At 45.7% G+C, this 70,744-nt stretch overlaps 4 protein-coding genes across 4 annotated transcripts; all 4 read right to left on the reverse strand.

The window, feature by feature from the left end:
• Positions 1–12,864: 12,864 nt before the first annotated feature.
• On the reverse strand, positions 12,865–19,702 carry CFAP107 (cilia and flagella associated protein 107). Its single transcript, XM_053281284.1, has 4 exons — positions 19,466–19,702; positions 17,128–17,241; positions 16,858–17,035; positions 12,865–13,126 (listed from the first exon to the last, which is right to left on the reverse strand). The coding sequence occupies exons 1-4, from the start codon at positions 19,574–19,576 to the stop codon at positions 12,921–12,923; spliced, it is 609 nt and encodes a 202-aa protein (XP_053137259.1). The 5' UTR covers positions 19,577–19,702; the 3' UTR covers positions 12,865–12,920.
• Positions 19,703–22,736: 3,034 nt separating this feature from the next.
• On the reverse strand, positions 22,737–27,038 carry LOC128338591 (arylacetamide deacetylase-like 3). The gene is made up of 3 exons (XM_053281285.1): positions 26,956–27,038; positions 24,517–24,576; positions 22,737–23,511 (listed from the first exon to the last, which is right to left on the reverse strand). Exons 1-3 carry the CDS (start codon positions 27,036–27,038, stop codon positions 22,737–22,739), a joined length of 918 nt encoding a protein of 305 aa, XP_053137260.1.
• Positions 27,039–39,255: 12,217 nt separating this feature from the next.
• Positions 39,256–54,324, reverse strand: LOC128338588 (arylacetamide deacetylase-like 4). Its single transcript, XM_053281282.1, has 4 exons — positions 54,148–54,324; positions 45,884–46,103; positions 44,524–44,587; positions 39,256–40,283 (listed from the first exon to the last, which is right to left on the reverse strand). The coding sequence occupies exons 1-4, from the start codon at positions 54,322–54,324 to the stop codon at positions 39,512–39,514; spliced, it is 1,233 nt and encodes a 410-aa protein (XP_053137257.1). The 3' UTR covers positions 39,256–39,511.
• A 10,381-nt stretch (positions 54,325–64,705) lies between these two features.
• On the reverse strand, positions 64,706–70,065 carry LOC128338616 (arylacetamide deacetylase-like 3). Its single transcript, XM_053281338.1, has 4 exons — positions 70,054–70,065; positions 68,759–68,975; positions 67,519–67,582; positions 64,706–65,486 (listed from the first exon to the last, which is right to left on the reverse strand). Exons 1-4 carry the CDS (start codon positions 70,063–70,065, stop codon positions 64,706–64,708), a joined length of 1,074 nt encoding a protein of 357 aa, XP_053137313.1.
• Positions 70,066–70,744: the final 679 nt, after the last annotated feature.

The following is a 70,744-nucleotide window of genomic DNA, read 5'->3' on the forward strand; positions in this document are numbered from 1 at the left end:
TATAATTCAGTCCAGTGCAAACCACACCACAAATAACTCTTTTTATGTAATCTGGTTAGATTTAATTCTTTACACCAATTGGGGGAATTATGGTTGGGGTTTTTTGCCCCAGTCATCATTAGAGTGTGGATGGATTGATGAATCGGGGTTTGTTGTATGATGTTTTGCTGTTTGTGTTGAGATCAATTTTGTTCTGCACTGAAAATTTTGATCTAAGTGTTTTGCGTTGTTTTTTTAAAGATTAGATTCCCAAGAGGTTAATCTGCAACAGCTGCAGAGATGGCCACATATTACAAGATCTGTAATGCCAACTTTCTCCCTGCAACCTCTTCTCAAGGCTGTAGTGTTCAGTGAACGATGCTGTGGAGGCTGGCTGCTTAAAGTTGCATTCTCCTGTCCAGAGGTGCACCTAGATAATTTTGGAGCCTGGACCTAAAGGCCTTTGGAGGCCCCCCTCCCCTGCAAATTAAGTATCATTATGCTCAACTGGGTGACCACACCATCCGGGAGGATTTGGGGGGCCCCTAGGGCTGTGGAGGCCTTGCAATTTGGCCCCGAAGTTCAGGGTTAAGAGGACCTCTGCTCTTGCCCTATTGTATAGGAGATACTGCCCCTACCCCCCCCCCCCAAGTGGCACTCACTAGCTGTTACTGCCTCAAGGGCATGGTGGCATACAGACACATAGCTGGAAATATTGTGGTGAAGGAACCTGAGGAAGCCGGAAATGGTTGCAGAAAAGCTGAAATGTGCTCTGAGGGGAGGAGAGAAGAGCTGCCACCATCCAGCTCTTGTGTTCCCGCTGAAGTGGCCCCTCCCTCCCCTAACTGCCCCCACAGAGCGACCATCTTGCTTTGAGGGGAGGAGAGAGGAAAGAAGTGAGACCAAGGCCCATGTAAAGATGGAAACGCGTGGCTTGTTATATACTATTTTGAAGGATGGATGGATTTTCGGGAGAGTTTGTGCCCATTCCTACTGAATTCTGGCGTCTAACTAAGTGAATGTCTTAGTGAATGTCTAAGTGAATCTGGCTGCCGCATTCTGTACCAATTATAGTTTCTGGACTACATATAAAGGCAGCCCCACATAGAGTGCATTACAGTAGTCAAGCCTGGAGACTACCAGCATATGTACCACTGTTTTAAGGTCATTCACCTCTAGAAATGGACGTAGCTGACGTATCAACCAAAGCTGATAAAGAGCACTCCTGGCCACCGCCTCAACCTGAGAAACCAGGGAGAGCTTTGGGTCCAGGAGCACTCCCAAACTACATACCAGATCTTTCAGGGGGAGTGTTGATGGTGGCTTTTGCCTGGTCGTAACCCATACTAAACCAGGTCAAGGGGGGAAGACCCAGGGTAGCTATTTTTATCTCGATTGTCTGAATCCAACTAGATTAGTAATCACTGTGTAGGGTTAGAGGGACAAGACCAACCGGGCAAAATGATAGTCTGATCATGATGTATGGAAAGGGACAGATTTGGGCAGTTGAGTTATTCTTCTGGGAGGTGTTTTCCCTATTACATGCTACAATAGCGGTGAAATTTTTCAGCTCGGCAGGATCGTACTGAAAACATAGATAAAGGGTCTAGCCATTTGTTGCACAAAGCCACCAGCAGGGGGCGCAGTCTTTTCTAGCTTGCACAAACCTCCTACCACGGGAAAATACAATTATTATTTTTGCAACGCACATGCAGCATTGTAGCACTGTAATGCAAAGATAAAACCCCAAAGGAGGCATTGGAAATGTGAACAGCACCTTGCTGACAGCACAGGGACTGTGATGCCGAAACGCAGGCAGTACAGAAGCACAATTGGCAGATATGGAGTGACACTGTTGTAGTGTGTAACTGGAAAGCGTCAGACTGTGGAGCAAATTCCTCTCTTCAGGTGCACTGAAAGAGTGACTTTCAGAAAGGAGGCCGACAAGGCACATGATGGGGGGGGGGGAGGAGCATTCCTGAACTTGTAGCTTTTCTGCTGTGATATGTGAGCCAATTTTGTGCAGTGTTTTACTGACATGCGCATGCAATCTTGCATACTGATATTGGTTACACAGAAGGAAATTTGAAACAACTGTCCGTCTAGTCATGTCCAGGGTTTTTGTTTGTTTGTTTATTTGTTGCACTATTTTATCCATGCACATCTCTGCACTGGTGATATTGAGAGAGAGAGAGAAAAGTCACAAACAAGCTGAAGCTGCGATGAACGAAACCAGCATATTTGGAAGAAAATACAGAATACTGTAAATTCCTAATGCATCGGAACCTTCGGGGGGGAAACCAGGTAATACTGAATTCTAGGATAGGGATGTGCAAACAGATTCAGGTTTGAACAGGTTTGACATTGAACCTGTTTGGTTCGATGGTCTGCTATCAAACCGAACCCGCCTGGCCATGCAGAATTAAATCATTCACTATTTTTTTAAAAAGACCTTTTTACTCAACCCCCCTCCAGGGGGCTTCTCTGAGGCCATGGGGGGGATCTCCATAGGTTTGCCCTCCCCGGCCAACCTCCATTATGTACCAAACTGCCCAGTTCAGGCAGAGGCCCATTGGGCATGTGCGACAGCCTCCAAAATGGCCACCGCGGCGGGGGTGAGGCCTGGAACAGGCCGAAGACCACCTGAATGGGGTGATTTGGCACATAATGGAGGCTGGCAGGGGAGCGTGAAACTCTGGAGACCCCCCCCCCCGGTGCCTCAGAGAAGCCCTCCGGAAGGGGTGAGCAAAATTAAAAAATAAAAAATTGTGAACCTCCAAAACCAAACCAAACTGGGGTGGGGGGGCTTATGGGGGTACAGAACTGAACTGGTACAGTCTGGTTTGGGTCTAGTTCAGACTCAAACCGAAATGGGCCAGCCGGTCTTGTGCTGGTCTTGTGGTAGCAGGCATGAAGTGTCCCCTTTGCTAAGCAAAGTCCACCCTGGTCAGACTTGGTATATGGCAGCTTCCTAAATGCCTCTGTTCTAAAATACAGGGCAATATTTGGACAAGGAGAATCTGGGGTGTTTCTTGGTCTTGTGGAATGCTAGGAATGCTCATGGCAAGTCTTGTTTCCTTCCTGGCTTCCATTTGAAGGGCACCTCCTTCGAAGTGATGCTCACGTGGAACTGTCAGCCAATTTCTGAGAGTGGAGCAAATTACTCTCCTGAAGTGCACTGAAAGAGTGACTTTCAGAAAGGAGGTGGACAAGGCACGCGGTGTGGTGGGGGGGGCGGGGGGGGCGGGGGGAGGCATCCCTGCACTTGGAGCTTTTCTGCTGACTCACCCGAGAAAACCTTGCAAAAGGGCTTGCCGTAGAGGTCTGAAAAACTGAGGTTGGGGGATAATAGCAGATTCTGCTAGGAACAGAGCAAGCCCATGGGACTGCACAGAAGTAAATGATTCCGTTCAATGGGCCTCCTCTACAGTAAAAGTGCCACTGAATGGGTGAAGGCTGAAAACAGAAACCCCCAAACTAGTGAATTAAGGAAAATTAATAGGAAATTGAAAGGGGGTGCCACAAGAACCCCAGAGTTAAAAGTGTCCTGAACAAAAGCAAACCATACCGGCCAGCAGAGACCCCTCTCTGCACCTTGTTTGCAATGCACTTTTTGGTGGGGAGACGGGGGGAAAGGAGCCCCTCTCATAGGAACATAGGAAGCTGCCATATACTGAGTCAGACCATTGGTCTATCTAGCTCAGTATTGTCTTCACGGACTGGAAGCGGCTTCTCCAACATTGCAGGCAGGAATCTCTCTCAGCCCTCTCTTGGAGATGCTTGGGAGGGAACTTGGAACTCCATCCCCTAAGGGGAATATCTTCCAGTGCTCACACATCAAGTCTCCCATTCATATGCAACCAGGGCAGACCCTGCTTAGCTATGGGGACAAGTCATGCCTGCTACCACAAGACCAGCTCTCCTCTCCTCCTCACCTTCCCAGCAGCAGGCAGGGCCCACATCTCCTTGCCTTCCTACCCTGCCAGGCAGGGGGAGAAGCAGTCAAATAAGCATTATTTCGTACATGAAAAAAACCAAAAACCCATCCACATCACCACATGCATAAAATGCGAGGGCAAGGCTCCCTACAATGGAAAAAATACAGCTACTTTTCTGCTGCACTTTTACCATGTTATAGGGGCATAACGCATCAAAGAAACCCAAAACAAGGCATGGGAAATATGGACAGTACCCTCGTGACAGCATAACGACCGTGATGTCAAAAACATGAACAATGCGGAGAGGCGCTTATTGGGCACGTTACGAAACTATTGCAAGGTGTAATTTGGGAAACGCCAAGAAGGATCTGCTTTCTTCCCAGTTGCATCCAATGTTTAACCTACAAATCTTTGCAAGTGAACTGATTACAAAGCCCTAAGTCTTCAGGGACCACGTGGCCCCATTTGGGAGGGAGACCACACCCCTGCGTCTGACATCAGATGTGGGGTGTGTCTGGGGTCACGAGGCCCCATTTGGGAGCGAAATAATGCCCCCCCCATCTCCCACAGCTGCAAGTTTTGGGTGGTATAGAAAAATGCTAGCTAGCTAGATAAATAAATCAATGGCAACATTTTGTTGTGGGTCCATTCTTGTACAATAAAAGGGTTATACCAGACTATCTGGGTCTTTTCTAGGATGACATTTTCCCCATTGAACAGGGTGGCTATTTCTGGATTTGCTTGCAGCTTAGTCTTTTTAACACCTTTAAGGTGATACCAACCTGGTGGGAAATGCTATTTCGACTCATCCCGTTAGCAGTTGTGGTGGTCGTGGTGGGCAGGAGATAACCAGAGCTGTATCAATGTGCAGCTCGAGTCCAAACCAGTTCGAGACCAAGCCGATTCACACATACCTAACTCCATCTCCAACAGAATGGATACAAGCCACCTAATGGTGCAGTGGGGAAATGACTTGATTAGCAAGCTGGTTCGAATCCCCACTGGTATGTTTCCAGACACCTATATTAGGCAGCAGCAATATAGGAAGATACTGAATGGCATCATCTCATACTGCACAGGAGGAGACAATGGAAAACCCCTCCTGTAAAGACAACCAGAGGGCTCTGTGCTTGCCAGGAGTCAACACCGACTCGACGGCACAACTTTACCTTTACCACAGGGAAGAATATGCTACCGCATGGATAAAATTGTGCCTGCCTTGTTTTCGAAATTAAGAAAGATGCTTTTGACTCTTACTTTCTCACGGAGCCTATGTGCATCTTGGTTGGTACTAAATGGGACATCATGTTGCCTGCAGCAACTTGCTGATGTGTGACGTACACCATGCCACCGAGAGAGGTGACATTTTTGCTATAAATAAAAAATGTCGAGCCAGCCTGTGTGAACCTATCCACCTCCCACCCAAATAAGCTTGGTTAATTAGCGTAAAAGGTATGTGTTGCTGACTGAAGAATAAAGTTGCCCCTTTTGGATGCAGAAGTTAAATGGGTTTGCAGGCTGAAGTTCAAAGGTGCAGCTTCTTGATGTGAAGCTGCAGTATAAGGAAAATCTGCACAGGAAATGTGGCATATGAAGGAATATCTTCAATCAGCCAGTCATTACTGATGAGTGTTCTGTCTCTCATAAAGCTGTCAGCATAAGTTAGCCCTCAAAGTGGTGGCAAACAAAAACCCATCCTTGTGCCACTCACCTGTCTACTTACTCCACATCTCAAGGTCTACTTGCCAGGTTAATCTATTATATTTGATTATAGACTACGGCAACAGCAGAGTCCCAGTTATGAGGAGCCTTCTGGGAAATGTAGTTCTCTTGGGTTCCATCTCGAATCCATTCACTTTGTGTGACCTTTCCTTTAAAGCAGGGATTCTCAACGTTGGGTCCCCAGATGCTGCTGGACTTGGTTCCCATAATCCCCAGCCCCAGTGGCCTTTTGGTTGGGGATTATGGGAGTTGAAGTCCAATAACATCTGGGGACCCAACGTTGAGAATTTCTCTCTCTCAGCCCTATCTTGGAGATGCTGCCAGGGAGGGAACTTGGAACCTTGATGCTCTTCCCAGAGTGGCTCCATCCCCTAAGAGGAGAAATAGCTTACAGTGCTCACACATCAAGTCTCCCTTTCATATGCACAATTAGTAAAAAAAAAAAGAACCAGAGAGTGAGTGTGTTGGGGTTTTGTGATTATTTCGCAGACTGCCAAGGAAGCAACCACTCCAGTTACAGTGTGTTGAGTTTAATCGTTGCAGCTATTTAAGGAACATGCATGGAGATCACTGTAGAGTCTAAACTAAATTGATTTAGTGGTGAAGTACATTTCATTTGGATGCGAAATATTTAATCCTTTCTAAAGGCTACATAATGAATTGGGAGAGAGATTTTTCCATCTTCAAAGAGGACTGACTCACAACAGGAAGTACCTGAGGGGTCAAAGGTCATACAGTAGAGGCAAGCAGGGGCAGGTAAGGAGACCTTCACTAACTACCTCTATTCCCTCATTGGGATAGTCGGTGCAAAAGATCGATGCACTGGAACTCCATCTAGGGGTGTGAACAAAACTAGAGAACCCAGTTCGGTTCGAGTCTAATTGGACTCAAACCGAACTGGGCCCAGTCCGGTGTTGTGCAAGTTGAGCTGTACACAAAATCACAGTCCAACTCGAGTCCAAACCGGTTCGAGGGTGAGCCGATTTAGTCCATGTGGTGGACATGCACTAAAGCTCAGAAATTTTGGAAGATAATTAACCATAAGATGCAATAAGTGGTAGAAATAGATTTTTATTTTTCTCCAGAGATTTGTATGTTGAATATTACCAAGCCTCATATATCTGCAGAATATATGGAGCTATCTTTATATAAGATAACTGCTGCTAGAATGCTTTATGGTTCTTATTGGAAAAGCTTGGAGAAGCCACTGCCAGTCTGTGAAGACAATACTGAGCTAGATAGACCAATGGTCTGACTCAGTATATGGCCGCTTCCTATGTTCCATTTCTTCCCTCTGGCCGATGGAAAAATATAACAATCTATTGTGCCTCCTTTTTAAGGACATGAAAGTAAGTACCTGAGAACAACCCTGTACATAATTCCTGTCCGTGAGCACCATGTGATGTATACCAAGTTAACGCCAAGTGTACATAAAGGTCTGCTGAAGCCAATGGCAAATAAAGGTTTGTTTGCATGGTGGAGGGAGGGAGGGAGGGAGGGAGGGCAGTCGTACCTTTTATTCACCTTGCTCTTTACAAACTCATACATTGGAAGTAATATCATACACGACAGAATGGAAGTTAGTCAGAGATCATTAAAGAACAGCTTTTCTCTCTCATATGATATATTAACTTAGAAAGCATTTGATGAATCCTGGATTCATTATTGTAAAATAGGACACGGTGATGAGAGGATTTTCCTTTGTATATTCCCTTTATACTTCTCTGGATTTGATTCTCTTGCTTCTTACTCTTCCTGAATGCTGGTTTAATGGGATCATTTGTAAAATTATTTCTGGGATTGGAGTATGTATAGTTTTCCGTGGTTTTCTGTTACTTCCACTTCTTCCCTGCCACTAATTGGACGGATGCACCTTTTAGAGTTATCGTGCTCTTATATTTAACAGGGGGAGAGCAACTGTCCCCCTCCGACCCCTGTCTATCTTCTGTTTCCTTTAAGATTTTGAGTCCCTTTGGGGCAGGGAAGGAACCATCTGATTCCTTTTTCTAGGTAAACCACTTTGATAACTTGTTAATCAAAAAGTGGTATATACATATCCGTGGTAATCGTTCATAATAATTTGCAGTGTCCCCTCCCTGCTTAATACCAATGCAAAGTATGGCTTGATCAAACACCAGGGCGTTTTCCGGACTATGAGATTTGCAATGGGTAAAGTGTTACAAAGTCTGGCAGAATAGTGCAATGGTTCAAAACCGAGAGTAAAGCATTATTCAATGCTTCATTGTAGGCTGGTGGCCATTCGTATTTTCTGTCCATTGCAACAGGTTTTCAAGCCAGAACTGTCCATATTCTCCTTGAAATGCATTTATCTGCCCCTCATCCTGCTCCATTTGGGCCAATGGAGTTGCAGTGGAGGGGGGAGTGTGATGTGAATTTTTATTTTTATTTTTTGGTAACTTCTCTGCTGCCTTGCACAAATCTGCCAGCAAAGGGAAGTGCCGTTCCAAAACAAAAATCTAAGTTTGTCTTGCATCATTCCAGTTTTGCACAAGCAATAACTGGGGAATTTATTTATTTATTATTATGTTTTAAAGAGGGGGAATGGGGTGCATGAGGAGATTCTTTGGAATAACAAAACAATTATTGCTTATTGGGGGGGGGAGCAAAAGGGAATCCTGTGGCGAGCCAGAAAAGGGAAAGATAGCAACTGGTACGCCTCCAAATAAATAAATAAATAAATAAATAAATAAATAGGGAGGGAGGGAGGAGGCGGAGGGGAGACAAGTGCTCCCAGTGAGGGCTGTGGGATTGCACAGAAGGAAATGAATCATGATTCAGTTCAATGGGCTTCCTTTTAAGTAAGTGACTGTTCTCTCCCCCTGCCCTTTGCCTTGTAGTAAGCAAGTGGGATTGCACAAAAGTGAATGATTTAGTTCAACGGGCAAAAGAACCTCGGTGGGAAAATAATAATAATAAAACCTTTCTGATCTCTTCCCTCCCCCTCCATATCCCCTCCCCTTCTGTGTTGACAAGCTCAAATTATATTGGTAAGCAGTGGAGGAGGGAGGTGTGGGGTTTGGGATCTGTGGGGAGGAAAGGGGGGGAAAGCTGGGATTTCTCCCTGCCTGTTTCTCTCCCCACGGCGAGAGGGTGGAGGAAGCAAGCATGGGCCGGGGGGGGGGGAGAACTGCCCATACTGCACCATGCTGCAATGCGTAAACTCCGTGGCAAGCCTCTCTACCATGGAAAAATACAGCTACTTTCCTGCAACGCTATTACCAGGTTATAAGGCCATAACGCAACATTAAAATTCGAAACAAGGCATCGGAAAGATGGACGGCACCCTGCTGACAGCACAGAGAGCGCAATATGAGGGGCACTTATGGGGCACGTGGCAGCGTGTAATCTGGAAAACCTCCAGAAGAAAGAAATTGGGTTCTGAGCTGCAGCCAAAATGTGGTGATGAAAGGCCCGTAGAAGCCTTCACAATGTTAGAGCTGGGAGGGTCCTTGGAGACAAAAAAAGTGTGCGGCCATTTCAGCTCAGTACTCAGTTTGGTCATAGGGTGAGTGATTCATGACCATCACAATCGTTCTGCTATGTCATCAAGATTCTTTTCCTGCAGTGTCACGCACACATTCACACCTGCAGGTGTGCTGAAACACATCCCAAAGAAGCTTGGTGAAATTATGTACAGTCAAATAAAGTGTTTCCTCCCTCTGGTTTAGTGTTTTACTGCACATCAATAATATGGGGGAGGGGGAAGACTAAATGAATTAAAGGCATTAGAAGCTTTAGCAAAGTGTGCAGATCTGGCTTTGAACAAAATCTGAACATAAGCAAGTGGTGCTAAGTAGAACTAATGGAGCCAACTTCCTGCTGCTTTTAACATGGTGACTCTTAGCTATGACCCCCCCGCCATGTGCTGTGCATTTGGGTTGTATTCAGCTATCAGCACATGGGTTACCAAGGGGCTTTTACTATACTCTTGAACCAACTGCCATCTTGAACCAACATAGTGGATTGGCTGCCATCTTGAACCAACATGTTGGATTGGCAACAACCATCACCACCCTCCATCAAAGTTTCCCGGGGCTCCTTCCCACGTGCTGTGAATTTGGTTTGTATGTGTCAGCACAAAGGGGTGCTATTTATTCTTTGAGTGGCCACCATCTTGAACCAACCTGGCAGATGGACAAGAAATACCAAGGACCTCCTCCCATTTTCTGTGAATTTGTCTTGTGTTGGACCAAAATAGGCCTCCTCAACTTTGTTTGATCAGCTATTTTTGGACGACAACTCCCAAAATTCTCAGTCACAGTGGCCAATAGTGGCCAATAGCCAGGAGTTATGGGAGTTGTAGGTCAATATCTGCAATGTCAACATATGCAGGAGGGCCAAAGTTGAGCAGCCCTGGACTAGAGTGGCACACACACACACACACACACACACACACGGACATGGTGATCTCATATGACTTCTTCCCTTTGGAATGTAGGCTAAAATGAGAACACTGGAGAATTCCTAATACAGGTGGTATCACTTAGTCCATTTGGAACTCCAAAATTTGGGCAAAAAATTAGATGTGGAAAATGTTGAATGCATCCCTGGATCGAGGATGGTGTGAACAGGAGGAATCTGGGGTTCCTCCTGCCCCAGATAGGAAGGGAACCTAAAGTGGTGCTGCTCAGTTGATCATTTTGTTGGAAGTAGCCAGGCTGTGCCAGAGAGACACCCCCTCGCTAGGTCACCCAGTGATGTCCTGGGCTATGCTGCCTATAGCCTGCCTCACAGCTATTGGTCTCTATGGCCAAGGAGGATGGGTTTGCCTAGAACAAAGCAGAGGACCATAAATAATGTGGGTTCAGACATAACATGTACCTCAGTGGAAGCAGCATTTGGTTTGGCAAGCCAACTTCAAATCTTGGTTGCAGAGTTTGAAGACCTCAGGTTCCTGCCTTGTTCAGACAATCAGATTGTTCAGATTGTTCAGACAATCCCAGACAAGCTGTCTACCAATTTTGCAAATAGGTTCTGCGTTACGTATGAACTCGCCCAAAGACTAGCAAAAAAATGATAAAGGAGAGACAAGAAGCTCTACCCTGCAAAGACTGACTTGATTCATTCGCTGGGCATGAGAGGGTGTTGAACTCAGATCTGCAGGGAACTGAATAATCACGCCCAGAGCTCTACTGATCAGGCTGGCAGTGCTAGTCTACCTGGTAGGGATGTGTGAACATCAGACTACTGGTAGGGATAGCCCGTGGGTTGGCCCCCATTGGACTGCTGGTTGGGATAGCCCGCTCCTATCCCTTGCTAGGGAGGTGCTGATCAGGCTGGCAGTGCTGATTCTGTCTGGCTAAATTTGCAGCAGTACAAGCAGCTGCAGTTTGTAATATGTTCTAAACCAGTATGACCAGGTGTTTGCCATGCCCAAATCATATTATCCTCTATAATAAAGAGCTAAGTGAGTGTCCGTGCCTTTCGAACGTTGTGGTCTGCGTCCGTGTCTCCCTGGGCTGTTCTGGGCATGCGCTTCGCGCATGCCCAGAACAGACCGAGGGAGACACGACCGCCGACACCAGGCGGCCATGCTGGCTGGTTATATTGCTGCCGCGTCTGGGAAGGGAAGGGAAAGCAGGCGGCCATGCTTACGGTTATATTGCTGCCGACACCGGGAAGGGAAAGACGGCAGGGGTGGACAGCAATCTGGCCAGCAGGTACGGCAGTCTGGATGGCACTCTGGGACGCGGGAGGGAAGAGGATACCGGGGCCGGGGACAAAATGATCAAATTGCATTCCAGCCGCTGCCGCCAACCGCCCTCCCTCCCAGCTGCCCGAGTCCTCCTCTCACGGCCCCACGGGCGGCCATGTTGCCCCAAACGCTGTCCCGATCAAATTGCTGCCGCAGCCGCCACCCACCCGCCCGCCCTCCCAGCTGCCCGAGTCCTCCTTACCCTATGATGAAAGTCCATAATTTGAGTGGAAGAGAGGAGCTCGCAAACAGAGCTCCTCTCTGTGCAAAGGTTCTGCCCGAACTGGCTCTATGGACGCAAAGGACACAATAGGCGTCCTTTGAACCCAAAGTGCCAGATCGGGAAGAGGCTTTGCAGAGAGAGGAGCTCTGCTTGCGAGCTCCCCTCTCCTTCTCAAATTATGGACTTTCATTGCCCGAATGACGCAGCGGCGGCGGCATTTACATGGGCCGATTTGGCCCTTAATCATGTGGGGGGGTTCGCAGAGGAGGAATCGGCCAGCTGGGAGGGCGGGCGGGCGTTTTGGCCCTTAATCAGGTGGGGGTTAAAAAAAACCTAGCGCCCGTTATTACAAAGGGCTGAAAAATACTAGTATGTCAATAATATGACATATTTTTGCAGTTACCATCTATTTGTATTATTGAAATATATTATTATTGGAATATTAGAATTGTAACTAGCTGGGCCAGGCAAAGAGCATCTGCGCCTCCAGCCCCTCCCCTTGCACCCCCCCTCACTTTCACCCAGCCGTCCGCCACTGCCATTTTCTTCCCCTGACCACCTGCCCGTCTCTGCTGCTGCTGTCTCCCCCACCACCATTTTGTTTCCTGCCTCGCCCACAAGCCTGTCCGCTGTCGCCACCACTTTCTTCTCCTGCTGCCAGCAGCTCGCTCGTGAAATTTTGCGAGAGCTGCCACACATGGGATTAGTGATGGTTACGCCTTAGAGATGTTATAATAACAAGCCTATTATTATTGCAAGTAACCCAACTGTATTGCTAATTATTTTGGGACGGTCCCTATTAATGTGACTCAAACCCATTCTAAAATACTTCCTGTCTCGGTTGTGTGCAATTGGATGGATTGGCTTCTCAGTCTGACGGACTTGCGTAACATCCTCTTTCTGTCTAGCAATCCTATCTCCAGAACAGGCATTTCATACTGCAGGCATGAACAAATATGTGCAACTTGAAAAGATGATAGAGCTGTTTAGAGGCAGCTTCATGCTGAGAGAATTCCCTAGATGTTCTAGCTCACACTCTCTTCTCTTCCAGAGTTCCTCTTCCACTCTCTTCCGATGCTTGTAGAATATGAGGGAGGAAACGTTGCCATCTCAAGTCCTTACCTGCCAGTTCTAAGCATCATCTCTGCTACAATGAGGACTAGAAGCCTACTGCCAAGTTTTAAAAAGAAAGCTCCACGCAGTCAGTTTCCTAGATTTCATGCATGTAAATTATCACCGATTTCTTACAGGAGGATAAATAGAATAACTTTGGGGCACGGGGTGGATACAGGTGATGCATTTAATCTGCTGTTGTATGGAAACAGGAAAGTTCAGCACCCTTTCAGAGATATGGATCCAGGCTCCTTGGCACCCATTGCTTCTGAGTGGATTTGAAGACACGAGTGGTGATGGGCCTTCGGCGTTCTGGATAAGCAGTAACTGGAGGCTTGACATAGGAAATGGTGTACACGCTGTTCATCACCTCAGGATCTCTGTGACTCCACTTTTTCACAAGGTGTTCAAAAAGTCCATAGTTAGTGGGAGGTTCTGAAATAGGAGAATGTGAAAGTATGGGATGAAAACATAGGAAAAGCAGATGGTAGCGTTCAATAGCACTTACATTTCAATGAGTCATATAGGACAGGTATATCAATGGCTGAGTGGGGAGCCTCCATTTTTGGAAGCAGTCTATACCTTCTGAACACTAGGTGTTGGGGAGGAACAGCCAAGGTTGGCAAGCAACTTCATCTTCCGAAGAGCTTGGTCATCTTAGGTCACAAGAACAGCCCTGCTGGATCAGGCCCAAGGAAACCCATCTAGTCTAGCATCCTGTTTCTCACAGTGGCCCACCAGATGCCGCAGGAAATGACAGGCAGGCGTTGAGGGCATGCCCTATCTCCTGCTGTTACTCCCCTGCAACTGGTACTCAGAGGCATCCTGCCTTGGAGGCTGGAGGTGGCCTATAGCCCTCCAACTAGTAGCCATTGATAGACCTCTCCTCCATGAAGTGATCCAAACCCCTCTTCAAGCCATCCAGGTTGTTGGCTGTCACCACATCTTGGGGCAGAGAATTCCACAAGCTGATTATGCAAGTTGTATGAAAAAGTACCTCCATTTGCTGGTCCTAAATTTCCCGGCAATCCATTTCATGGGATGACCCATGGTTCTAGTGTTATGTGAGAGGGAGAAGAATTTCTCTCTATCCATTTTCTCCACACCATGCATGATTATATAGACCTCTATCACGTCTCCCCGCAGTTGTCTTTTTTGCCAAACTAAATAGCCCCAGGTATTGTAGCTTTGCCGCATAAGAAAGGTGCTCTGGGCCCTTGATAATCTTGGTTGCCCTCTTCTGCACCTTTCCCAGTTCTACGATGTCTTTTTTTGGATGTGATGACCAGAATTGTACGCAGTACTCCAGGTGTGGCCACAACATAGTTTTGTATAAGGGCATTATAATATTAGCAGTTTTCTTTTCAATCCCCTCCCTAATGATCCCTAGCATGGAATTGGCCTTTTTCACAGCTGCTGCACATTGAGTCGACACTTCCAACAAGCTGTCCACCATGACCCCAAGATCCCTCTCCTGGTCAGTCACCGACACCTCAGATCCCATCATCTTGGAAACAAAACATTGGGTTTTGTGGCTTCCCTTTGCCCAGTGAGAAACTCTACCACCTATTGCTGAAAAGTCTCTTCCTACCATTTCTAAGCATTTTCCCTGCTACAATGAGGATTGTACTGCCATTAAAAAGAGAGAGATAAGCTCATTGTAGTCACAGTTTCCTAAATTCCTCACATAGGAACATAGGAAGTCAGACCATTGGTCCATCTAGCCCAGTATTGTCTTCACAGACTGGCAGCGGCTTCTCCAAGGCTGCAGGCAGGAATCTCTCTCAGCCCTATCTTGGAGAAGCCAGGGAGGAAACTTGAAACTTTTTACTCTTCCCAGAGCGGCTCCATCCCCTAAGGGGAATAGCTTACAATGCTCACACTTCTAGTCTCCCATTCATATGCAACCAGGGCAGACCCTGCTTAGCTAAGGGGACAAGTCATGCTTGCTACCATAAGACCAGCTCTCCTCTCATGCAAATGATTACATGCAAATGACATGCAAACGATTATCTTCTATAAAGGGGACTTTATAGAGGACTAGGGACATTTATCCCCCCCTTTGTTCATTGTCCCTATGCCCCTGACAAAGCAATTAAAACTATTAAAACAACTAGAAGTTAGAAATTAATAAAAAAATCAATGAAATTAATAAACTGATTTTTAAGTGTCACCATCAGAAACTGAGCCAAGGAGACCCAAGGAGGAACCCTATCAGTTGATAAGCAGCTTGTGCAATAACTGATACATCTACCAAGTAATGTTGCCAGAAAGGGGTTTATCTTAGGTCAGCATAGAAATTACAAAACGAGAGAACATGCCCCTTGGAGGTTCCTAGACTGCTGCATGGCCTATTCTCAAAAACCTTGGTATGGCAGCCAGCCCTTGGGAAAGCAGAACATTAAGTCTTGCTATAGTAAAAGCTCTGCCTGTGGTCTGTTGGCAGCTGGCTGAAAACAAGCAGCATTTTCTTCCCATTTAGAAATCCAGATTACCTGATTCCCCCCACCTCCAACCCCGAACATTAAAGTGATGGAATTCTGGGAGGAATTAACTGATGGATTTTAAGTGAGGAATTCTGCTGTCTGAATTCCAAAATCATATTCATATTCCCCACCGCCCACATTATTAATATGGACGTGTATGAAACACAGCAAAAAAATCAGCAATCTCGATAGAGTCAGATTGCATTACGATACTCTCTCTCTTTTTGCTGTGATTTACTCTTTGCTAACTGAGCAAAGAGGCATCTTTTAGGTGATACTAGGAACATAGGAACACAGGAAGCTGCCTTATACTGAGTCAGAACATTGCTCTATCTAGCTCAGCATTGTCTTCACAGACTGGCAGCGACTTCTCCATGGTTGCAGGCAGGAGTCTCTCTCAGCCCTACCTTGGAGAAGTCAGGGAGGGAACTTGAAACCTTCTGCTCTTCCCAGAGCAGCTCCATCCCCTGAGGGGAATATCTTGCAGTGCTCACACTTCTCGTCTTCCATTCATATGCAACCAGAGTGGACCCTGCTTAGCTAAGGGGACAAGTCATGCTTGCTACCACAAGACCAGCTCTCCTCTCAATGGTATGGGTCTGTCCTGTTGTATCATTTTGGTTGGAAATCCATAACATTGTTAATATGACTGAACAGCAATTTTGGTTGTTAAAGGTGTTTATGTCCTTTGGGGGCATATATTCCAAGTATAGACTTTATCTTTGTATCCCGAATTATGGATTTTTTTTAGCATGGAGAACAACATTGGAAGGATAAATTCTCCTGAAATACAGTTGTGGATTATGGATGTGTTCCTTAGCATCATTTGAACAAGATTTTTTTTTTCCCCAAATGAAATGAAAAAGGATTTTTTGGTCCAGTTTTAATTTCGTCCAATTTTAATGAGCTGTGTGGTTTTTGAAGAGTTATATTCCTAGAAAAAGTTTGTTCCCCTCCTTTCCTCTCCTCGTTTCTTTTCTGTTTGGTTGTATTGGGGTATATATATTGTTTTAGATATGAAGATTTATGGGGAAGGGATGTATGCTCTTCATTCATTCATTCAATTTCTATACCGCCCTTTCCCCTTCCTCTTTTTAAAATTGATTATATTATGATTTTTTTTTTGCTTTATTACTTATAATTCAAAATTTAAAAAGAGTTTTTAAAAAGAGAGAATGGCAATCATAAACAAAGCAAATGTGGATGATGAGAAATTCCAGCCTCTGAACATTGGCTTGTCACTTTTTCTGCCCTGGTAGGAGGCCACCTAATGGTACAGTGGGGAAGTAACTTGCCTACGGAGAAAGAGGTTGCTGGTTTGACTCCCCACTGGTGTGTTTCCCAGACTATGCAAAACACCTATATCAGGCAGCAGCAATATAGGACGATGTCGAAAGGCATCATCTCATGCTGCGTGGGAGATGGCAATGGTAAACTCCTCCTCTATTCTACCAAAGACAACCACAGGGCTCTGTGGTCGCCACGAGTCGACTCCGACTCGACGCCCAACTTTACTTTAGGAGGCAACAGCAATATAGGATGATGCTGATCATCTCAGGCTGTGTGGGAGGAGACAATGGTCAACCCCTCCTGTATTCTACCAAAGGCAACCACAGGGCTCTGTGGTCACCATGAGTCGACTCCGACCCAACACCCAACTTTCCTTTAGGAGGCACCTACCAGCCACTGGGTAGTCTGATCTCTCTGGCAGCCAGGCCATTTTGTGTCTGCTCCATTTGCGAAGAGGTGGCAGCAGCGGGTTATAGCCATGTCTGATGTACTGGTCATCATATTGTGTTACAAGGTTCCGGTGGCTTGGCTCTCCATGATGGGTCAACAGGTACTGCTTGGGCAGGCCCTAAAATGCAAGGGGCTGAACTTTAATTTAGGTGGGTGGGAGCATGCTTCTGAACATTTGCAGCCACCAGCTTCTCTTGAACTTTAACTTACGTCCAGTTTCTTCATATATTTTCTCATCATGGTACGGTCTGGTACCTCCCCTGGGAAGCGAACATAGTCTCGCCTATAGATGCTCTTGCCAACTTCCCCATGGTCTCTTATATACTAAGACAATGCAGACAAATATTAGTCACACATTCTGAAGACATCTGAACTATCAAGGAGGCTACGAATGAATGCCTGGCTCTATTGTGCTCATCGTCAATTTGTTTCTCTATCTATCTATCAAACTTCTATACTGCCCAAACATTCGTCTCTGTGCAGTTAACATTAAACAATTAAAACACATATAAAAAGTTAAAACAATTCAACAATTTAAAATCAGCAATAAAATTAAAACAGACAATTGTTAAAAAGCTGGGAAATCTTGGGTGAAAAGATGGGTTTTCAGATGTTTTTTAAAAAATTGCCAGAGATGCAGAGGATCATATCTCAACAGACAGCGCATTCCACAATCTCAGGGCAGTAACCGAGAAGGCCTGTCTCTGTGTAGCCCCCAGACGAGTTGGCGGTAACTGGAGACGGCCCTTCTCAGATGACCTCAATGGGCGGTGTGGCTCATAGTGAAGAATTCACTCTCTTAAATACCAAGGTCCTAAGCCATTTAGGGCTTTATAAGTTATAACTAGCACTCTGTACTGTGCCCGGAAACCTATTGGCTCTAAACCCTTAGTCTACAAAGCTCAACAGCCAACTTGTGTTTTTTGTGTGCTCTGAAGATGGAGGAGCTTTGAGGCTTGCAAGTTCCTGTGGACAGAGAAGTGGAGTGCCCACATACACACATTCCTCATCAAGCCTACAATGCCTTCTCCTGAGGACCCACTCCGAAGTAATGGTGGCCAAAGCATGTGCTTAAATCCATATCTGCCCCAATCACATGGTGGGGGGAGGGAGAAGTCCAGTTTTAACAGCAGGACACACAGGTAAGGGATGCTAGATCCTTCTTGAGGCTTACTTTCTCCTCAGCGAATCATAAGTGAGGGGGAAACACTTGAAGCAACACAGGGGAGAAGCTTCTTCATTCTCCACCTGAGCACCCCTTCTGCTTTTAAAATCAGGACACCCCCCCCCATTTCTTTATAAGGTGGGACACCTTATTTTATAGCTGCTTCCCTTATACGCACAAAGTAATCTTATATAGATTTAACTAAGAGTTAAATCCATTTTCTCTTTCTCCTTCCCCTCTTCATTTCTGACTCCACCCTTCATGCTCTCCATAAGATCTGTACTGGGACAAACTTCGAAACAGCAGAACATAGGAAGCTGCCTCCTACTGAGTCAGACCCTTGGTCTATCTAGCTCAGTATTGTCTGCACAGACTGGCAGCGGCTTCTCCGAGGTTCCAGGCAGGAATCTCTCTCAGCCCTATCTTGGAGATGCTGCCAGGGAGGGAGCTTGGAACCTTCTGCTCTTCCCAGAGCAGCGCCATCCCCTGAGGGAAAGATCTTACAGTGCTCACACTTCTAGTCTCCCATTCAAATGCAACCAGGGTGGACCCTGCTTAGCTAAGGGGACAAGTCATGCTTGCTACCACCAGACCAGCTCTCCTCTGTCTAATCTAATCTATCTGTCTTTCTGTGTCTCTGTCTGTGTTAAACAGAAGAGCAAGGAATGAAAGGATGGAATACTCCCTTCCAGAGCCCTATTTTCCCAGTCTTCAAAGCAGCTCCACAGGGCTGTTAATTACTGAAAAGAAACCTGTGGGAAATCCTTATGATGGGTCTCTGTGCATCACTAGCTGGCCTCTACAGGTTGAGTGGTCATGTATCTTCCTCCTTTCCCCCCGCCTCTTCGTTTCTGTCCCTTCCAGTGTTCCTTCTAAGGTGTGTGCACGTGCGTGCGCTCATAAGTTTCTTGATGTCCACTCAGTTAATTTTAGTTCCAACTCAGGATGAATCAGGAAGGCCCCACGCTGAATGCACATGCGCACACACATGTGCATGCTCAAATGTTTCTTGATGTCCGCTCAGTTAATTTTAGATCCCACTCAGGTTGAATTGGGAAGGCCCCACTCTGAATGCACATGCGCGTGCACATGTGCATGCTCACAAGTTTCTTGATGTCTGCTCAGTTAATTTTAGTTCCAACTCAGGTTGAATCAGGAAGGCCCCACTCTGAATGCACATGCGCGCACACATGTGCATGCTCACAAGTTTCTTGATGTCCATTCAGTTAATTTTAGACCCCCACTCAGGCTGAATCAGGAAGGCCCCACTCTGAATGCACGTGCACACACACTGCCTTGATACTGCCACCCAGAACAAAACTCATTCCGCACACAGATTGAATAAATTAGAGAGGACACTTGTCCCTCCTTCCCCAAAGATACCTTTTTCCTTTCCTCCAGCCAGTTTCCGATGAGGACTTTAGTAGAGTACTTTGGTTCTATCCTCCAGCTGGGGAGGTACCATTCCTGCACGTCCCTAGAAGTCGTAAACATGGTTTATTTTCACATGCTGTGCCAAAGAGCCAGATCAGAAGGTCCTAGGCTTCCATCTCTGTGTGCGTGCAGAGCAGGGCACCCTCACCTATGAAGATCTTTGGTCTCAGGTTCTCCATTGTTGACCATCCCCATGGTAACTCTCTAGGCAACCAGAAATTCTGCCACAGTGAAATAAAAGCTATTATTCCAATGAAGCCAAGGCAAGACATGTCAGTGGCTTTGAACAGGATAAAGGGCTACTCACATCTTGTAATAATTTTAATAAATATTTTTAATAGAATATTTTGTCTGGCACCCCACTTTCCTGCCTATGAAAAAGCTGAAGAATGGGAAGGAAGAATATAGTTCAAATTGGGAAGGGAATTTAATGGCTAAAAATAAGAACCTAAGAACAGCCCTGCTGGATCAGGCCCAAGGAGGCCTATCTAGTCCAGCATCCTGTTTCACACGGTGGCCCACCAGATGCCTCTGAGAAGCCCACAGGCAAGAGGTGAGAGCATGCCCTCTCTTCTGCTTTTGCTCCCCTGCAACTGGTATTCAGAGGCATCTTGCTTCTGAGGCCGGACAGATATGGACTCAATTGCAATGAAGGTATGAGAATAGATGTGGCTTTGCTGAGGAGTTCTTTTAAAATCTAGGTTTGTTTGTTTTGTAAAATTAATTTTTATTCACTGCTCATCGAAAAATTCTACAGCAGTAGTTCAGGAATCAAAACAAACAATAATTTTATTTATTTATTTATTTATTTATTTATTTGTTTGTTTGTTTGTTTATTTGTTTATTTTTGTACTTGTATCCCGCTCTTCCTCCAAGGAGCTCAGAGCGGTGTACATGGTTGTTTTTATCCTCACAACAACCCTGTGAGGTAGGTTAGGCTGAGATCCATGAAGTAATACAACGCAATAAAAACTAAAACCAGTCAATAAAACAATGCGGCACAAGACATAATGGCCACTCAAGATCTCAACCAGCAGTTTTTAAGGTTTCCTGAAAATTTTACGCATTTTCAAAAATATAGCGGGGTGGGGGGCGCTATATCGATCTCGTGTTTAAAAGAGTTCCAAAACTCAGGGCCACTACCAAAAATATCCTACTCCCAAAGGAGGATAATCTAGCCTCCACACGAGATGAAATCCAGAACAGGTCCTGACAGAAGAACCCAAATGCCTGGGAGTTCTATCTATAATCTCTCTCTCTCTTTCTATCTTATATCAAAAGTTTTTATTCTAAGAATAATTCAAGGAAGTTGTCCCAGATTTCTGACCATTTGTCAGATTTGTTTACCTTTTTGAGGGCCAATTTTTCATGTGCTGCTAACTCGAGCAGGTACGGCATGCACCCTTTCCTCAATCTTAGGGGGAATAGGAGATTTCCATTGCCACAGGATTAATCTCTTGGCTACTAGCCAGCCTCTCCATAGCCATTGTTTAGAACTTGGTTTTAGCCTTCAATCGGCTAAAGCCATTTTGGAATCAAAATGGATAGATCCTCACCCAACCAGCCTTGGGCCAGTCAACCGCATATCATATGAACATAGGAAGCTGCCATATCATAGTCAGATCATAGGTCCATCTAGCTCAGTATTGTCTTCACAGACTGGCAGCAGCTTCTCTGAGGTTGCGGGCAGGAATCCCTCTCAGCCCTATCTTGGAGATGCTGCCAGGGAGGGAACTGGGAACCTTCTGCATGCAGGTGCTCTTCCCAGAGCAGCTCCATCCCCTCAGGTGAACTTCTTCCCATGCTCACACATGTAGTCTCCCCTCCAAATGCAACCAGGGTAGACCCTGCTTAGCTAAGGGGACAAGTCATGCTTGCTACCATGAGACCAGCTCTCCTCCCAATATCCTTCCACCTGACCTATTTCCCAGGGTTGTTATAAGGATGAAATTGTGGGGAGAACTTTGGACGTAACCCTGAGCTCCTTGAAGAGAGAGCAGAAGAAAAAAGTAACCAATAATAATAATCACAATAATAAATCTCGAGTGACAAAAATATGTGGTGAGCAGTCAAATATCCCCTCAATTACACCAGTATGTAATTAGTTCTCCTTTATAGACTTCTTTATGGCATATAAAAGTGGGGGTTACTCCAACAGGATGCTGTTAAAAGCAAACGTTCCAACGTTTTTGTGCACACATGTGCAGAGAGACCCCAAATGGCCAAAAATGGCCTGACAACATTTGGAAGGAGCTTGAACCTCATTGAACTCGGGCCCTGTGATGAGGGAGGAGCAGGAGGTGAGGGTGAGGGTGGGGGGAGGGTCACTGGAGTGAGGGGGCTGTGGCAGGGGGTGGTCAAGAAGGCTAATCTACTAGCATGCAGATGTTCTGCATAGGGATGTGCGAAACATTTCGGCTACAGAACGATCTGTACCCGAAACTGTGTGTTTCAGGTGATTCATTGATGAAATGAATCACCCTCTTGCCCTCCTGAAATGTTTTGGAGCCAAAACAAATCACCCCCATTTCAGCTCAAATTATTTGTTGTTTCAGCCCTCCATTTTGTGGCTGATTAAGTCCTTCTTCTTCCTCCTCCATTTTGAGTTCTATGTGAATTTCCTGCCTTTTTGCCAGCCGTTGACTTCAATGCAAAAAGGTCCGATGTGACATCTACTTGATTTTCAGGTCCCAGGGTGAAAAGAGTGGGGCGGGGAGGTAGTGCCTAGTGGGTGGAGGCTACCACCCAAATTGCAGAGGAATTGGGCAAAGGGCTGATTTTTGGTGTACTGTTGAAGTTTATGCGTCTTTAAGGTTTTCCTCCATAAGGTATAATGGAGGTTCCAGCAGCCCCATAACTGCACTTGGGGGGTGCTGGGGTGGCCCAGAGTGAAAGGTGGTGTAGTGCACATAGGGTGCCAACCACCCCCATGGGTTTCTAACCCATGGGGTACAGGGTTCTGTTGTTTCTGAGGTGTTCTGAGTGTAGATTCTTTAGTAGCAAATGAGATTTTCAATACAACCCATGAATCCACTCTCACTTGCTACCAAAGAATCAACAAAGAATTTGGATCCGAATTGAAACACTGAAAATCCGAATTGCACACCCTAGTTCTGCACCAATCCGGCTAGTATATATGTCTTAACCTTGTACCACCCTTTCCTCTCTTGTATGGGTGGCCTGAACTGGCGTGATATCACAAAACCACTGTTCTCTTTTATTATAGGCTTTTTATGAAGCTCACGATGTTATCCATGCCTTTCTTCCCTGATGGAAAAGTTAACCAGCCCTTGTCAAAGAAGCTTAGGATCCCATGGAATCCATTGGCAATGTGGTACCAAGTCACTGGGACCTTGTTGTCTTCTAATCTCTTCTTATAGAGTAACCCATCGTCCCTCAGGACATCATATTCACAGGTCACGAGGCATGTCTTGGGGAGCTGGCGAAGAACAGCATCCTCCACAAGAAGTGGCGAACCGTCCGGGACACTCAGACCCTTGACTGCCTCATACACTTCGTTCACACAGGAAACAGGAACTGGGGGCTTGTAGCCTCTGGCCTTAAATTGGATGGGGATTTTGTCAGCACAAAGCCATTTCCTGTACTGCTGCTTTCGGTATTCAGGGACATGGTAGCCCTCCAAGACCTCTTCTAGGAAGGAGGCGTCTCCATTCATGTACTGCAAAGTGTAAAAAGCTGCCCGCTTCCGGAACAAAATGGGCACCGCTCGGTTTTGCTGATACGAAGGCAAGTTGAAGTCTACAGCCTGCAGGCCTGGGTAGATGAGGATCTGGGCACACACCTTTGCAAGCTCTGGGCGACTCACTAGGCTCTGGCAAACCAAGGCAGCAAGTTGGCCACCCGCACTATCCCCGGCGACAATGACACGGCCGCTGTCCACACCGTAATCTTCTGCGGTCTCCAGGAAATGGGTGGTGGCAGCAAGACAGTCATTTAGCTGAGCGGGAAACCTGTTCTCAGGAGCCAGGCAGTACCTAAGGGAAAGGCAATTGGTACAGATTGGAAACACTTTCTTTTTTTGGCATTTTAAAATTGTATTGGCTTTTCCAATAACTTTGCAATCCGCAGATTGGAAACACTTTCCTTCCATTTGGAATCTGAAAGGCTCCACTATTGCTTCGTTCTATCTGGTAGGCCCTTTAGCTTCCTGAGCTTTTTATAATTTTCAGTTTTCATTGGAAACAAATAATTGTGGGTTTTAATCTTTTATTTTCTTAAAAAACAAATTAGTTAACTTTATTACTTTTATTGTATCTGTCTCTATCTTATTGTTGTGAGCTGCCCTGAGCAGTAGTGCACTGGAGGGGCGGGGGATAAATATTTTAACCGCCCTGAGCCATTTTGGAAGGACGGTATATCAATCAAACAAAACAAAACAAAACAAAACTTATGCAATGGCTGACATACAGAGCAAGGATCCAAAGAGGCACCTTTTAAATACTTAGCCAGGGGAGAGCAACTGGCCCTATCCATCCCCAGCACAGCATCCCTCCAGTGTGGCTGTCACTGGAACCCCATGTTCCTTTTTAGATTGTGAACCCTTTGGGCACAGGGGACATTTTTACTTACTTACTTACTTACTTACTTATTTTTCTATGCAAACTACTTTGGAAACTTCATTTGAAAAGCAGTATATAAACAGTAGTAGTAGTCATAGCTGTAGTAGTACTAAAGGTAAAAGGTAAGGTGTGCTGTCAAGTTGAATTTGACTCCTGGCACCCACGGAGCCCTGTAGTTTTCTTTTGTCAAGACTGGGAATTTTCTTCCTCAAGACTGGGAATCCCTGCTCTTTTCAGCACATTTTGCTGCTACAGTGGCAATCAGTAGGGCAAGAATCTAATTTCCCTAAAAGATTCAGTAAGATGTCGCACAAAAAATCCCGATCATTTGTGGGAAAGGATATCGCTATTGGGCTACTTTCCCAGATTCATGTCCTATAACAACTGTAGAACACACACACCACATATAGCTGGACTTACTCCACAGAGACAACCACCGATTCACTTTCTTTGGTGAAATAGCGGCAGATGTCTTCATGGCTTCCTGCAAAACAAACATTTCCAGAGATGTTGAATGATGGAACAGACAAGCAGTCCATTTGCTCACACCCATCCCATTCCAATAGTCAATGAAAAAGTGTGCCGTTAAGTGACCTGGCAACAAATTAAGAGGATGAAACCAATGGAAGGAGCTCCAGGGAGTGTTAATGCTATTTGATAAACTAAGGAAGACATTCACTCACTGCTAATTATTCTTCTCAAATTAAGTCCCGCCCCCAGGAACTAAGGATTGTTTATTTATAATGTGATGTGACTTTTTTGCCGTGACTCTTGTATGTTAGTGCAGTTTTGTCTTAATTTTTAAAAAAAAACTGCTAAAATTCAATGCATGGACTGATTTACTTGAAATTAAATACACAGAGTCCTGCCATCCTCCACTATCTGTTTGCCAGATTTCAAAGCTCTCTGTCCAGCCATTACTGCACTCTGAGTTTGTTCTCTTTCCCCCATAGACCTTTTGGTTTAAAAAGATGTCTTTGTGCATGCATGGTGGTTCAAAAAGATTTCTCTTTTGTTTTCTTCATTTTGCAATAGCATGGGTGCACTTATTATATTATTTATTTATGTATTTATTCGATTTCTATACCGCCCTTCCAAAAATGGCTCAGGGCAGTTTACACAGAGAAATAATAAATGAATAAGATGGATCCCTGTCCCCAAAGGGCTCACACTCTAAAAAGAAACATAAGACAGACACCAGCAACAAGCACTGGAGGTCCTGTGCTAGGGGTGGAGAGGGCCAGTTGCTCTCCCTCGCTAGATAAAGAGAATCACCACATTAAAAGGTGCCTCTTTGCCAAGTTAGCAGGTCAAAGAAACAAACAAAAGCTCAGAGAACAATAACTGCAGCTATAGAGGGGGAAATGGCTCAAATTGCAGAAAGCAGTTTGCATTTCTGCCACCATTTTATCTTCCAAATTTCTGATAATTTTAATGATTTCTGGGGAGGATGGTGATAATTCCAATCTGATATAGGCCTCCCTATATTGGACTGAAATTATCCCCGATATATCCAGAATAACGCTATTGGATATGCAGTATCTGACTTCAAAGCCCTACAGTGCAGAGCCTGACAGCTGCTATGGATCTTGAACTTGCCGGTATAATGTGCCTGTCCATCATTCTCGCATACCGCTGGCAGTGTGCGAGAGCACTGGAGAACATAAACGGAAAACATTATATTGCATTGCAGACTGGAAATTAACTGCAGGAAATTGAGAGAGATGGCTGGCAGAGCTGATACTCCCAAAAGTCACTCTCAGGCAGGTAGTCACCACTTTATCTGCTTGATCCGCAAGGTCTCGCTACACGGCTCTGCAAAAATGCCTGAGTATACTACACTCCTTTCATCACTCCAGCAAAATGTAACTTTTAAAATACGCTAATATGCATTATCACCTGAAGTGGCGCAGCGGGGAAATGCTTGACGAACAAGCAGAAGGTTGCTGGTTCGAATCTCCACTGATACTATATCGGGCAGCAGTGATATAGCAAGATGCTGAAAGGCATCATCTCATACTGCGCAGGAGGAGGATAAAACCTCTCATGTATTCTACCAAAGACAACCACAGGGCTCTGTGGGCTCCAGGAGTCGACACCGACTTGGTGGCACACTTTACCTTACCTTTAATATTATGCATTAAGGGCCAATCATCACGAAAAAGGCAGAATAATGTCACAGGCTGTAGGAACAGCACCAGACTGAAGGTGCTGTGATACCTCTCGCCCCTACCCTAAATGCGGTGAAGCAGGAGTAAATCGTCACTTGGAAACCTCTCTGTGAAGACTCCTTATAGAACACACAGTAAGAAGTCATCTTATATTCTGCAAGGAATCTTTACAGGGATTTGTGGGAATGTAGTGGAGGATCATCTCGCTCTCACTGGGAAAATACATTCCTTACATAAGAACAGCTCTGCTGGATCAGGCCCAAGGAGGCCCATCTAGTCCAGCATCCTGTTTCACACAGTGGCCCACCAGATGCCTCTGGGAAGACCACAGGCAAGAGCTGAGGGCAGGCGCTCTCTCCTTCTGTTACTCCCCTCTCTCCTCTCCTCCCCTCTCTCCTCTCCTTCTCTGTCCTCCCCCTTCTCTCCTCTCTTCCTCTCTCTCCTGCTGTTACTCTCCTCTCCTCTCCTCCTCTGTCCTCCCCCTTCTCTCCTCTCCTCCTCTCTCTCCTGCTGTTACTCCCCTCTCTCTTCTCCTCCCCTCTCCCCTCTCTCCTCTCCTCCCCTCTCTCCTGCTGTTCCTTTATCAGGAAGATGCCCATGGAAATGCTCTGAAAAACTCCACTGCACAGGGCATTCATTTTCTGATGCAGATTAGCTTCTGATGTAACTCACTAATGCTTCCAAATACCCAGCCACCACCATGAAAGAAGATGATGCCCCTCCTTTGACCAGCAGAGGGAGCTTTTGGCTGGTAAATTCGGACAGGCACATGCTTAAATTTCACATCCTTAATGAAGATTGTGGGATCTTCCCTTCTTTTCGGCCCATCTCGTACAAATCGCGTAAATTGGAATTGGCTGCAGATATGTAGATTTTCCAAAATCTTTCCCTTTTGAGAGAGAGAGAGAGAGGGAGGGAGGGAGGGAGAGAAGGGATTTAGTAAGGAGACATTGTTTTCTCTTATTACTTCTAAGATGATAGTGCTGGACATATTTGGTGTTGGGGTTGTTGTTTTTTAGCATTATCTTTCTACTAATGACTAGCTGCCCAAAGTCTATGAATTTCAGGCACTCAGACTGAAATGGCTTGGATTTGCAGGATTATTTGAGGAGCAGGGTATTCCTTGTATCAGTCTTGTCTCTCACCACTGGCGACCTGGAACTTACATCCAGATGAATGGATATGGTCATGCATGGTGTGGAGAAAGTGGGTAGAGAGAAATTCTTCTCCCTCTCCCATAACACTAGAACCAGGGGTCATCCCATGAAATTGATGGCCAGGAAATCTAGGACCACCAAACGGAAGTACTTTTTCACACAATGCATAATCCACTTGTGGAATCCTCTGCCACAAGATATGGTGACAGCCAACAACCTGGATTGCTTGAAGAGCGGTTGGATAACTTCATGGATTAGAGGTCTATCATTGGCTACTATAGTTGGAGGGCTATAGGCAACCTCCAGCCTCAGAGGCAGGATGCCTCTGAGTACCAGTTGCAGGGGAGTAACAGAAGGAGGTAGGGCATGCTCTCAACGCCTGCCTGTAGGCTTCCAGCGGCATCTGGTGGGCCACTGAGTGAAACAGGATGCTGGACTAGATGGGCCTCCTTGGGCCTGATCCAGCAAGGCTGTTCTTAAGTTCTTATGGTTGCCACTGGCTCGTTTAGTGGGGGACTTGGAACAGACTGGGACCGGGCCTTCTCTGTGGCTGCCCCTGGGCTTCTCTCCCCGGAATCTCCATTTCTGCTTGCTTTTTAAAAGACCCTCAAGACACACCTGTTTTCTCAGGCTTATAACTGAAATTAATTTTAAACTTTGTAATTGTTTTTAATCCCATGAAATTGTTTTTACTGTTTTTATTTTGTGGAAGTGTTTACATTGTTTTAAGTTTGTACCAGTTGCAGGGGAGTCACAGCACGGGAGACGGCATGCTCTCAACCCCTGCCTGTAGGCTTCCAGGGGCATCTGGTGGGCCACTGTGGGAAATAGGATGCTGGAATAGATGGGCTTCCTTGGGCCTGATCCAGCAGGGCTGTTCTGATGTTCTTATATTTGTTGTGTTTTAAATTGTGTACACTGCCTAGAGTAAAGAAGCAGATGAAACCGTGGACCACCTAATCAGCTGTTGTAAAAAGATTGCACAGACTGACTACAAACAAAGGCATGACAAGGTAGCAGGGATGATACACTGGGACATCTGCAAAAAAATACAAGCTACCTGTAGCCACAAATTGGTGGGATCATCAAATTTAAAAAGTTGAAGAAAATGAAGATGTAAAAATATTATGGGACTTCCGACTACAAACAGACAAACATCTGCCACACAATACACCAGATATAACTGTAGTCGAGAAGAAAGAAACACAAGTTAAAATAATCCACATAGCAATACCAGGGGACAGCAGAATAGAAGAAAAAGAAATAGAAAAAATTAAAAAATACAAAGATCTACAAATTGAAATTGCAAGGCTGTGGCAGAAAAAGACCAGAATAATCCCAGTGGTAATTGGCACCCTAGGTGCAATTCCAAAACAACTTGAAGAGCACCTCAACACCATAGGGACCACAGAAATCACCATCAGCCAATTACAAAAAGCAGCTTTACTGGGAACAGCCTATATTCTGCGACGATATCTATAACAACAGCAACAATGTTGACAATAAAATTCAGCCATCCCAGGTCCTTGGGAAGGACTCGATGTCTGGATAAAACAAACCAGTCAATAACACCTGTCTGACTGTGTAAAGAAGAAATAATAATAATAATAATAATAATAATAATAATAATAATAATAATAATAATATGAATGGGAGACTAGAAGTGTGAGCACTGCAAGATATTCCCCTGAGGGGATGGAGCCACTCTGGAAAGAGCAGAAGGTTCCAAGTTCCCTCCATGGCAGCATCTCCAAGATAGGACTGAGAGAGGATCTGGGCTTGCAGAACCAAGTAGAGTGCATAGACACAGTGGATAGAAAAAGGGTTCAGCATCAGCACACCTCCCTGCCCCAGGTGTTGGGGCATTTCTCTACTGTAAATGCCCCTGTGCCCAAAATCTGTGTTCGGGTTCTGCTGTAAACATTTGTTTCCATACAAAAGCACAGGTGGACCATACAAGGAAACACACACGAATCCACTCACCAGAACATCTGTGCCAATCATGATCACATGAATGATTCGGAGTTTTGCTGGTTGTTCCACTCCTGGAGGGATTTCTGAGTTGGAGGTATAAAAATAAATGCTGCCCACAACCAGCAAGATCACAGTTGCCAGGAGAACCGCCACCACTAACACCAACAATGCATAAAGGAATCCCATTTCACTGTGCCTGGGAGAAGGATCCGGCTTCACCTTTGGCTCAGCTGGATTTAGTTTTGGTTTTATGTCCTGCTTCTCATGTAGTCACAGAATTTCACTTGCTAGCAGGAGAGAGAAACTTCTCTGATCGCCTCTCACAGCCTTGCAAAAGGCAACCTTGGCGGTTGAAGGGCAACAGAGCTCTCAAGCAAAGCAACCCCTGTATCAAAAGCCATGATTACCGGGGCCTCTGTGTGTGTGTGTGTGTGTGATAATTCCAGCAGGAATGCCTTTGCTGTATGCAAATCACGAATGAACTCAAGATGGTTGTTAAACAGGTTAATGCCCTAAAGTTGCTAAAGTTGCTAAACAGGTTAATGGAGAGACACCTCCGAGAGCTGAACTGCAATCAACATGCCGTATTGCAAACCATGTGGCAAAATAGATTTGCCTCACCCACTGACACGCCCAGCTTTTCTCTCCCACATACATGTGCAAAAAGTTCTGAACCAGCAAACATTTAGTACATATAGAAAGACGTTTCTTCCTCCTGCTTGCAACTGGAATGTCATGACCGCAAAAGAAGGTTCAGAAGGCCTTTAGGCTCCAAAATTACCGAAGTGCACCTCTGCCTCTAAGAGTACTGATTAGCATTGATTCTGCTTCATTTCGACCCCTCCCTTCCTCCAGAGAATACAAGTTTCCCTCCTTTTATCCTCACAACAGCCCTGAGGTCGGCTGCGCTGAGAGAATGACTGGCCCATCTGCCTTGCAAAGAAGCATTTGTGTAGCCATTCAAGAGTGCTCTTGGGTGGGACTGCAGGATTGCGTAGAAACAAAAATGTTTCCAAATTGTTTTGGAAACGAAATCGGCCCGCACTGCATTGGCAATGCAGGCTGGAGCGACTCTCCCTTCCTTTAAAGTGGGGCATGGTCTGCCTCTGCGTGGCCCCGTTGGCTCCGTGTGGCCTCCTTCTATTCCAGTGGCAAAGGGAGGCCAGTGGTGGCCTGTGTCCAACCGCCACTGCAGCCCCCACCCCTAGTCCCACCCCCTGCGTCTGACATGAGATGCAGTGAGCGTTTAGCCACACCCCCACATCTGATGTCAGACACGGAGGGCGTGTCGGGGCCGCGAGGCACAGCCCCTGAGGGGCAGCGGCCCAGGTTCTTTGAAAAAGAACATGGTGGCTCCGCCCCTGTTCACAATGGTGGTTGCATAATTCTGCCGTCCTGCGCAACTACGCAAATGCTCCATTGCCAGGCAGTGTTGTGCACTGCAGTGTGTGTGTTTTGAGCCGAGTGAGGATCTGAACCCAGTTCTGTCCAGTACACAAATCCCTACACCACACTGGCTTGTTTTTTAAGCTATGCAGAGGGCAGTGGGCATAATACTCAGACTTTCAAGAAGTTTTTGCTGCAAGGAGGCCATTTGGGGACAGGGGACTATCTTATTTATGTATTATTTATTTTTCCATGTGAACCACTTTGAGAACTTTGGTTGAAAGGTAGTATATCAATATTTGTTGTAGTAGTAGTTTTTGTGAGGAGAGTGATATTTTTTAATCATGGCCACTGAGGAAGACCTCTGTTAGGTCAAAATACGCCTCTGGTCCCTATGCTGAGCAAAGGAGCAAAGTCCTTGGATCATTCTTGGACAACTTTGGGATTTTATGAGGCTTGTTCCTTTGGGAACGTTACAAACAGGGGTTGTCTGAAGCCTGATAACTAGCTACAGTACATACTTTACTAACTTTATGTATGTATGTATGTATGTATTATTTTATCATATTTTTAAACCACCTGATATATACATCTCTAGGTGGTGTACAAAATTTAAAAGCAACATAAAAGCTACAAGACACAATAAAAACAATTGCCAAAAACAGTTATTAATAAAATAAAAAATGAAGCACAAAAAAGAAACCCAGGAGAATTGCTCAATGTGAATGCTCTGTCTTCCTTTTGGATGCATTTCATGCAAAAACTCACAGAAATAAGTGCAAAGTCCTTCATCAGTATGAAAAAGTCGGGATAAAAAACCCTCAAACTATCTGTGAAGAATCTCAAGTGGTGTCTCCAAGCTATGTGACCAGGTCAATCCATGTGACTCAAGGATTGAAGATTTGGGGCAGTGGTTTAAATATGTATAGAACAGCAGTAAGATTGTGCCCACTGGCCCTGCTCGCCGCCATGTGCATTCAGCATAACTTTTGAAAGAGCTTCCTTGCAAAATCAAAAGTGGATGTGCACAGAATATTTCAGAAGTTATGCTCAAGATGCATACTGCGTTAGCATATTGCTCAACTTCGGCCCTCCTGCAGATGTTGGCCTGCAACTCCCATAATCTACGTGAGTCACGGACTCAAGATTTTGGGCAGTGATTTATCGAATACATCTAGAACAGGAGTATGATTGTGCCCACTGGCCCTGCCCGCCACTATGTGCATAGCATAGTGGTTAGAGTGCTGGACTAAAACTGGGAAGAGACAAGTTCGAATCCCCATTCAACCATGAAACTCACTGGGTGACTCTCGTCCAGTCATGTATCTCCCAGCAAGGAGATGTTGCTAAACCACCAGGAGTCACGCGATAGTAACAAAAATAACCAAACAACCCACCGTGACTAGAACAATCTGGGGGAATACTTCTTGTTATATATCTTTATGCACTTTGTCATATCCAGCGTGTAAGCCACTTTGGCTCTGATACGTTTATCAGGTAAATTTATTGTGGAAGTTAAGTTGACGGTCTGAGTACTCCTCTTCAGATTGTTCTAGTCGCGGTGGGTTGTTTGGTTATTTTTGTTTCTCCCAGCAGGGATACATGCAACGACAGCGTTGTTGGGAGGATGAAAATAATCACGTGCACCGCTCTGAGCTCCTTGGAGAAATATAAATGTACCAATAAATAAAATAAATAATCCCTGGCTCTTGGCCACTGTGGTGGGGATCATGAGAGTTGCAGTCCAAAAACAGCTGAGGGGCCTAAGTTATGCAGGCCTGTGTTAGGGTCAGCAAGCTGTCTCTCCCCCGACACATATAGACATGTGTGGTAATCTGCCAGTCGCCCAACATCACTCCATCTGGACACTGCCAAAACCCTTTGTCAATCACAAGCTCCCAAGAAAACAGCAATAATAGGATAAGAGGACTTCAATAAGACTTTAATGATAGGGCATTAATAATACGATAAGAGGTTGCTGGTTAAAAACAGGAAGTCGTGGGAACGAATAATTGGGCTGTTTTCACAGTGGAGTCGAGGATGAGGTCTGGAGTCAAGATTATCTCATGATCTGCTCGTTACCTGACTGATAGATTATCTGGAATCAGTGGCGAACGGTGAGGTGGCCGTTCTAGCAGATGACAACATATGATTAAGGTTATAGCTATTTTAAAAGTCCTAGCTGTGGAGAATCCAAAGTAATCTCTCTAAATCAAGGACCAGGTAATATTCGATCAGATTCTATCATTTAGGCAGGTTGCTAAATTTTGTCCTAGTGTTAAGGTTGTTTTTTTCAGGGGTACTTTGGGTGGACAAGAACCCAAATCAGAAAAGAACCCTGGTAAGAGTAACCATATAATTCATAATAGGGCAATTCACGCGAAGAGTCACCTCCTAACCTACTTGGGAGCTGGGCATGGCCCCGATATTTGATCGGGAGGGGAAAATAAGGTTGGAGGTTCCCTCCAGGTTGGAGGCAACCCAGCTGCTGAACAAGGTAAGCAGGAAAATAGAAAAGCCATTTTAAATTGCTAGTTCCAATGCATGAACCAGGCCTAAGACTGTGGGGATTATAGCAGAAAGTGTAGTACATGGTGATATTATTATTATGGTGGTTTTAATCAGTAGAATTGTTGAAATAACTTGCCAGACTTTGGGGAGCTAGTTGGTTGGGCTGGTTACAGTAGAGTTAAATCCATTTATGGCAGTAATTGTTACCTAAGATGGGTTCATACATAGTGGAGAACCTGCAGTATCCTCAGCCTGAGATGTGGAGGGACTTTAAAGCAAGAGCTGCAGATGGTCACATCTCTTGGTTTGTTAGAAGAGGCTGAGCTGGTCCAGAGGCACGCCCTCTGTCTGGGCCTCCAGGTGATGCTACTAATGCAAATATTTTTATACCGCTTTTCAATAAAAGTTCCCAAAGTGGTTTAGATAGCGAAATATAAATAGATAAATAAGATGGCTCCCTGTCCCCAAAGGGCTCACAGTTTAAAAAGAAACATAAGAGAGATACCAGCAACAGCCACTGGAGGTACTGTGCTAGGGATGGAGAAGGCCAGTTGCTCTCCCCCTGCTAAATAAAGAGAATCACCACTTTAAAAAGGAAAGCTGGTCTGGTGGTAGCAAGCATGACTTGTCCCCTTAGCTAAGTAGGGTCTGCCCTGGTTGCATTTAAATGGGAGACTAGAAGTGTGAGCACTGTAAAATATTGTTATTTCTCTGTGTAAACTGCCCTGAGCCATTTTTGGAAGGGCAGTATAAAGATCGAATACATCATCATCATCATCATCATCATCCTCGGCTGCCTGGTGCAGTGCAGGCCAGAAGCAACCACACCACCCAGGACAGTCTAAAGAGGATTTGGGGGGCCCCAGAGGGTGTGGAGGCCCTGGACTTTGGCCCCGAAGTCCGGGGGTAAGAGCACCACACTGACCACACTGTAGGAGGGTGGAGTGCCCAGCCCCATTAGCTTGAATTGATGTGCTTAACTAATAAAGGTTTGGCCCTCTCTATGCAAAGATTTGCCTCGCGTCTTTATTCGTGCGGGTGCAACCTGCAGTTGTTGCCTAGGGTGGGCTCACACCATTATGGCCAGCTGGGTAGTCAAGACTGCAAGTAAGTTCTGCGTGATGTCTGAACCCACCCTTGTATGTCGCATTTGTCTGGACAAAAAAGAGGGTTTGTAGGCTGTGCACTGAAGTGGGATTTCCCCCCCTAGTACTTCTTTTGAACAAAAGCAAGCTAAGAAAGGAGTTGACAATAGTTACGCATGTTTTAGAAATTGGTATTTCCTCCATTCTGCCTATTAATTATTAATTATTAATTTATGTATTCATTCTATATACCATATGACTCCAAAGGCTCTAGGAGGTTCGCAGAAACAAACGCAAGAAAAACAAAATAAAACAAACTATTAAACACAACCATTTAAACATTTAAAACATTCAGAGATTACTAAAACCCTGGCAGTCGCTGAAAAAAAATGTGTCTTAGGGGCTCTTTGAGGATATTTTGTTGGTCTGAATGCATGCCAGGAGAACTCCTGTAACCTTTCTCCCGTAACCTTGGAGAAGCTGCTGCCAGCCTGGGTAGACAATACCCTAGATGGGCCGAGGGTCTGACTCAGTATGCAGCAGCTTCCCAAGTTCCTGTGTTCCATATCAAAGTGCTCATGTTGCACAGACGTTTCTCTTGAAAGGCAACACCTTCGTAATCCGAAGGAGTGGAGGAGAGAGAGGGAGGCAATTCAAGATATTTGAATTGCCCTGTGTGTTTGTTGTTCTCCAGCTTAAATTGGCAACCAGGTGATGGGGTAGGGATCCTGTCAAGTGAGTCCCAGCATGCTTCAAGTTGCCTCCCCCAGCCCGCCCCACGGAATGGAGCCGGACAGGTAAGGCTATTGTTGCCAACATACTTTATTTTGGTGAGTTCGGCTCACAGTATGTAGGCCAACCTCACCAAAATTGCATCCTGTGGCTATTCTGGGCACCATGGGAACTGATGCCTGCTCCTTGGACAGCATGCACGCAGTTGCAAGAGCACATGTGCAAACCTTGGAAATGGTGCATAAGAGCATGAACCATAGCAAGACCCCTGGGGGCCAGGGACAACATCTTCTGTGGGGGCCCAGCACCGCCTATGACATCAGGTGCAAGTGGTGGGGCAAAGGACATCTCCCTGCCGCCGTCCCTGCTGTGCCCTGCTGCTGCCACCCCACCCCACTGCTATTTCTGTTGGCCTCCTGGGGGTGGGGGTGAATGGCAGCGGCGTATAACCGAGCAATGGTGATGGTCACTGTGGCTTGCTGGCCGGCCGGCTGGCCTCTCCGGGGCCTCGCCAGCCCAACTACGTGCTTGCACAGTTTGGATATGGACGTTGCATGCCCACAAGTGCACAGTTTGGCCAGAGAGGCCACAGAGAGGCTGGCCACAGTGCCTGCCACCACCACCCGGCTCACAACACCTGCTGCCGCCGCTAAGCTCACCCCCACCCCCCAGAGGCCAACAGAAATAGTGGCAGCGGGGCAGGGTTAGTGGCTGCAGTGGGGCAGGTGCGGTGGGGCAGAGGTGGTGGGGCAGGAGCGGCCTGCTTGGGGGTCCCTTGTGGTCCCCCTGACCCTCTGGGCCCAGGGACATTTGTCCCTGTTTGTCCAACGGGCACTATGCCCATGGCATTTGCACGATTTCCGAGCGGAGGCCCACCCGGAGAGCATTCCAAAGTCTGGGGGCCATGACTGAGAAGGCCCCGTCCCACGTGCACGACAGGTGAGCCTCCCTCATTGTCAGCACAGGGATCAGCCCCTGCCCAGTAACCTTGTCGAGTGGGCAAAAACCCTGGGGAACAGACGGTCCCTCAGGTATCCAGGGCCCAAACCATTTAGGGCTTTAAAGGTCAAAACCTTGAATTGGACCTAGAAACAGATTGGCAGCCAATGTATCTCTTTCAAAAAGGGGGTAATATGGTCCCAGCAGGCAGATCTGGATAACATCCTAGCTGCTGCATTTTGCACTTGCTGCAATTTCTGGATAGTCTTAGGCAGCCTCATGTAGAGCACATTACAGTAGCAGTGGCCAGAGCTGCCTTCTAGAGAAAGGGATGCAGCTGGCACACTAGCCAAAGCCATGCAAAGGCAACCCTGGCCACTGCCTCCACCTGAGCTTCAAAAAGCAGAGCAGGGTCCAGCAGTATCCCCAAGCTGCACACTTGCTCTTTCAAGGGGAGTGCAACCCCATCCAGAAGCGGTAGAATCTCCTGATCCCAATTGGCTCTCCTACTGACCAACAGTATCTCCATCTTGCCCAGATTCAATCTCAGTTTGTTAGCCCACATCCAACCCATCACTGCCTCCAGCCCCGGATTCAGGACATCCACCGCCTCCCTAGAATCAGGTGACAAGGAGAGAGAGTTGAGTGTTATCTGCATATTGCTGACAACTCAGTCCAAATCCCCAGATGATCTCTCCCAGCAGTTTCATGTAGATGTTAAACAGCATGGGGGACCCCACAGGCCAATGGTCAAGTAGCTGAGCAGTAGTCTCCCAGCACCACCTTCTGGACCCTTCTCCCAAGAAAGGACTGAAGCCACTCAAAAGCAGTACCTCCAATTCCTATCCTCGAGAGGCAGTCCAGAAGGATACCATGGTCAATGGTATTGAATGCTGCTGAGAGGTCCAACAGAACCACAGGGTTCTGTCAAGCTCCCACCATAGGTCATCCACTTGAGCGACCAAGGCAGTTTCAGTCCCATATTCAGGATGGAAGCCAGATTGAAAAGGGTCTAGATAATCCGTATCATCCAAAACCCTCTGCAGCCAGGATGCCACCACATTCTCTATCACCTTGCCCAAGAAGGGAAGGTTAGAAACCAGTCTATTGTTGTCTAGGTTGGAGGACTTTTTTCATTATTACCTTTCTATCCCACGCTTCCTCCAAGGAGCCCAGAGTTCATGGTTATGCTTATCCTCACTACAACCTTGTGAGGTAGGCTAGGTTGAGTGGTTGAGTGGATGGTCTTACCATCGCCTCCTTGAGGCATGATGGTAGTTTGCCTTCCCTTAATGAGGCATTGATTATAGCCTCCAACCATCTGCCTGTACCCTCCCTGGCAGATTTTATTAGCCACAAAGAGCTAGGGTCAAGAGCTCAAGATGTTGCCCACAAACTGCCCAGGATCTTGTCCACATCTTCAGGTTGTATTAACCAAAAAGAATCCAACATAATAGGACTAGATGGTACCGGAGGCATGTCTGCCGGAACTGCCCAAACCCAGATCAGCACGGTTGCGAGTGACTTTATCTGCCAGGAGGTGAGGTGAGGTGAAATGAGTTCTCTCCTCTCGTCTGTGCAGTTGCTTCCACTGTTGCACTTCCTTTCTCAAAGGAGGGATGGCGGAGGGAGGCGGCAGATGAGATGTGAGGCTCTGAGCAATTCATTGGGGGTCTGTGCCCCATGGCCACCCCCTAATGATGCCCCAAATGGCAAGCAAGGCCCTGACTTGGTTGGCAGCTTTCTTTCTCTGGCTTCTTCTTCTTCTTCTTCTTCTTCTTTTTTTTTTGGTATGGGTCTGTTGTGGCTCTGAGACCCAGGCATATGCCAGATCAGAACCAGGCATATGTATGTCTGCAATTATATGCCTGGTTCTGATTACATGATAATGAGAGTTAGTCTGCACAAGTTCAGATTCAGAAATTCACATTTCTAGGGCTAAACGGTGGAATTCAAAGTGTGGTGTAGTGCAGGGATTCTCAATGTTGGGTCCCCAGATGCTATTGGACTTCAACTCCCATAATCCCCAACCAAAAGCCACTGGGGCTGGAGATTATGGGAGTTGAAGTCCAATAACTTCTGGGGACCCAACGTTGAGAATCCCTGGTGTAGTGGTAAGAGTCTTGGACTAGGACCAGGGAGACCTGAGTTCAAATCTCCACTCAGTCATGAAACCCTCTGGGTGATTCTGGGCCAGTCATGCATCTCTCAACCTAGCCTACCTCACAAGGTTGTAGTGAGGATAAGCATAACCATGAACTCTGGGCTCCTTGGAGGAAGCGTGGGATAGAAAGGTAATAATGAATAAATAAAAATAAATAAATAAATAAAATAATTCCAGTGTTCAGCAGTAGTAAGCTCTGGCTCAATTTAAGCCCTGTGGATGAAATAACTAGTTCTTTACTCCCTTGTCGCTCATCTCTTGGTTAGGTATTTTCACCAGGCACCAGTATCAAGGTTTCAAACAAAGTTTTATTTCATTGCTAGCAAAAGCTTTTGGGTGTGGCCAGTCTGGCAGGCCATCCATCTTTTATACTCTGCCGTAAGCAATTTTCGCACCTGCGCATCGTATACAAGCCAATGTGCTACTTTAACCCCAAAAGTTCTGATTTGCTCCCAAGTGCTATATTTCCCACTTACACTTCTCAAGACATCTGGCTTGTAGCCTTGGCCTGGTTTTCCCTCCCCGTTGAGACATACTTTTAAGCCGTGTCATCATAAAATATCAAGGAATGGGGGGATCGACCAACAACTGCAAGTGCCATTGATAGGGCATGTATCCTAGTTAGCTAAGTGCTGTTCACACCAGCAAATTGCAAATAATATTCCAACATTTCCATTTTAATAACTTTAAAACAACAACAACAACAAAACCCACTCTGCTAAAGAACTCAGGGCAGAATACATTTCCCCTTCCATTTTGTCCTCACAACAACCCTGTGAGGTAGGTTAGAGAGACGGGGGGATTTGAACTCTCTGATGGCTTGAAGAGGGGTTTGGATAACTTCATGGAGGAGAGGTCTATCAACGACTACTAGTCAGAGGGCTATAGGCTACCTCCAGCCTCAAAGGCAGGATGCTTCTGTGTACCAGTTGCAGGGGAGTAACAGCAGGAGAGAGGGCATGCCCTCAACTCCTGCCTGTGGCTTCCAGCGACATCTGGTGGGCCACTGTGTGAAACAGGATGCTGGACTAGATGGGCCTCCTTGAGCTTGATCCAGCAGGGCTGTTCTTATGATGCTCTGACCACTGCACTGGCTCCCTTTGAGAGCTTGGTCTCATTACTACCATTATACCTTTCTGATGGCTAAATTCCATGCTTTCTTGGAACTTTATACAAGCAAAGTGTTAGCTCTACCTCAGAGCTATGGTCCCTCTTTTAAAGTAAATAAAACCATGTTAAAATCATGTTTTTAAGTATGAACCAAGGAACACATATAGAATTTAGTCAAAACCATCTTTACAAGTCCTTTAGGAACCTTACAATGCTGTCCACTCCCTTTTTGCCAGAAGGAAAGGCCAAAAAGCCATCAAACAGACATATCACCCCATGGAACCCATCCTCAATGTGGCACCACGTGACGGGCACCCCGTTGTCCTCCAGCCGTTTCTTGTAGAGGATGCCATCATCTCTTAAGACATCGTACTCACAGGTTAGAATGCAAGTCTTGGGGAGCTGGCTAACAATGGTCTCTTCGGCCATAAGCGGAGAGAAGGTTGGCTCCAAAGCTTGCTTCACCACCTCGTAGACGTCATCCGCGAAGGAAGAGGTCAAAGGCGGTGTGTAGCCTCTGGCCTTAAACTCGCTTGGGATGTTCTCCGAGTTGATCCACTTCCCAAACTTCCTTTTGACATCACTAGGAACGTGGCACCCTTGCATCACACTGTCTAACACCGACAAATCCTTATTGAGATACTGCAAGGCAGAGCCAACCACATGCTCCCGGTACAAGATGGGGACTGCCCGGTTTTGTTGGTAAGAAGGCAGGTTGAAGTCTATGGCTTGGAGACCGGGATATATCAAGATCTGGGCACATGGAGGGGTGAGGTCAGATCTGCTCACCAGGGCTTGGCAAACAGAGGCCGCAAAATTGCCTCCGACACTGTCCCCGCTGATGATAATGCTGGCGGGATCCACTCCGTAATCTTCAGCAGTCTTCATAAAATGTATGCTGGCAGCCAGGCAATCCTTAAACTGTGATGGATATTTCTGCTCGGGTGCCAAATGATACCTACAGTAGTGGAAGAGAATAAGTAAGGAAGTGTATTGTTATGGTCATAGACCAGCTCACAAAAGAGATAGTATGACATCATAATAATCATTAGAAAGGAAAATACAAAGATTATCTATCTATCTATCTATCTATCTATCTATCTATCTATCTATCTAGGAGAGCTGGTCTTGTGGTAGCAAGCATGACTTGTACCTTTAGCTAAGCAGGGTCCACCCTGGTTGCATATGAATGGGAGACTTGATATGTGAGCAATGTAAAATTTTCCCTTTAGGGGATGGAGCTGCTCTGGGAAAAGCATCTAGGTTCCAAATTCTCTCCCTGGCAGCATCTCCAAGATAAGGCTGAGAGAGACTCTGGCCTGCGACCTTGGAGAAGCCACTGACAATCTGTGAAGACAATATTGAGCTAGATAGACTGATGGTCTGACTCAGTATATGGCAGCTTCCTATGTTCCTATCCATCTATCTACCTACCTACACACACACACACAGAAAGACAATTAATCCCAACCATTAATAGAACCACCAAACCGAGAAAGATTTCTGGAGAAGTGGCAAGAACGTCAATCTTTGATAAAAAAAAAGTGGCACCTACATTTCATCACACTGTTCCTCCAAATAATTCCGGGCAGTTGACCTGATTCTCTACCCATTTCATGGTTTTATTTACTACCAGTTTCCTTTGCTCTTCATCTAAGAAATGAAGGGTGGTGTGCCTTGTTTTTCTCCCTGTTTTGTCCTTGCGAATCCCGAGAGCTACATTAAGCTGAGAGGGAGTGGTCCTTCATGGCCAATGAGAGGGAGTGGTCCTTCATGGCCACTTCAACAAGCTCCTTCATGGCCGAATTCACATTTGAACTCGGGTTTTCTCAGTTCTAGTCCAGGACGCTACTTCTATCACTATGCAATACTGGCTCTTCAGTGAAGGGGAAAGTGAGATTTGCATGAAGCCTATGGCAAAGGAGAAATCCAAACTAGTCCTGGGAATTCAAAATCTGAAAAAATTCCGAGTATTTCAAAGTTTCTTCCAGGGAGAAACCAAAAATCCAAGACTCTTAGGGATATTTCCCAAGAGGAAACCAAAATTTGAAGAATAGGGCTTCCCAATGAGATGTTGAAATTCCAGGACACTCTCTCTCTCTCTCTCTCTCTCTCTCTCTCTCTCTCTCTCTCTCTCTCTCTCTCTCTATATATATATATATATATATATATATATACTGTATATATAGGGTTTCCCACAACAGTTGTTTGAGAGGGGGAGTTCCCAGCAGCTTACCACTGTTGAAAAACAGTGGGAGCTTTGGCTTGGCAGGAAAGACAGCCAACAGAGAAAACAATCCGTTCCCACGGAGTTTGGGAGCCGGCATGGTCTGCTGGCATTGGAACCCTCCTGATTGGTTGGCTCCATTGCCAGTGAAGATGCCAGCACAACCTTCCAAGAGCAGGCCAGGGAACATGGCACAGCATGCCCGCGTGAGCCAAACCGCGAAGCAAAAACTAACAGAAACACAGATGAGTTACTAGCCTGAGGACCAACTGAGGAAACATTCCAGGCCTGCAGTTCTGTCCCAACAGGTCTTGCATCCCACCAAGCTGAACACTGCCTGCCAGCCACAAATCATGTTCGACTGTGTGCCCTTCAAAACTGTTGCATCTTCAGACAGACAGCAAAAGCAGGAGGCTTACTGGGCCCTGGGCGGGGGTGTGGGGTTTGTTATCCATGGATAAGTTCAGCTTAGAGTCGTGGTCTTCACTATTTATCAAGCGGGGACCAAGAATCTTCCACGCGAGAGCCATTTTTCACCATGCTGGCCTCTATGCAGTGCTGCGACCCACTTATTTCAGTCCCTTATTTCAGATGGAGACCTCTCTTAAGGGCTCTAGGAGGAAAGCACTGGGAAGGATTACACTTACCAGCACTCCGTGCACAGCTTCCAAGATGGTGCAGGGGCTCAAAGGGGATTACACGTCTCCCGTAAAGGAGCCCCACTCCCCACCTGGTGCTGGGCAGAATGCTGAGAATTGTCATCTCCTCATGGGGCCAGGAGTCTGTGCAGAGTATTCAGCCAAAGCTTCACAAAGGCCCAATAAATAATTAGTGAAGGAATTGCACATAGGGCTTATGGGGGCCGCCATTGCCCAATGCATTATGGGGCCACTAACCCAGGGGGCCACTAAAAGAAGCGGACACTGGCTTAGAGAATTACAAGTTGTACAGTCATAACAAACTCCTTCAAACAGGTTTCTCCAGCTATTAACACACTTTAGCGTCATTGTGTGACACTAATTAGTTCTCTTCTGAAGAGAGTAATGACATTTAGGCCTGCTTCAAATTAGGGGTGGAGCCACCATGGGGTGGATGGGTTCAAAGAACCCGGGCCGCGCCAAATCAGGGGCTGCGAGCGTGGCCTCAGACATGCCCCCCGCGTCTGACATCAGACGCGGGGACATTATTTCGGTCGCAAACGGAGCCACATGGCCCCATTTGAAGCCGAAACGAGCCCGCGCTGCATCCCTGTCTTAAATGTAGGGAGAGCCACTCCTGGACCTGCTGCCAACACAGAGGGACCGATCGATGTCCCTCCCAAATGGGGCTGCGTGGCCCCATTTAGGAGAGAGATCGGCCCACACTGCATTGACAGCGTGACCAGAACGGCTCTTCCTGCCGTTAAGCACAGCCCCATTTGGAAGGGAGACCACGCCCCTGCGTCTGATGTTACACGTGGGGGCATAGCTAGCCAGGTGCATCAGATGTCCGATGCGGGGGGCGGAGCTAGGGGGCCGTGGCGGCTGCTGTCCATGGGCTGCCGCCAGCCTGTCTCCACTCCTGCTTCAAACAATTGTTTGGATCTAGTTTCAAGTCACTATCCAACACTAGCATGATCATGTGAACCGCACCAAAGCGGGAATCTCAGGCTCATCTCAGGACGCAAAGAGACATCAGTTATTTTGGCATGGGTTCACATGAAACCCATGCCGAAGCTGGTTACTGGCTTTAAACCAAGATTCAAACAATTGCGTGACCAGGCCTTAGAGTGGCTGACATTCAGAGCAAGGAAGCCCTGGTGCAGTGAGAGAGCAGCTGAACAGCTCTCCCCAACTAATGGCATCAGTGAAGGGGCATTTTTAATGCCCTGCCATTCCCCAGGAAGTCCTCTGTCACTTCCAGGAAGTCACCTGGAAATATGTCCCTAAGGGTTGTGCAGCTCTTGGGGACATATTTTTGGGTGGCACAGAGGGCTTCTTAGAGAAGGGCTTGGTGCCAAAAATCACTGCTTCCCTTCTGTACCAGTGCAGTTTGTTGGAAAGTTCTGTTAGGCTGCTCTCTTACTGCTCTGATGTTTCCTTGCTCTTAATGTTGGCCAGTGTTTTCAAGCATAACATGTTCCTTACTGGGCCTGTAAATGAATGTAAAACTGGCATTGAAAAAAAGTTGCCTTTGTATTATAAAAGGCCTCTCAACCAGCCAGCATAGCGTAGTGGTTAGAGTCTTGGACTAGGACCGAGAAGACCTGAGTTCAAATCTCCATTAAGCCATGAAACTCATTGGGTGACTCTGGGCCCATCATGTCTCTCTCAGCCTAACCTACCTCACAGGGTTGTTGTGAGGATAAAAATAACCATGTACACCGCTCTGAACTCCTCAGAGGAAGAGCAAGATATAAATGTAATGAATGAATGAATGAATGAATGAATAACAGGGATTCCCAGAAGCTGTTGACTACAATTCCCAGCATCCTCAGTTGCAATATAATTGTTGTTGTTGTTGTTTTTATTTATTCAATTTCTATACCGATTCAATTATATTTGATTCAATTTCAATAACCTTTGCTTGGGGATTATGGGAGTTGTAGTCAACCACATCTGGGAATCCCTGTTAGAGGGAACGCAGCTCTCAATTGTGTCCTCGTCTGCATTAGTACACATCAACATTTCTCAAGGTGACATTTAAGCAATGACTTGATTAGCACGTGTCTGGCAGCTTCAAATCTTGGTTTCACATTTCAGTTTGAGGCCCCGAGTGAGGCTCAGATTCCTGCCTTGGCGTGGGTTAACACAACTGCGGACAGCTGAGATACCGAGATTACAAGGAAGTTCCATGTGATGTGTGAACCCATAAATTAAAATGAGCTGCGTTTCTGTGTGATCTCTGAATCCACCCAATGCATTTTCATCTCAGGAGGGCCACGTGTAGCGTCATGATCCTGGTAGCAAATTACTAGGCTCTGCTGACTTACCCAACAGACACAAGCACTGAATCACTTTCTTTGGCAATGTAGCGGCACACATGATCGTAGGAATCTGAAAAGAAGTGCAAGGACATGTTAGAAGTGCCTATTTTCCCATGAAGGCCAAATGGCCTTGATTGCTACTGAATATTCTACGGATAGATGAATGGGTGGGAAATGTGGGGCGTTCTGGAAAAAAAGAGAGTTTGATATTTTAAAATCTGTATTTAAAAATCAACAACCCACAGACGGTTGCTGAAGGCAGGAGGAGCAGCTTAGGGATTGTGCTGCTTTTGTACCTTCCCAATTTGCTGAAATGGGGGAATATTGTATTAAAAAGTATTTGTTCATTTTCAAAGCCTCGAGTAGGTTTAAAAATCCTGAAGGGGGCAGCTTGTAGAGAAAATATCGCATAAGAACATACGAAGAACTTAAAAACAGCCCTGCTGCATCAGGCCCAAGGAAGCCCATCTCGTCCAGCATCCTGTTTCGCACAGCGGCCTACCAGATGCAACTGAGAAGCCCACAGGCAAGAGGTGAGGGCATGCCTCCTCTCCTGCTGTTACTCTCCACAAGCTGTTGCTTCCTTGCTCTTGCTCTGCGCACGCGCAGATGCCATTTACATGCCAATTCCACCCGTGGGCTGCTGGGAGCGGCTTCTCTATGGTTGCCGGCAGGAATCTCTCCCAGCCCTGTCTTGGAGATGCTGTCAGGGAGGGAACTGGGAACCTAGATGCTCTTCCAAGAGCAGCTCGATCCCCAGAGGGGAAGATCTTCCGTGCTCACACATCAAGTCTCCCATTCAAATGCAACCAGGGTAGACCCTGCTTAGCTAAGGGGACATGCCATGCTTGCTACCACAAGACCAGCTCTCCTCTCAGTCAGAAAACTGATGCTTCCCCTATATGCACCTCTGTGCAGGGGAGGCTAGTGCTGAGCAGTGGAGAAGGGGTGTGTGTCCTCCCCCATGAAACTAAAAAGCACTATTTGACCCAAGGGAGTCTGTGATCCAGAGGTTACTGGTGTTTGAACTGTGTAGAAAGGGTATTCAAAGTAAATGCTCTACTGCAAAGCTATGGGAATATCTTAGAGCAGACAGGGCTCAGATGTAAATAGCCCATCCAAATGCAAACCAAGGCAGACCGTGCTTGGCAAAGGCGACCATTCACACTTGCTACCTCAAGATCTGCTCTCCTCCCCGAATGTCTGCCATTGTTTTCAGGAGCAGCAACTGCACACTCAGAAACTCAGTTGGGGAGGAAGCCAGTTGCATGAAATAGAAAAGACCAAAAAGAGTGGAAACCTGGAAAAAAAAGAGCACATATGGATGCATTCTTTGGAAAGTGTTTGACTGATCATGATGCCTTACTGATACTGCCAAACATCCAGCCTCCCCCATGGAAAAAGATGACGCCTCTCCTCCTTTGCTCTGTCTTGGGTCCTCTTGGCTGATAAACCCTCACAGGGATGTCATCAAATGTGAGGTCCTGGATGATGAGTTTAGGGTCCTCCCCTCGTTTCTTGCCTTCTTGTGTGTAGCGGACGAAGTGAATTTCAGTGCAGAGGCATAGATTCTCCAGAATCTTTCCCTGTTTGGGAGAAAAGACTGACAGGAGAAGGATCTGGAAAACTGAAGTCAGATTTTGCTATGGAGATGTCCATCTAGTAGATGTTGCTGGCATCTAGATGGTGAGCTCCTTAGGGGCAGAGAGCCTTCTTTTCATTACTTTTGCAATCAACGAACCAATGAACCAATGAACCAACCAACCATACATTCTTATAATACATGTTGGCACACCAATTGGGAATCACCCCTGCTTCCCAAGAAATTGAATCAATAACATATGTTGACTGAATTCAATTGAATATTGCAGATTTTGCTCCGACTTACGTTACAGTCTGATTTCTCCTTTTTAATTAGAATTTCTGGGTCACTTTGATGAGTTTTATGTATCATTGCTTTTAGCAGATCATAAGTTTCAGGTTACTGATAATGCTGCCAAGTTCTGTTTCTTAGCCCCTAGACTTCCGTGATCAATGGTCAGTGATGTGACTTCAGCTGGGTTTATTCATTTCTGTCAAATGTGCTAACTTTTTATGCTGGGCTCTGGCCGTATTAAAGAAATTCTGATTCTCCAGTGCTTGCCTGGATAGAGACAATCTAAGTTTCTAAGATCAATTATGCAAGACCCTAAATGTGTCTCTAATACAGCATTAAGATTGGAATTGGGAGTCATGCGAGTGGAAACTCGAGTGTGGATTACTACCCTTAAATATTGGTATTGGCTGAAGGTGGTATTCTTACTAATGGGTCTGGCCCCACTGATGCTTGAAGATAGTTTCCAATCACAGTGGAAGTCAGCTGTTAAAGAAAAGCTTGGCTTTTATGGCTTTTCCCTTGAAGTGAACATAAGAACAGCCCTGCTGGATCAGGCCCAAGGCCCATCTAGTCCAGCATCCTGTTTCACACAGTGGCCCACCAGATGCTGTTATCCATGGGTTACGAACAAGCAAAAAAGGCTGTAAAGCAAAGAATTTTGGATATGGAATAGCAACAGGAGATAAGCAAGGCCCCAAAACGACTTAAATCGTGGAGACATGCCTTTAGCACCAAGCCAGCTGATTATTGTCAAGCCCTAATAACTTCCAAATATCACAGAGCATTTGAGCTGGCCCACTTTGACATTTTGCCCTCAGCAGTGTTATATGGTAGATATGGTGGGATTCCTTATTCTGAACGTTACTGTCCATGTCATACAGGCCATAGAGGAAGTGGGTCATGTTTTATTATACTGTAATCTTTATAGGGATTCGTGTGAATCATTAATTTTATCCTTGATTAAGGACCTACCAGGCAGAGGAGATGAAGCATATATTTTATTTCTCTTATCAGACCAACCAGCTCACGTTACTCATAACATGGCTAGGTTTTGTGTAATATCAATGACTATACGACGGCATCTAATGATTAATCTACTGGAGTAATCTACTATACTACTGTATATTCATAAGGTTATTGCTGCTATATTATTGTATGGACCTGATTTTGTGCTCCCCCCACCTTTCTTGCTTCTGTACTGGTCAAAGACTGTAATAAAGTCTCCCGTGCTAACTGGGTCAAGGGGCACCTTTCAAAATGGTTGCTCTTTTATGCTTAGCAAGGAGAGAGCAAGTGTCCCTATTCAGCCCAGCGTGGCATCTTTTTCAGTGACTTCCTTGGTGTTTACCTTACGTTTCTTTTTGTGTACCCCTTTGGGGCATAGAACCCGCTTCTAATTCTTTTTGCTACATGAACCATTGCAGATTTCATGTCTAAACATATAAATCTTCAATGTATATCTTGGAAAGCAATATATAAATATTCTTAACGTTCTACTAGTAATGGAATGAGTGAGACTTCTCTCCTGCAGAAGATGTCGGTTGTAGCTCCAGCATCTTCTGCAGTGAGTACTAATGCAAGAAATTCATCCCTGCAAACTGGGCCAAGGCCACCTTTCAAAATGGCGGCTCTCTTCTGTTTAGTGGGGAGGGGGAGCAACTGTCCCTTCTGTTCAATCCAGCATCATGTTTCTTCAGGAAACAGGAGGCAGAGGGGGCAACGGTGAGTGGTCTGAGGCACTGGAATGGTGAAGGAAGAATTACCCAAACCAATCTCTTTCTTATTTGTTTATTTATACATACCGCCTTTCGTTAAAAGAATCGCAAGGGAGTTTACAAAATGTTTCAAAGACTATAAAACAGTTCCACAATAAAATATTAAATTGGAATGTGAAAATATAAATCTAATTAAAAGTTTTAAAAAACATACACAATAGTACCATAGAATACAGAGCAGCAGCAACAAAAACAACACTCCTATAAATGCCTGGGTAAAAAGACAAGATTTCACTTGCTTTTCTGAAAACTGAGACTGAGGAGCAGATGCCCACCGGGAGTGCATGGCAAAGTCTGGGGGCAATAACTGAGAAGGCCCTGTCCTGTGTGCACGACAGCTGAGCCTCCCTCTTTGTCAGCACGCAGAGCAGAACCCCCTCTTATGACCGCATCACATGGGCAGAAAGCCTTGGATGCAGATGGTCCCTCAGGTATCCATAAGAACATAAGGACAGCCCTGCTGGATCAGGCCCAAGGAAGCCCATCTAGTCAAGCATCCTGTTTCACACAGTGGCCCACCAGATGCCGCTGGAAGCCCACAGGCAGGAGCTGAGGGCATGCCCTCCCTCCTGCTGTTACTCCCCTGCAATTGGTATTGAGAGACATTGTGCTTCTGGGGCTGGAGGTGGCCGGTAGCCCTCCGACTAGTAGCCATTGATAGACCTCTCCTCCATGAAGTTATCCAAACCCCTCTTAAAGCCATCCAGGTTGTTGGCTGTCACAACATCTTGTGGAAGAGAACTCCACAAGTTGATTATGCATTGTGTGAAAAAGTACTTCCGTTTGTTGGTCCTAGATTTCCCAGCCATCCATTTCATGGGATGACCCCTGATTCTAGTGTGATGTGAGAGGGAGAAGAATTTCTCTCTCTCCACTTTCTCCACACCATGCATGATTTTATAGACCTCTATCATGTCTCCCCGCAGTTGTCTTTTTTCTAAACTAAATAGCCCCAGATGTTGTAGTCTTGCCTCATAAGAAAGGTACTCCAGGCCCCTGATCATCTTGGTTGCCCTCTTCTGCACCCTTTCCAGTTCTATAATGTCTTTTTTTAGATGTGGTGACCAGATTTGTGGTGACCAGAATCCAGGGCCCAGAATGTTAAGGGCTTTCAATGTCAAAACCAGCACCTTGAATTGGACCCGGATAGAAATTGGCAGCCAATGTAGCTCTTTCAAAGTGAGGCCAACATGTTCCCAGTGGGGATCATATTTAGCTCCAGATAAAATCCTAGCTGCTTCATTTTGTACTAGTATTTGTATATTCTTCAAGGGTAGCCCTACATAGAGTGTAATCCAGCCATGACATGACTAACGCGTGGGTATTTGTGGCCAGATCTACCTTCTGAGAAAGGGATGCAGCTGGTGCACTAGCCAAAGCTGTGCAAATGGACCTCTTGCCACCTGTGCTTCCAGAAGCAGAGCTGGGTCCAGCAATACACCCAAGCTGCATACTTGCTCTTTCAAGGGGAGTGCAACCCCATCCAGAACTAGTATAACCTCCTCATCCCAATTGGCTCTCCTACTCACCAACAGCACTTCCATCTTGCCTGGATTCCAACTCAGTTTATTAGCCCACATCCAACTCATCACTGCCTCCAACCCCCAACTCAGGATATCCACTACCTCCCTAGCAACAGGTGACAAGGAGAGATAGAGCTGAGTGCCATCTACATATTGCGGACAACTCAGTCGAAGTCTCCATATGACCTCTCCCAGCAGTTTCATGTAGATGTTAAACAGCATGGGGGACGAAACCAAACCCTGCAGGACTGCACAGGCCAATGGCAACAGAGCAGAGCAGTAGTCCCTCAGAACCACCTCCTGGACCCTCCCCCCAAGAAAGAACCAAAGCCATTTATGATGACTTCAAGGCATTCAGGGGTATGGAAACCTCCAGGGCATGGAACCGCAAGGCCACAGGTCCTAGCAAGAACTAGGAATCATTAGGAAGGGGACTGAAAATAAAAATGAGAATATTATAATGCCCTTATACAAATCTATGGTGAGGCCACATCTGGAGTATTGTGTATAGTTTTGGTCACCATATCTTAAGAAGGACATTGTAGAACTGGAAAGGGTGCAGAAGAGGGCAACCAAAATGATCAGGGGCCTGGAGCACCTTCCTTATGAGGCTAGGCTACAGCATCTTGGGCTCTTTATGTTGGAAAAGAGGCAACTAAGGGGAGACATGATCGAAGAGTATAAAATTATTCATGGAGTGGAGAAGTCAGACAGAGAGAAAATTTTCTCCCTCTCTCACAACACTAGAAACGGGTCACCCCATGAAACCGAAGTTTGGGAAATTTTGGACTGACAAGAGGAAATACTTTTTCACACAGCGCATAATCAACTTGTGGAATCCTCTGCCACAAGATGTGGTGACAGCCAACAACCTGGATGGTTTTAAGAGGGGTGTGGATAACTTCATGGAGGAAAGATCTATCTATGGCTACTAGTCTGGTGGCTGTGGACCATCTCCAGCCTCAGAGGCACGATGCCTCTTGATACCAGTTGCAGGGGAGCAACAGCAAGAGAGAGGGTGTGCACATACCTCTTGCCTGTGGGCTCCCCAGAAGCATCTGGTGGGCCACTGTGGGAAACAGGATGCTGAATTAGATGGGCTATAGGCCTGATCCAGCAGGGCTGTTCTTATGTTCTTATGTTCAAATGTAACTTTTCAGTACACTTCTAAAGTATGTGAGCAGTAAAGACCAGTTATAACACTGAGCTCTTACCTGGATAGCAGGTATACCTGAACTGGGTTGGGGGTAATTGGAGTTAACCAGGTAAGAATGTTGCAGACAAGACATATGGAAGAAGAAAGTAATGACCCATCAGTCAACCCACTGATGGTGTTTTGTGCCTTCATTTGGGTTAGGTGTGCGGGGGCAACCTATACCGTATTTGAGTGAATTACTTTCGGAACGGGTGAATAATTCCTCCCCTCCCCCCAAAATTTTTAATGATAGCTGGTTGATTTTGTTGCAGCTCTGATAGTTTTTGTGGGGTGTTGGTATCTCAGCCACCTAATGGCGCAGCGGGGAAGCAACCTGCCTAGAGAGCAGTTTGAATCCCTGCTGGTGTGTTTCCCAGAAAATGGGGAAAGCCTATATCGGGCAACAATGATATAGGAAGATGCTGAAAGGCATCATCTCACACTGCGTGGGAGGAGGCAATGGTCAACCCCTCCTGGATTCTACCAAAGACAACCACAGGGCTCTGTGGTCGCCACGAGTCGACACCAACTCGACGGCACAACCTTTCCTTTTCTTTATTGGTATTGCAGAATTGTTTCTGTAATTTGCTTTATATGGAATGTTTTTGTGATTGTTGTAATCCTAGTTATTATCTGCTTTTACCCCTGCTAACTGAGCAAAGAGGCATCTTTTAAAAGTGGTGATTCACTTTATTTAGCAGGAGGACAGCAACTGGCCCTATCCGTCCCCAGCACAGCATCCCTCCAGTGGCTGTTGCTGGTATATGTCTTGTGTTTCTTTTCATATTGTGAGTCCTTTTGGCACAGGGGGGCCATCTATCATCTATCTATCTATCTATCTATCTATCTATCTATCTATCTATCTCTGTGTAATCCGCTTTTGAATGCTAGTTGAAAAGCAGTATATAAATATTCGTTGTAAAATATTTGTTGTATTTATTACTTTTAAAGGAAGGTGACAATACATATTTTAAAACTCTCTTATTCTCACTTATGTCATAGAATACATATCTCCCACAGCAGAACGGTGTGTCATCACAATTGGATTGGGAAGGGATTTAGGAGATCTTCTAGTCCCTACCTCTTATCCCTTTTTATATGCCCTTTTATGCCTTTTAATGACTTTTTATACCTTCTCATCACATATGCCTTTTGTTTATTTTTATGTCCCTTATGCCCTATACATTATGCTGGTCTATGACCATAATAAAGATTGATTGATTGATTGATTGATTGTCTCTACCTCACAGGGTTGTTGTGAGGATAAACATAACCATGTACATCACTCTGGGCTCCTTTGAGGAAGGTAAAGGTAAAGTGTGCCATTGAGTCGGTATCGACTCCTGGCGACCACAGAGCCCTGTGGTTGTCTTCCTTTCTTTCTTTCTTTCTCAAATTTATATACTGCCCCGGCAGTTAACAGTAACATAAAACAATGAAAACACATATAAAAACTTAAAACAATTCACAATTTAAGATCAACCACAGAATTAAAACCTAGAAATATTAATAAGCTGAAAAAGTTGGGGAGAAGAGATGGGTTTTCAGATGCTTTTTAAAAATTGCCAGAGATGGGGAGGATCATATCTTAGTAGAGAGCGCATTTCACAACCCTGGGGCAGCAACCGAGAAAGCCGGTCTCTGTGTAGCCACCAGATTTGTTAGCAGTAACTGGAGAAGGACCTCAATGGGTGGTGGGGCTCATAGTGAAGAAGACGCTCTCTTAAATGCCCAGGGCCTAAGCCATTTAGGGCTTTATAAGTTATAACTAGCACTTTGTATTTTGCCCGGAAACCTATTGGCAGCCAGTGCAGCTCCATCAAGAAAGGAGTAATGTGGTCTCTCCGAGATGATCCAGAGACCAACCTGGCTGCCGCATTCTGGACCAACTGAAGTTCCTGGACTATGTACAAAGGCAGCCCCATGTAGAGCGCATTACCGAAGTCTGGAGGTTACCAACAAATGTACCACTGTTTTGAGGTCATTGATCTCGAGAAATGGGTGCAGTCAAAGCTGATAAAAAGCACCCCTGGCCACTGCCTCAACCTGAGAAACCAGGGAGAGGTGTGGATCCAGAAGTACTCCCAGACTGTGAACCTGTTCCTTTTGGGGAAGTGTGACCCCATCTAGAACAGGTAGGTCAAAATCGTCTCTGGAGTTCTGACCCGGGACCATAAGTACCTCCGCCTTATCTGGATTCAGCTTCAGTTTATTCTCCCTCATCTAGGCCATTACTGCTTCCAAGAAGGCATTTAGGGAGGATATGGCAACTCCTGAAGCGGTTGACATGGAGAAGTAGACCTGGGTGTCATCAGCATACTTATAACACCCAGCTCCAAATCCCCTGATGATCTCTCCCGGCGGTTTCATGTAGATGTTAAAAAACATTGGAGAGAGTATGGAGCCCTGAGGGACACCATACTTAAGCTCAGATTTCGAAGAGCAACAGTCTCCAATCGACACAATCTGAAATCTGTCCGAGAGGTAGGAGTGGAACCACTGTAAAACAGTGCCTCCCACCCCCAACACACTCAGACGTTCCAGAAGAATACTCTGGTCAATAGTATCGAAAGCCACTGAGAGATCCAAAAGGACCAACAGTCACACTTCCTCTGTCCATTCCCAATTGGAGATCATCCATCAGGCCGACCAAGGCAGTCTCCACCCCATAGCCCGCCCGAAAACCAGTTTGAAATGGGTCTAGATAATCAGTTTCCTCCAAGACTGCCTGGAGCTGAGAGGCCACCACCCTCTCAATTACCATGCCCAGCCATGGGAGTTTGGAAACAGGCCTATAATTGCTCAACTTTAGTAAGGTAATTATTAGAGTAACTAAATTGCTCAACTTTAGTAGAATACTGGAGGGGTTTACCATGGCCTCCTCCCTCACAGTGCCTTGCAGCATCTTCCTATATTCCTGCCGCCCAATATAGGTGTTTCCGATAGTCTGCAAAACATACCAGCGGGGATTCAAACTGGCAACCTCTGGCTTGCTAGTCAAGTTATTTCCCTGCTGCACCATTAGGTGAGGAAGAGTGGGATATAAATATAAAAACAAGCAAACAACCCCCTCCCCCTGCTCAGTGAAGAGACTGCTACAGCCATTTTGGGTTGTTGAAAATGGTTCTTATTTCAAACTGATCTGCAGCGGATGGAACTTTTCTTTGCCAATACAACACAATATCTTAAAAGATGCAAGCCTCCACCACAACTTGACCACAGAGCAAAAGGGAAAAGTAGTTTGAAGCTGGATAAACTTACCAGAGAAGATGAAATAATCATGATCCAATGAAGGAGACGGAGCTTCATAGGTTGGTCAATTCCAGGAGGGATCTCTGACTTGGAGAGATCATAATAAATGGCCCAAGCTATCAGTACGGCAAAAGGAACCACCAGTATGTGTAAAATGATGCCCCAACATGTATAGGCTAACTCCATTCTTCTTTTAAATGAGGACTTCCCCCTGGCTTGATCCTTCAAGGGTGTCTAATCTCCGTAGCTGCAGATTTCTAGTGATTCTGTGCAGTGTTGGAAGCCGGGCACCCCACAGGATGGATTTGGCTAACTGTAGGCTTGGGTTACAAAGAAGCTCAAAAGTGTCTGAGAAGCAACGTTGATCCAAGGAAGTGTTTCATAAGGTGGAGCAAGTGTAGCTGATTCATGCCTGTGAAGCGATCAGAGGGAAAAACTGGAAGTGGTCTCACAAACGTGACCATCTGAGAATTTCCCATGTGCTTCAGGATCCATGTGTAGTCCTTGTTTCCTCCGGAGATGATTGCTTGCCTGCCAAGAAGGAAACCCCATCCCACCCCAAAAAAGTCTCTCTCCTTCCTGCCAATGGCAGTGGCTCAGGCTGCTTTTAACACGTGCCACGTTGAGCTTGCAAAGGCATGTCGAAACAAGGAACGGGAAGGATGCTGTGACTGTGAATAGGGCGGAAGTAGGCAATATGCACACATCGCAATCCTGCCGCGGAGAATAGAAACTCTGTGAGGCTATTCACACGATGGGAGGAAACTGGGCTAGCGGAGGCTGGCCCGATCTTTCTCCCATCGTGAGAACTGCTGGGCTCGGCTGTGAGCCCGGTGGCTCTTAAGCGGGCCACCCGCTTCAGTAGCCCGGCCCATAAACCAGGTCTGTGGAGCGAGTGCTCCGCAAACCCGGGTTTTCTAATCGTGTGTTGCCGTGGCGCAGCTCTGTGGCGCGGCAACTCATGAGTAGACCCCCGACTGGGAGGCTCAAAAGCAGCCTTCCGGCTTGGAGGTCTCTCACTGGTGCAAGGCATGCTGGAACTTCCGGGGGCCGCCCGCCCCCCGGTCCCCCCAGCCCCAGCCGGCTCCGTCATGGAGCTGGCAGTCATGTGGATGGCCGGTCCAGGCGATAAGAGAAGACTGGTTGCTCGTGTCTGGGGAGAGAGCTAAGCCCGCTCGCCCCACTAGCCCTCTGGAGGTGGGTCTCCTTGATAGTGAGACCCGCCTCTGTGACTGATTCTGGAAATTTGCATCTGAGAGACATCTTCTATCTGATAGGTCAATTTTCCTCTAATTTCCCCCTCTAATTTTTCTGCATCAAGCAGAAAGTTTAGCTGGTCTTGTGGTAAAGCATGAATCGTCCCCTTTGCTAAGCAGGGTCTGCCCTGGTTTGCATTTGAATGGGTGACTACATTTGAGCCCTGTAAGATATTCCTTTTAGGGGATGGGGCCACACTGGAAAGAGCATCTGTCTGCTTGTATGCAGAAGGTTCTGCGTTCCCTCCCTGGCATCTCCAGATAGGGCTGAGAGAGATTCCTGCCAGCAACCTTGGGGAAGCTGCTGCCAGTCTGTGCGGACAATATTGAGCTAGATGGACCAAGGGTCTGACTCAGTAGATGGCAGCTTCCTCTTACGTTCACAATGTAAAACCAAACTAGATGCGATGTTTTACCCCTACAGAGCTCCTGTCAGTTTTAGGGAGGCAATTTAGATCATGGGAAGGGCAAGGGAGGAAAGGGTGAAACAATCTCACATAAAGTGTCACTTACTGGCTGAATGGGCCTGCTAATTAGTTTATGCAAGAAAACAACCCAGATAATCCTGGCTCTCCCGTGTCACACCCAGTTTATATTAGTTGGAATATAATTATGTCCATTATCTGCCGCATTCATTTCAGTGGGGCAGCTGAGGATACTCAGGAAGTTTCTCAATGGGAGTGAGAAACTTGCTCTTCCTGTGTGGCAGTCTCTGAGGAACTGAAAACAACTTGAGAAAAAGAGTCCTGGAGCTCAGATTCTCATGCTGCTTCAGCTAGAGGTGATGAGGCTGTCCCATTTAAACTGCAGAACTTGCTGGGTGGTAAAAACTCCTTTTCTTAATACACGAGGCAGCTGTAATTTAAGGTCACCCTTCAGGTGGCTAAGGGCACATACCAATTAGTCACCTCCCAGCAACTATGCCTGGGGAGGTCTTCCAGATCTATCTTTTCCTGCCAGCTTCATGAGCAGAGCTCTACACATTTCCTTGGCTCCGTTCCCAGCTTTGTGGCTTCTTTCTGTCTTGAAGGTCACTTTTCCCGAATTCTGGGAGAGCTCATTCTGGTACATGTGACTGCACTGGGTTATTTTCTGCAGTGTTTTATCAACAGGCGTATGTCAGTGAAACACCACACCAAAAGCATCTTTGCTCAGACACTGCACAAATGTGACAAGGGCAGGAGGAGCTGCTGTCTGCACTGCTGCATCCATGTAAACACCATCAGGGAAGCTCCTCTCTAGCATTGTACAAATACAGGTGCACAATGGGGCACCCATTATTATTATTATTATTATTATTATTATTATTATCTTATTTTTAAATTTTATTTTACATTTTATATCCCTCTCTTCCTCCAAGGAGCCCAGAGCGGTTTACTACATACCTGAGTTTCTCTTTCACAACAACCCTGTGAAGTAGGTTAGGCTGAGAGAGAAGTGACTGGCCCAGAGTCACCCAGCTAGTTTTCATGGCTGAATAGGGATTTGAACTCGGGTCTCCCCGGTCCTAGTCCGGCACTCTAGCCACTACACCACGCTGGTTCTCTCTCTCTCATTCATTTTCATGCATGTCCCACTGCACAATTGTGTGTGTGCAACGTTACACCAGAGTGGAGCTACCTTAGCACACAACGATGTTGACTGTGTTCACACTGACGATACAGTTCAGCTTGGGTGAAAGTGCCCTTTTAATCCAGACTTATGGCCAACGAACTGTCTCTTTTTAAATTTTTAGCTACATTTGTCCTGTTCTTATGTTTTTATTGATTTGCTAGGAACATAGGAAGCTGCCATATACTGAGTCAGACCATTGGTCTATCTAACTCAGTATTGTCTTCACAGACTGTCAGCAGCTTCTCCAAGGTTGCAGGCAGGAATCTCTCTCAGCCCTATCTTGGAGATGGCAGAGAGGGAACTTAGAACATGTGTAGCACTGTAAGATATTCCCCTTAGGGGATGGAGCTGCTCTGGGAATAGCATCTAGGTTCCAAGTTCCTTCCCTGGCAGCATCTCCAAGATAGTACTGAGAGAGATTCCTGCCTGCAACCTTGAAGAAGCCGCTGCCAGTCTGTGAAGACAATACTGAGCATAATAGGCCAATGGTTTGACTCAGTATATGGCAGCTTCCTATGTTCCTATGCATAAAAAAATAAATAAAATAAATTGCATTGTATAGTATGTGTGCACTCATTTTATTGACCAAAGGCACTCCCTCCTGCTTATGTGAAAATACTCAAGGCACGATATAAGAATCTGGAAATGATTAAAGATAACACAGACTAAAACTAAGACCAGAAATATAAAAGCAGCCTTTTGAAATACATAATTAGCAATGAATAAACACGACAAAAATGAAGCACCTTTAAATATAAATAGCAGCTGCTAAATTGGAACAAAGCCAAAACAGAACCACAAGGGAGGAAAATCACGGTTGAAACCACCAATGGATTAAAGGCCTGGCAAAACAAACAGATGCAATTGTATGTTCAAGGACATCAAAACTGCTCTTTTGCGGTGCTATTGAGGAACATAGAAACATAGGAAGCTGCCAGATACTGAGTCAGACCATTGGTCTATCTAGCTCAGTATTGTCTACACAGATCGGCAGCGGCTTCTCCAAGATTGCAGGCAGGAATCTCTCTCAGGCCTATCTTGGAGAAGCCAAGGAGGGAACTTGAAACCTTCTGTTGTTCCCAGAACGGCTCAATCCCTTGAGGTGAATATCTTACAGTGCTCACAAATGTAGTCTCCCATTCATATGCAACCAGGGCAGACCCTGCTTAGCTAAGGGGACAAGTCACGAGGGTGTGTGTTGGTAATGTGTGTGGAAGATGAACAGAATGGAACCACAGAAGGGAACCACAGAAGGTCCCTTAATGCTTCAATTCCACATCAGGAACAATACCTGGGCGCCTTCCACGTTAAACCCTACAACAGTGTCACTACGCATCTGCTAAGTGTGCTTCTACACTTCCTGTGTTGTGACACCGCAGTCCTTGCCCTGACAGCAAGGTCCCAATTCACATTTCCAATGCTGCGTTTCGGACTTTATCTTTTCGTTATAATGCTGCAACGTTGCATGTGCATTGCAAAGATGTAGCTGTTTTTCCCCGTCGTAGGAGTTTGAGATTCTGGGGATCATTTTCAATACGATCCTGCCAAGCGGAAGCTTTTCACCCCTGTTGTAGCGTGTAATCCGGAAAGCACCCTGGTAATTAAGGGCTCTGATATCCAGGGAGGATAATTTCAGAAGGATCCATAAGGAACTCTGGTAGGGGATTTGTCGGAACGAACAAGATCCTGTAAAAAGGGAGGGCTTTTTTTGTTTTTAAAAAATGATATCCTGCTTTTCAGGCTCCCGAAGCAATTTACAATTTAAAGAGTAACAAAAATAGCTGAAGAGTGGGGTTTTTATGGGTGTCTGGCAGAGAGCAGAAGGCGTTGCAGATGAATTCGGAGGCTGGTTGATGGTAGAGGTGGTCCCTTTGTTACTCTGCAGAGTGTTCTGGTCCCTAGCATCTGATGATGGAGATCTCACAGATCTCTCCCAGACAAGTTGCTGTTTGATTTTCTGCACTTCTTCTTGCCCACCTTCGCAGTCTCTGCACACTGGGAGGCCCTGATCTCTCTAATTTTTGTCATCTGTGTGCGGAATGAGTTTTGTTTTGGGTGGCACTATCAAGGCAGTGTGTGTGTGTGTGTGTGTGTGTGTGTGTGCGCACATGCATCCAGAGTGAGGGCTTCCTGATTCAACTTGATCAGGATCTAAAGTTAACTGTGTGGACATTTAAAAAACTTGTGGGTAAGCACATGTGTGCACACCTTATAGGAAACACTGCCTACCACCCCGCTTTCTGCCTACCTGGGTTCCACTGACCAACTCTTGAATGCACTCCAACACAGAGTGCCATGCTGCCTGCCTGAAGCACAAGCCAGAGCACCTCTGAGTCTCTTCAAAAAATAAAAATAAAAGCACAGAGTCCTTCCAGCATGGACTTCATGTGGACTTCTACCAGAGGAGAGCTGGTCTTGTGGTAGCAAGCATAACTCATCCCCTTAGCTAAGCAGGATGCATCCTCGTTGCATATGAATGGGAGACTTGATGTGTGAGCACTGTAAGAAATTCCCCTTAGGGGATGGAGCCACTTTGGGAAGAGCATCTAGGTTACAAGTTCCCTCTCTGGCAGCATCTCCAAGATAGGGCTGACAGAGATTCCTGCCTGCAACCTTGGCCAGTCTGTGAAGACAATACTGAGCTAGCTGAATTTGAGCTAACAAAAGCTAGTTTGAATTTTAATTTTAACGAGTTATAATCAGATTTAAATTTGATTTTAATTGTTTCATTATGTGTTTTTGATTTTATTGTAAAAATGAGCCACTTTAAGAAGGGATCAATTGAATTAATAAAGATATAAAATAAATGAATAACTACACTGGTGCAGCCAGGAAGCAGCGATTTTTGACACTTTCACCTTCCCCAGGAAGCCCAATGTGCCACTGAAAAATGTGTCCCTGAGGGTTGTGCAGACCTCAGAGACATAGTTTCGGGTGGCACAGAGGGCTTCCTGGAGAAGGGGAGGGTAAAATAAATGCCGCTTCTTCACTCCACTGGTGCAGTTAGTTAAGAAAATAAGAACAGCCCTGCTGGATCAGGCCCAAGGCCCATCTAGTCCAGCTTCCTGTTTCACACAGTGGCCCACCAGATGCCACTGGAAGCCTACAGGCAGAAGTTGAGGGCATGCCCTATTTGCTGACATTAAGATGAGTTATTTCTACAGCATTCCCACGACCCACCAATTTAGTAACCTGATTTTTTTAAAGAAATAAAATTCATCTGCCGGGATTTATTTTGATTTTTCTGTTTGATAACACTGCACTGTGATCAAGAGTCTTACAGGACTAACTGCTGTGTGATCTGTTCCAGGATCCTCCCTGGTATCAGTCTGTACTTTCCATAGACTGAGTAGTTTCCCTGACCCTCCTTTTGGAGACTGGGATACCATGAGCCCATCTTCTGTCTTGTGGCACTTCACCCATTCTCCAGGATTTTTGTAATATGATAGAGTTTCTGGGGGTACACCAGCAAGTTCCTTTAATCAAGTCCCACAACCAGGGTGCCTAGTTTTCTTTAGCTCTTTGGTGACCTCAAGTGGCCAAAAATATTCCTAACAAGGATATTTGCTTTTCCAGGTTTTTCCTCTGAGTGTTCATGAACTTCAGTCGAGGGACGTGCAAAACCAGTCCAGTGGTCCGGGATCCGGGGTCTGGTGTGGGGGTTTGGAGTTGAACCGAAACCTGCCCCAGTTCTGTCCAGACTCGTACCGAACCCCCGCCGGCTGGTTCACGATTTTTTTTTTACAAGAATTAAATTTTATTACCTTCTGCCCCTTTTGGGGGGCTTCCTATAGGCCGTGTGTGTGTGTGTGTGTGTGTGTGTGTGTGCATGAACGTTCCCTTGCCCCCGCAGGCCTCTAAAATCATCACTGCAGCCCACCGCATTGTTACTTTTTGGCCCGTTTGGGCCTCCATAAATCTGCGTGGTGGCCATTTTTGAGGCCACTGCATATGCGCAAATGGCCTCTGTGAGGCCTGGCATGGCTCAGGGCCTCGCAGAGACCATTCGCACATGTGTGGCAGCCATTTTGTTTTTGGTGGCCTTTAAAAAAAAAAATTGGCCGCCGCACATGCGTAAATGGTCTCTGCAAGTCGCTGGGCCATCCGGTTCTCCGCACACCCCTACTTCAGTCCAGGGCCCTTCTCCTGTGCCTGCTGCCTTCCAGTGTACTGTGAAAGGTTCGTGTCAGGTTCTACAAGGCACTGGGGAAAAGTTCCCCATGCTGGGTGAGTCCTCCAGGGGCACAGGCAACCACATCCACCCCTGACAGCTGCTGGGCCCACTGACCCTCCATGGCTGTCAGGGCCCTGGCAAGCTTAGTGGGCATCAGTGATGGACATTAAAGATGACCATTCAAAATGGCAGCACTGCGCCAGTCAGATGCAGCATAGAAATATAGGAAGCTGCCGTATACTGTTGATAGAATCAAACTGGCTTTGTTTGGCCAGTCTGAGTTCGAACCAGACTGGCCCCATTTCTAAAAGAACCAGTCCAAAACGGTTCAGGGCTATACTTGTAAAGTGGAATCTGTCAAGGATTCCCCTTTACAAGTAAAGAGGGGCATTCTCTATAATAAGACCAGGAGAGGGGGAGATAAAGGGTACCTCATACCTGGTTGGAGGTGGTGGAGACATCAGAGGTGGTGGGAGGCAGCCATGGGGGCTCCTCCAACCCCCACCCCCGGCCTCCTGAAAGTCAGCCTGGCCCAGCTGTGCATGTATGGAGGCCCGAAAAGGACCACAGCCAGCCCAGACTGTCCTTCGGGAGGCTAGCGGGGGATTTGGAAGAGCCCCTGCTGCCACTGAACCCCCCCCCCATTGCCTCCAGTGTCTCTGCTGCTTCCTCCACCTCCGATCAGGTAGGAAGTACCCTTTCTCAGCCACACACCCCCCGCCCAGCCTTACTGCCCCTCTTTACTTGAAAAGGGGAATCCTTGCTGGATCAATTCAAATCCGGCTCGGATTCGAACCGAACTGGCAAAACCGATTCTGTGCTGGTCCCAATTATCTCAGTACTAATCTATTCAATTTGATTATTCACAGTCATATCAGCTTTATATCTATTTCTTATTGTTCTATCTGGTATATTTATTTGTAGTCCCCTGAAGAAGAGTTCCATTCAAAACGCATCGGGACCTAGTTTTTAATAAACTGCCCATGCACTGTTTCTGTTATCTTCTATTCAAAATGGCACCACTGCTCCAGTCAAATTTAGCATAGGAACATAGGAAGCTGCATTCCACTGAGTCAGACCCTTGGTCCATCTAGCTCAGTATTGTCTACACAGACTGGCAGCGGCTTCTCCAAGGTTGCAAGAGTCTCTCTCAGCCCTATCTTGGAGATGCTGCCAGGGAGGGAACTTGGAACCTTCTGCTCTTCCCAGAGTGGCTCCATCCTTTAAGGGGAATAACTTGCAGTGCTCACACATCAAGTCTCCCATTCAAGTGCAACCAGGGCTGACCCTGCTTAGCTAAGGAGACAAGTCATGCTTGCTAGCTACCATGAGACCAGCTCTACTCTGGGTTGGTTTTTGTTGTTGTTGTTGTTGTTGTTGTTTTGGAAAACTGGGATGGGGAGATTTGCTGCACAAGTCCTAACATAATATCCATGAAGAAAGTATCACGGTTGGGTGGGAATACAATCCATGAAGTTAAGAAATTCTCTTCTCCATGCTAAACATGGAGGTTTCAGAAGTGGAGGTGGGGGGAAAAGAGAAGTCCACCTTCTCCTATATAGGATTCACATTCAGAGTTGGTAGAGATCTGAGTTCAAATCCCCACTCAACCATGCAACTCACTAGATGACTTGGTCTAGTCACTTTCACCTTAACTTACCTCGGGCTATTGTGGGGATCTGTGCTTCAGAGGAAGGACGGACTACCAATGTCTTATATTTATACAAAAGTTATAAATTATAATATGCCATTTCCTTCTAGTTGCTTCTCCTGTTGAAGGTTGGCTATTTGATCTTTTGACACTGCATCTCTAAATAGTGACGCAGTGCTTCTACCATGGTTTTTCAACCATGATGTTTTCCTTCTTCCTGCCCTCCTCCTGCCCTCAGCCTTTCCTTGCAATATTAATTGCAGAATACGATATCCCTGATGTCTCATCACATGCCCCAAATATTCCAGTTTCCTTTCTTTTATTATTCTTAAAATTCCCATATTTTTATTCATTCTTCGCAGAACTTCTAAATTGGTGACTCTATCTACATGCCATTACAAGTCATAAATCAAATTTAGTTGAGTTGAGTCGTGTTTTGTTCAGTTTTATCCCTGCAGCATAAAATGTGCAGTCATTTAATGAATAATGTATCAAAAGAATCTACTCCCTTGCTAAATACAACACATTGGTCCGAGTTCTGCCCTCAAAGCAAAAGAAAACAAGTTTGCTCTCTCTTCCATGTGATAGCCCTTCAGATCTTTATTTGCAGGTGCTTTATGTTCTTTGAAATTCATTGTATGAATGCTGGGTTTTTTTGTTTTTAAAAAACACATTGATGTTCATTGCCTTTAATTCTTTAATATTCGATAGAAAGATGGGATACAAGCCAACCAAACAAACAAACAAAAAATTATGAGGATAATACCACATACAACTTTTTAAAAAGGCAGTCAAGATGCATTTGTTCACCCAGGCTTTTAATTAGATATTGTTCTAAGTGTGTTTTAATCATGTAAAGTTTTAAATTTTAATTGTTGAAATGTGTTAATCTTTTTATTGGGTGGTTTGTTTGTTTTTTAATTGTCTTGTAAACCGCCCGGAGAACTTGCATTCAGGCTGGTATAAAAATGTGTCAAATAAATAAATAAGATAAACAAACAATATAAATAAATAAATAATATAAATAAATAAATAAATAATATGAATGAATGTATGAATGAATGTATAATATTAATAATATAAATAACATAAATGGTAGTTGTGAGGGGAAGGCTTTTTAAGCTACTCTGCCGAGGATGAGGCTCCAGGATCTAGGACCCAAGGAAACTGGGTGCCATTGCACATGGGCCAGAAGCAGACCCAAAATAATAAAGTGTCAAGATCCCAGGCAGTAATCAAGGGAAACGACCAGAAGCTTAGGCGTGTCCTTTTCAACGGAGAATCATTGCCTGGACTGAAAGCAAACTTTGATGCCAGGGCTGTCTAACCTGCCTGGACACAGCCGTAGTACTGCAGCCCTAGAGGGTGCTCAGGGCGGTTTACACAGAGAAATAACAAATAAATCAGATGGCTCCCTGTCCCCAAAGGACTCACAATCTAAAAAAAAATAAGACAGACACCAGCAACAGCCACTGGAGGGATGCTGTGCTGGGGGTGGATAGGGCCAGTTACTCTCCCCCTGCTAAATAAAAGAGAATCACCATGTTAAAAGGTGCCTCTTTGCCAAGTTAGCAGGCAAACCAGGGAATGGGTGCAGGAGCTTGGCATCTGGGGTCCCCCAGTCGGAGATGGCTCACCCTGAGCGTCTTACCATGCATGAAATAATAATGTAACAAATAAGCAAAACCATTTTGTTGATTTGTGGGCATTGGGATTAGAGGTTCATTTGTGGATCAACTTCCTGCTCCTCACCAATTTTATTTTACTTTTTGGTGTGGATACACCAGCCATGATTATTGCCTCTTTAGACTTGGTGGGATCTGCTGTTTTTGTGGATTGGTTGATCTTGAGTCTGTTGATCTTCCTCTTTTTTCACAGGCTTTTTATGTATTCTACAACTTTGTTCAGAATCTGTTTTGCAGATGGAAGGCAAAGGAATCCATAGCCAAATGAAATGGCTGATCCATGGATGCCATCCTCAATGTGGAACCATTTTACTGGCACGCCATTATCTTCCAGCCGTCTCTTGTACAACAATCCATCGTCTCTAAGGACGTCAAACTCACAGGTCATAATGCATGTCTGGGGCATCTTGGAGATGATAGCATCCTCAGCAAGAAGTGGTGAAAAAGTTTCCTCAAAAACGTGTTTCATGTCTTCATATACTTTAGGCTTAAATTTACGCAAGGCAGGATCTTGGGGTTTGTATCCTCTAACCTTGAATTCTTCAGGAATGAGGTCTGCATTCACCCATTTCTTGTACTTCAGTCGTATATCCTCAGGAACATGGCAGTTATTCAAGACATCGTACACAATGGATGTATTCTTGTTGAGAAAAAGGCAGCAGAAAAAGATAAGAAGATCGCCCCACAGAATTGGTACTCTGCAGTTCTGTTGATATGAAGGCAAACTGAAGTCAATTGCCTGCAGTCCTGGATAGATCAAGATTTGTGCATGTACTTTGGGGAGCTCTCCTCTGTCCACCAGTAACTGGCAAATGCGTGTTGCAAAATTTGCTCCACAGCTATCCCCAGTAAGAATAATACGGGAAGGATCAACAGAATAGTCTTCTAAATTCTTCATTAAGTGCACGGTGGCCTTGAGACATTCAGCATATTGGTTTGGATAAGGGTTCTCTGGACCCAAGCCGTACCTACAAAAAACAAACATGTGATCATTTCACTTGATTAAATGTCTGAAGAGTTTGTTTCCTCTTTGCAACAGTTACGTGAAAGTGGAGTATTGTTTTAAATGCTCGGCATACAGCCGGAGTCACAATCCGCACAGACAGAATCTTCTCCCACCTCAACTAAGATAGAGGCCTCCTTCAGAGACCCCTACATTCAGATAGGTATTTGTGTATGCTAAATAGGCAGAAGGCCAAAGAAGTAATCGTGCAACACCTTTTAGATCTAGAGCTTTGGTTTAATTTGAGTCAGATACCCACTTCTGTAAGATATCAAATGAGACGGATGGGAGAGCCAAAGCCTCTTGCTGATTTACACTCACACATTCCAATTATCTCTGGGCTTTTACCAGAGCAAGATTTAATGCCCTCCCCCATAATCCTTCTGGGAGGCGGATATCATGAAATTCCCATTCCACCATGTTTGTGCCCCTGTGGTGCAGGGAAAATTGAGCTGATAACACATGTACTTTTATATTGCAGATTTTATTCCAGTTTAAGTCATGGTTTGATCTCCCCTTTTCTATTAGAACTTCTGGGTGACTCCATTGATTTTTATGGATCACTGCTTCTAGCAGATTATAAGTTTCAGGTAACTTACAAGGTAGCCAAGTTTTGCTTTTAGCCTCTAGGTTAATGGTTAATGATTTGTATTCAGCTTGATTTATTAATTACTGTCAAATATGACAGTAATGTAGGCCATAATAAAGAAAATCTGAAATCTATGTACATGTACATTTATTATTTATTTAGCAAATTTATTGACCGCCTGACTTCCTTAGATTCAGTTTACATAAATTAAAAGAACAGCAAAGACGAGAAGAAGGGGGGGAGGGGGAAGAAAGGAAAGGGAAAAAAGAACATAAGAACAGCCCTACTGGATCGGGCCCAAGGCCCAACTAGTCTAGCATCATTTTTCACACAGTGGTCCACCAGATGCCACTGGAAGCCTACAGCAGAAGTTGAGGATGCCCTCTCTCCCGCCTACTCCCCTGCCACTGGTACTCAGAGGCATCCTGCCTGAGGCTGGAGGTGGCCTGTAGCCCTCCGTCTAGTAGCCCTTGATAGACCTCTCCTCCATGAAGTGATCCAAACCCTTCTTCAAGCCATCCAGGTTGTTGGCTGCCACCACATCTTGTGGCAGAGAATTCCACAAGTTGGTTATGCGCTGTGTGAAAAAGTACTTCTGTTTGCTGGTCCTAAATTTCCCAGCAATCCATTTCATGGGATGACCCCTGGTTCTAGTGTTATGTGAGAGGGAGAAGAAAATGAAAAAGACCCCTCCCCCAAACACACATGTTAAAAACTAAAAACCTGGCAAAATAGATAGTTTTTCACGAGCTTCTTAAAAGATAGAAGGGAGGGGGCCTTACGAATCTCAGGAGGCAGAGTGTTCCATAAGGAGGGGGCTGCCACAGAGAAGGCCCTCCCAGGAGCCGGGGCCCCACGGACCTCCCCTGGGCCCAGAACTCTGAGAAGGCCCACTAGAGACGACCTCATAGGGTGGGTCAAAGTTGCATGGGAGAGGCGGACCTAAAGGTACACAGGCGCCTTGTACATGTAGAAGGAAACAGGTTTTTTTTAACTGACATGTCCTTACTGTCCTTTAGTCACCAGACATAATCGCTCAAAGATCTTGGGTGTGGAGGTTTAAGACCAAGGACTTAATTCAGCTTTTCTGTGGAGGACAGAGTGTCCTGCTAGGCAGCAAAAAATAGGCAGGTTTTTGGACTAAAGTATGGTACGTCAATGGGTTATCTTTCTGGAAGGTACTGGGTGGATTAGCCCCTTATTCCTTACTTTCACTCTGTTTCCATCAAATTCAAAATCAGGTCTGACCATTTCCAATTTCTAGGTTGAAATTTGGAGCTCTTCCCTAAACGTTATCAAAATGTCTGAGCCAAATTTCATTTTAGCTCTGAATTCGATGTTTTAGGATGTTTTAGGGGTAGCCTTATGGGGCAATAACAGCAATAATTGCATGGTGATTGGCACTTACCCGATGGACACGACCACTGAATCGGTTTCCTTGGCAATATATCGGCATATTCTCTCATAGGCATCTGAAAGTGAGTGTTTGTTAGTCACGATGTATTCAGGATCAGATAAATGCCATACCTTGTTAACTGATGGTAGGAGGCAATAGGCTTACCTGCCTATAGACAGCAATTAAGCATAATTAGGAACATAGGAAGCTGCCATATACTGAGTCAGACCATTGGTCCATCTAGCTCAGCATCGTCTACCCAGACTGGCAGCGGCTTCTCCAAGCTTGCAGGCAGGATTCTCTCTCAGCCCTATCTTGGAGATGCTGCCAGGGAGGGAACTTGGAACCTTCTGCTCTTCCCAGAGCGGCCCCATCCCCTGAGGGGAATATCTTACAGTGCTCACACTTCTAGACTCCCATTCACATGCAACCAGGGTGGACCCTGCTTAGCTAAGGGGACGAGTCATGCTTTCTACCACAAGACCAGCTCTCCTCTCCAAGCAACCAGGCTGATGTTGCTTCATCAAATCCAGTTGGGCATAATACACTACTTACGGAAGATATGGGGGTTGAGATAAACAATTGGATGCAACATACAAGTGCCAGCTTTATTGAAAGTTATGCAGCGTGGATAACTGATATGCAGATTCTGATATGAGAAGGCAGATCTGGCCATGCCTTAGTCACATCATGGCTGGATTACTGCAATGCGCTTTCCATGGGGCTGCCCTTGAATAATATTTGGAAACTTCATTTGGTGCAGAATGCAGCTGCAGGGTTCTCTCTGGAACTGCTTGCTCAGAGTATATTACAACTTTTTTGAAAGAGCTGCACCAGCTGCCAGTTTGTTTCCAGATCCAATATCAAAGTGCTGGTTATTACCTTTAAAGCCCTTAACAGTTTGGGTCCCGGATAACTGAAGGACCACAAGCTCCCAAGGGGTTCTGCCCACCCAACAAAGTTGTCAGAGGGGCCTTGGCTCTGTGTGCTGACATTGAGAGAGGCTAAATTGACATGCACGAGGCACAGGGCCTTCTCTGTTGTTGCCCCCAGACACTGGAATTCTCTCCCAGTGAATGTCCACTCTGTGACATCTGTGGCTGCTTTTAAAAAACAACTAAAGACCTTCTTATTTGTTCAGGCTTTTACCCCTTGGGGGCTGCCGGGGTCTCTCGGCTTTTCTGCTTCTATTTGCTCTTTGTATGGTTGGGGTGTTTTTTGTTGTTTTATGGTTTTTATAGTATATACTTACCAATGCTTCCAAAAGTACCAGCCCCTCCATGGAAGAAAAGGACAGCTTTCCTTTGCCTGGCAGTTGATTTTTTACGTTGATAAACCCTCACTGGCACCTCATCAAAGAGTTGGTTCTGGATGAGAAGTGATGAATCCCTGAACGGTGGGAATCCATCTGTTGTGAATCGTACAAATCCTAGCAAGCTGCTTAGTCCTAGTTTCTTGAAAATATATCCCTGTTGGGGGAAAAAGAAAGAATTCATTTTTGGAGCTCATCTCAGACCTGCATGACTTGTATGTCAGAAGCTAAATATGCAAAGTTAGCATAGGAGCTAATGACTCATGGAAATAATGAAGAGCAAAAACATCGATGACATGGACATTCGTGTAATAAGAACATAAGAACAGCCGTGCTGGATCAGGCCCAAGGCCATCTAGTCTAGCATCCTGCTTCACACAGTGGCCCACCAGATGCTGTTGGAAGCCTAAAGACAGGAGTTGAGGGCATGCCCTCTCTCCTGCTTTTGCTCCCCTGCAACTAGTACTCAGAGGCATCCTGCCGCTGAAGCTGGAGGTGGCCTTTAGCCCTCCAACTAGTAGCTGATGACAGACCTCTCCTCCATGAAGTGATTGAAACCCCTCTTAAAGCCATCCCGGTTGTTGGCTGTCACCACATCTTATGGCAGAAAATTCCACAAGTTGATTATGCATTGTGTGAAAAAGTACCTCCGTGTGTTGGTCCTAAATTTCCTGGCAATCAATTTCATGGGGTGACCCCTGGTTCTAGTGTGAAGTGAGAGGGAGAAGAATTTATCTCTCTCCACTTTCTCCACACCATGCTTGATTTTACAAACCTCTATCATGACTCCCCATAGTCGTCATTTTTCTAAACTAAATAGCTCCAGGTGTTGTAGCCTCTGTTGCCAGATTTGGCTTTTTTTAAGCCAACTAGCCTTGCCTCATAAGAAGCCCTTCCCAGTTCTACAATGTCCTTTTTTAGATGTGGTGACCAAAATTGTTTGTAGTACTCCAGGTGTGGCCGCACCATAGTTTTGTATAAGGGCATTATAATATTAGCTGTTTTATTTTCAATCCCCTTCCCTAGCATGGAATTGGTCTTTTTCACAGCTGCCGCACATTGAGTCGACGCTTTCAACGAGCTGTCCACCATGACCCCAAGATCCCTCTCCTGGTCAGTCACCGACAGCTCAGATCCCAACAATGTATACTTGAAGTTGGGGTTTTTCGTCCCAATGTGCATCACTTTACACTTGCCAACTTTGGACTGCATTTGCCATTTTGTTGCCCACTCACCCAATTTGGCATTGATAGGGAAATGACAGAAGAGACGGACAAAGAGGAGTGAATCAGGGATGTATTCTATCACCTGCATTATTCAAAATGTATTCTGAAGCAATATTTACCAAAGCACTTTTTGAACAACAAGGTTATTCTTTTTGAACAACAAAGGTTATTATCACTTTTTGAAGAACAACGTGGTTATTATAATCAATATTCATTATGCAGATGATACTGTTGTGCTAGCAGAGAACATAACCAATCTGCAAAATATTTTGGAATGCATAAACCAAGTCAGTAGAATATGGGTTGAGAATGAATTTGAGAAATAGCAAGTGCATGATCATCAGCAATGGAACTCCCATTGCAACAAACCCAACACCTAACAACACTCAAATTGAAAGAGTTTCGCATACTTGGGGAAATTGTTAATTGAACATCATGACAATACACAAGAAATAAACACCAGGATTGAAATGGCAAGAGTGGCTTTTGTAAAAATGAAATATCTGCTTTGTAATAGGGATTTCGGTATAGAACTGAAAATTTGTATAGTGAGGTGTTACATCTTGCTCTAGAGTCTTGGTCTAGAGTCTTGCTCTATGGAATGGAAGCTTGGACACTTAAAAAACAAAATATGAACAAATTAGAATCTTTCGAGCTCTGGATATATCAACGCATATTAAGAATATAAAGGGGAGATAGA

The sequence above is a fragment of the Hemicordylus capensis genome, chromosome 16, assembly GCF_027244095.1.
Source record: "Hemicordylus capensis ecotype Gifberg chromosome 16, rHemCap1.1.pri, whole genome shotgun sequence".
In the NCBI taxonomy this organism is placed as follows: domain Eukaryota; kingdom Metazoa; phylum Chordata; class Lepidosauria; order Squamata; family Cordylidae; genus Hemicordylus; species Hemicordylus capensis.

Bases quoted from the DNA above. Each gene is read 5' to 3' on its own strand.
- CFAP107 (XM_053281284.1), bottom strand. From the start codon at position 19,576: ATGTTTACGACTTCTAGGGACGTGCAGGAATGGTACCTCCCCAGCTGG. The intron at 17,242-19,465 runs GTATCTTTGGGG...GCATTGTCTTAG, and splicing joins GGCTGGAGGAAAGGAAAAAG to TATATAAGAGACCATGGGGA. The intron at 17,036-17,127 runs GTAAGTTAAAGT...CTTGCATTTTAG, and splicing joins AATATATGAAGAAACTGGAC to GGCCTGCCCAAGCAGTACCT.
- LOC128338591 (XM_053281285.1), bottom strand. From the start codon at position 27,038: ATGTGCCTGTCCGAATTTACCAGCCAAAAGCTCCCTCTGCTGGTCAAA. The intron at 24,577-26,955 runs GTATTTGGAAGC...TTTTGCAGGAAG, and splicing joins TCTTTCATGGTGGTGGCTGG to CCATGAAGACATCTGCCGCT. The intron at 23,512-24,516 runs GTAAGTCCAGCT...CCTTTCCCTTAG, and splicing joins TCGGTGGTTGTCTCTGTGGA to GTACTGCCTGGCTCCTGAGA.
- LOC128338588 (XM_053281282.1), bottom strand. From the start codon at position 54,324: ATGGAGTTAGCCTATACATGTTGGGGCATCATTTTACACATACTGGTG. The intron at 44,588-45,883 runs GTAAGGCATCAT...ACTTCTTTTCAG, and splicing joins CTGGATGTTTGGCAGTATCA to ATTCCTACGATCATGTGTGC. The intron at 40,284-44,523 runs GTAAGTCAGCAG...CCACTACTGTAG, and splicing joins TCAGTGCTTGTGTCTGTTGG to GTATCATTTGGCACCCGAGC.
- LOC128338616 (XM_053281338.1), bottom strand. The intron at 67,583-68,758 runs GTAAGTATATAC...ACTCACTTTCAG, and splicing joins TGGTACTTTTGGAAGCATTG to ATGCCTATGAGAGAATATGC. The intron at 65,487-67,518 runs GTAAGTGCCAAT...TGTTTTTTGTAG, and splicing joins TCAGTGGTCGTGTCCATCGG to GTACGGCTTGGGTCCAGAGA.